General features: G+C 39.2%; 7 protein-coding genes, 1 long non-coding RNA gene and 2 pseudogenes across 9 annotated transcripts; 4 read left to right on the forward strand and 6 right to left on the reverse strand.

The window, feature by feature from the left end:
• Nucleotides 1–1,499: 1,499 nt before the first annotated feature.
• LOC137937502 (transcription elongation factor SPT6 homolog) lies at nucleotides 1,500–15,602 on the reverse strand (annotated as a pseudogene).
• Nucleotides 15,603–16,172: 570 nt separating this feature from the next.
• On the forward strand, nucleotides 16,173–16,853 carry LOC137937854 (uncharacterized). The gene is made up of 2 exons (XR_011109672.1): nucleotides 16,173–16,346; nucleotides 16,450–16,853. It is a non-coding gene; the product is annotated as an uncharacterized lncRNA (long non-coding RNA).
• A 3,585-nt stretch (nucleotides 16,854–20,438) lies between these two features.
• On the reverse strand, nucleotides 20,439–21,396 carry LOC137936629 (E3 ubiquitin-protein ligase RHA2A-like). Its single transcript, XM_068781423.1, has one exon. It carries the CDS (start codon nucleotides 21,254–21,256, stop codon nucleotides 20,759–20,761), a length of 498 nt encoding a protein of 165 aa, XP_068637524.1. The 5' UTR covers nucleotides 21,257–21,396; the 3' UTR covers nucleotides 20,439–20,758.
• Nucleotides 21,397–24,832: 3,436 nt separating this feature from the next.
• LOC137936054 (nuclear poly(A) polymerase 1-like) lies at nucleotides 24,833–31,052 on the reverse strand. The gene is made up of 13 exons (XM_068780573.1): nucleotides 31,019–31,052; nucleotides 30,233–30,946; nucleotides 30,051–30,128; nucleotides 29,847–29,954; nucleotides 29,352–29,414; nucleotides 29,097–29,258; nucleotides 27,678–27,791; nucleotides 27,529–27,591; nucleotides 27,116–27,445; nucleotides 26,857–27,021; nucleotides 25,857–26,777; nucleotides 25,239–25,300; nucleotides 24,833–25,152 (listed from the first exon to the last, which is right to left on the reverse strand). The coding sequence occupies exons 2-13, from the start codon at nucleotides 30,347–30,349 to the stop codon at nucleotides 25,110–25,112; spliced, it is 2,226 nt and encodes a 741-aa protein (XP_068636674.1). The 5' UTR covers nucleotides 30,350–30,946; nucleotides 31,019–31,052; the 3' UTR covers nucleotides 24,833–25,109.
• Nucleotides 31,053–32,056: 1,004 nt separating this feature from the next.
• Nucleotides 32,057–38,699, reverse strand: LOC137936122 (2-oxoglutarate and iron-dependent oxygenase domain-containing protein CP2-like). The gene is made up of 9 exons (XM_068780671.1): nucleotides 38,182–38,699; nucleotides 37,031–37,078; nucleotides 35,691–35,867; nucleotides 35,411–35,561; nucleotides 35,226–35,312; nucleotides 34,669–34,793; nucleotides 34,394–34,512; nucleotides 32,652–32,763; nucleotides 32,057–32,318 (listed from the first exon to the last, which is right to left on the reverse strand). The coding sequence occupies exons 1-9, from the start codon at nucleotides 38,482–38,484 to the stop codon at nucleotides 32,283–32,285; spliced, it is 1,158 nt and encodes a 385-aa protein (XP_068636772.1). The 5' UTR covers nucleotides 38,485–38,699; the 3' UTR covers nucleotides 32,057–32,282.
• Nucleotides 38,700–39,437: 738 nt separating this feature from the next.
• LOC137936686 (uncharacterized) lies at nucleotides 39,438–42,113 on the reverse strand. Its single transcript, XM_068781513.1, has 6 exons — nucleotides 41,897–42,113; nucleotides 41,748–41,802; nucleotides 41,503–41,553; nucleotides 41,113–41,204; nucleotides 40,951–41,028; nucleotides 39,438–39,801 (listed from the first exon to the last, which is right to left on the reverse strand). The coding sequence occupies exons 1-6, from the start codon at nucleotides 41,950–41,952 to the stop codon at nucleotides 39,642–39,644; spliced, it is 492 nt and encodes a 163-aa protein (XP_068637614.1). The 5' UTR covers nucleotides 41,953–42,113; the 3' UTR covers nucleotides 39,438–39,641.
• A 709-nt stretch (nucleotides 42,114–42,822) lies between these two features.
• LOC137936852 (probable protein phosphatase 2C 8) lies at nucleotides 42,823–55,527 on the reverse strand. Of its 2 annotated transcripts, XR_011109584.1 has the most exons (12): nucleotides 55,380–55,527; nucleotides 53,819–54,287; nucleotides 53,413–53,521; nucleotides 51,468–51,504; nucleotides 49,577–49,621; nucleotides 49,351–49,403; nucleotides 48,856–49,005; nucleotides 44,889–44,972; nucleotides 44,159–44,248; nucleotides 44,002–44,049; nucleotides 43,426–43,795; nucleotides 42,972–43,056 (listed from the first exon to the last, which is right to left on the reverse strand). XR_011109584.1 is itself a non-coding variant. In XM_068781775.1 (11 exons), the coding sequence occupies exons 2-11, from the start codon at nucleotides 54,241–54,243 to the stop codon at nucleotides 42,949–42,951; spliced, it is 1,149 nt and encodes a 382-aa protein (XP_068637876.1). In that variant the 5' UTR covers nucleotides 54,244–54,287; nucleotides 55,380–55,527; the 3' UTR covers nucleotides 42,823–42,948. The 2 variants fall into 2 exon arrangements, 1 of the variants encoding a protein (XP_068637876.1); XM_068781775.1 differs by lacking the exon at nucleotides 43,426–43,795 and having other exon boundaries at nucleotides 42,823–43,056.
• A 2,742-nt stretch (nucleotides 55,528–58,269) lies between these two features.
• LOC137937503 (WAT1-related protein At3g18200-like) lies at nucleotides 58,270–59,958 on the forward strand (annotated as a pseudogene).
• A 1,039-nt stretch (nucleotides 59,959–60,997) lies between these two features.
• LOC137936264 (fructose-bisphosphate aldolase 3, chloroplastic) lies at nucleotides 60,998–65,518 on the forward strand. Its single transcript, XM_068780848.1, has 6 exons — nucleotides 60,998–61,250; nucleotides 61,926–62,195; nucleotides 62,271–62,380; nucleotides 62,572–62,662; nucleotides 64,507–64,776; nucleotides 65,064–65,518. The coding sequence occupies exons 1-6, from the start codon at nucleotides 61,095–61,097 to the stop codon at nucleotides 65,340–65,342; spliced, it is 1,176 nt and encodes a 391-aa protein (XP_068636949.1). The 5' UTR covers nucleotides 60,998–61,094; the 3' UTR covers nucleotides 65,343–65,518.
• A 759-nt stretch (nucleotides 65,519–66,277) lies between these two features.
• On the forward strand, nucleotides 66,278–68,323 carry LOC137936880 (T-complex protein 1 subunit delta). The gene has a single exon (XM_068781820.1). It carries the CDS (start codon nucleotides 66,450–66,452, stop codon nucleotides 68,049–68,051), a length of 1,602 nt encoding a protein of 533 aa, XP_068637921.1. The 5' UTR covers nucleotides 66,278–66,449; the 3' UTR covers nucleotides 68,052–68,323.
• Nucleotides 68,324–68,508: the final 185 nt, after the last annotated feature.

A 68,508-nucleotide genomic window follows, 5' to 3' on the forward strand; every position in this document is an offset into this window, starting at 1 on the left:
TCCACCAATCACAAAGTCGTGTTTGTTAAATGCACTCTGACAGGAACTTCTGGGGTTCCTCAACAAAGAATTGTTCTGAAACGAGAGGCTCAGATGAACGGGAACTTGCTTGATTGCAAGACGAAGCATCAACGGGCTCCCCCGTGGCCGTGGTAGCCGACCACAAGAAAAAAGTATAAGCTCTGCTCCAACAGTCTCAGCAAGTGGGAACTGTTAGCGCAATCATAAGTCTGCAGCATAATTTGAACTATGGATAAGGCTGTTGAGCGTTGAAGATACTTTGGGAATGATATGTCCTTCTTCGCCTCCTTTCCTTATAGCCAAGAGGCCATGCTGACCCTCTCTGCTTCGAAGATATTCCAGCACCCAATGCCATAAAGAGAAAGAAATTGTGTGGCGGATGTTCCATGATTTAAACCCAGTTTTGCGATGCTCAATGAAGATAAAGAAAATAACCAAATCAACAGAATCAAGCTTTCGGTTTCACCTTTGGAAGTCCAGTCCCGACATTATTATGACAGGAAAGAACAACTGGAATTCTAACCAGAAGTATTCCGTAAACTGTCTCATAATAGACACAGCTGACCATCTCCTACAAAAAACTCCTGTTAATGTTTGACGGAGGCAGACGCTAGAGAAAACAGCCGCTTCACTTTTTATCTTCCCTCCTCTCTCATCCAATGATTTTTTTTTTTTGAGAGGTCTCACTCTTTTCTAATTTGCCCCTGTTCACACTCCCCTCTTTTTCTACTAAAACCGTTTCAGATCTCAATTGTCAGCTGTTTTCTCTGTGCCCATGTCTCCTTGGCTGGAAAACCACCATGCATCAGAGTTTCTCTCTGAAGTAGTTGTCATATACCACGTTTCCCTGCCAACAAAAATTTTCCGATGGGAAATGTCCACTGATTCCACTTGGGCCAGGGGAGACAAATACATCCATGACATTCCTTCTCTATCGCCAATGTGTTGAGCCTAATGACGGACGCCTGCATCCAAACTTCTCTTCTCTTTTACTACCGCCTGGAGTCATCATCTCTTACCGTTTCTCCCAGGTTGCAGATTGGCTAGACTTAAAACTAATGTAATTGAATGAAAAGGAAACAAAAGACAAAAAAATGACTATACATGCTCAAAAGAGATCAGAATTCCAACCCCAGCCCAAGCGGAAGTGGAAAAAAATAGCTCCTGACAAATGTATCAGAATATTGTTCTTCCAATGGAGAGTAACCTCTTATCTATCACCAGTCACCACTACGGCTGCCCGCCATTCCATCAACCACTGCCAGTTGCCTTTCCAGATCCACCTCCCTTGGGCCCACCCCATCCCAAGTTCCCCGTTCCTACTGCAGAACCACCCCCTCCTGTGGTGCTGCCATCCCAAACACTATTGCCAGTCTCATTCCCACTTTCCCAACCTCCACCACCAGCTCCACTGCCAATCCAACCAACATTCCTCCCACCACCACCACCCTCCCCATTGCTATTACCCCAACCACTGTTTATCCCTTCACGCTTCCCCCATTGCTGCCCCAGCCACCGCTACCATTATCACGATGACCTCTACCACTCCAACCACCACCAGAAGCACCTCCACCTCCACCCCAACCACCACCCCCACTACCACCACTGCCACTGCTACCCCAACCACCTGACAAGGCATCTCTAGCAGGTGTATTGCTGACTTTGGAACTAGGAAATAAGCTCCATCCATCATCACCTTCTTTGGATCCCGAACCCCATTTAGAAGCACCTCCATTATCGTTTTCTCCATCAAGATTAGATCCTGTGCCACGGTCCCAACCACGCCCACCATAAGGCCTAGGTGCCCCACTTGGATGCCCATCTCTACTACCATCATTCCTGCTATCATTTCTACCTGTTTGAAATGAGATGAAGACCAACCATATATGTCAGTTCAATGCCAGAGCTACACTCTAACAACAGGCACTAACGTACAGGTCCTTATAATTGTGAGTAACACAGATGAGAGGAACTAAGGTACAGATTCCTCATAACCATGAGTAATATGGATAAAATGAAGGCAGCGGTTCTCGTAATAAAGCAGAGGCCCTCATAACAACAGAGTAATACAGTAATACAGACGAGATGGCACTTACCCACTCTTGAGCTGGGTGCCGAATAACTCTCTTTGAGTACTCATATGACCTCCTCTCCAGCCACCATCGCCATTGGTTTGAGAGTCACCCCAATCACCACCAGCAGCGGAGAAACCCCCACTTGCAGGGCTCCTCATGGGCACCATTACTGCAATGGATCGGTTAGGTTGCGTTGCTTCCCGTGGCAAATCATCGATGTGCTTCTGGAAATGTGCCACAAGCCTGTCAATATTATCAAAGAAATTTGATCGAAACCTGAAACCCTTCAGATAAAGAGTTATATAGATGTGATGAGGATTCGTGCTCCTGATAAGATAAAATAAACGTTCCCGGGTGCTCATGACAGATCCCAAAACAATAAACAATCCTTGTTGGGAAATCCAGTTTCTCTGCTCTAAGAAGCTCATCAACTTCTGCTTTTGTGTCTCTTTTGAATTTCCTATGTCCAAGCATAGCCTTTAGGTGAGCCACCAGTGGATCAACATAACGATCCATGACCTAACATTAAGATAGTTTGGCAAGAAAAAGAAGCAAATTAATTTTGGAGGGAGCCTTCACTCAACATAAATTTTAAAAAACAACATATACAAAGCCCAGAAAATGAGATTAAGAAAAGCCCCTAAATGTAGAATCAAGCTACCATGTCGAAAGAAACAGTCAAATGATGTGAGATCATAATGATGCAAGTTACAAGCCAGGCACCATATTGTATCAGTTTGTTAGGTAAAAAAACAAGAACTTCCACGAAATCAAATAATAGCATCAGGTAGAAATGTGGCAATCATTCAGACCTACAAACCAATAGATATATTAGGCTGCAAAAGGTGAAAAACAATCTTAATCCCAGTTGGGTATGGAAATCACCGTGCAATATGAAATGTGATTGTGAAGAAGAAAAGGGTGGTCAAGTACAATCCAGTCGCCCCCACATTATCTTCTTATAAAGGTGTAAGTAGATAGGTTTCCTAGTTAAAGTGGAAGTCTAGCATTACAATCAACTTCATGGACAAATGCCATAGCCACAAGGACTCCCTTCCACCCAAGGAGTTTCCGTCTTCTCTTGCTTCATTTATATTCCAACAACCCCCTTCAAGCTGGTGCATAATATATCATAGTTGTCAAGCTTGCCACAATCAGATGCTCACTTGCCATAATGAGATGTTCAGCTTGCCACAGTCAGATCCTCATTCGCCACCAATGGATGACTTGTAGATGACCTGTGACCAAACATGCCGAGAAGAGTGGACTTTGTCCAGCACCATGTCTCACAAAAAATTCTTCACACAAATTTGTGAAAGCAGCCATTTCATTGAGTCTAAGCAAAAGTCTCATTAGGAGGAAGTCTCCAACTAGTTGTTGAAAGAAGGAAAGTGTAAGAGATGTCAAACAAGTATGGAAGAAGAGAATGTCCACTGGTTAGTTTCTAGTTTGTTTACGTTTCTTAATGTCTTAATTTAGTAAGTTTAAGTTTGGTGTAATCAGGACATGGATAGTTTATGATTCTATGTAAAATAGTATTTTATAAATAGAATGTGTGAGAGAGCAAATTTAACATTTTCTCTTCCATTTTCTCAAATCTCATCTTCCTTCTTCCTCATGCCCTCTCATTTTCAAAAACTCACATGGTATCAGATCATTGATCTTGGGATGGAGAAAGAAGAAGAAGAAGACGGTTCTGTTGTTTGTTTCTTAGACTACTCTTTACCATTCTTTTGTTAGATCAGTTCCCTCCTCACTACCTTCTTCAATAAAGCTCTAAATGTTGTTGAGGTCTTTCCCTAGTCTTTTAAATCGGGGTTCTGTTTCTGCATAAGAAGCGGTTGCTATACTTGATTTATCACTGAAAGAGAGCAGAATAAGGATTCCGTTTCTGATTCTAAAAAAACGGCTGTGTTGCTGGTTTGCACCAGGGTCTGTTCGCCAATTTGGTTTTTGCTCCATCTGTTAGTCAGAATTGATTCATAGCATGCCTTTATCCTGCTCTTCCGGGTTTCTTGAGTGCCGGACCTAAAATAAGCGATTATCTAATCATTGCTTCGTCTCATATTACAGATTCATACTACCACTTGTACATCTCTCAACTTTCCAAATCTGTCATTACCTTTCTTGACCCCACAAGAAGAGTTTGAGTTAGACTTAAACACTCCAAGCCAGCGTATCAGCAAAAGAAACAAGTCAGCGTATCAAGTGTCCCCCCTAAAAAAGAAACAAAAAGATTGACCGTATCAGCATGTTTCCTTATGAACTTGGTGTGTCTTGACCTTAATTTTTTTGCATCTCGAGCATCTCGAGTTATAAGCTGTTGTCAATTCCAGATTTTATCCCACTTTCCGAATCAAGAGTTCTTTCCATATGTACTTGCTGATGAAAGACAAACAGCAGCAGGTCAGAGTGAAGAAAACTTACAGCAGTCCAAATATGGACAGCGGGCAATAAATCTTGACAGCCTTGTCTTGTTGAAGTATTGCCAGCTTGTGTTGGTTAGAATTCTACTTGATGTCAGGATGTTAAGGTTGTTGCTGTTAGTCCTGTCTTTATCTGTTTGACTTGTTCCAGCAGCTGAAGTGGATGGGTTTAAATTACATTTGTTTGTTTCCTGCTATCATTGGGAACCTTCAGTGACACAAGTTTCCTGTTTAAGTCTCCTATTTCTATTATGTGTCCTCGGCCAGTAAATTAACAGCAACTTAAGTATCATTTCACGTGGAGCCATTAATGATTTTTTGTTCTTAGTACTTACCTTCTCACAGCATGAGTCAATGTTCAGCAGGTGTCATTGTTCAGCTGAAGTAGCTCTCATGGGCTACCCAGAATCTAGACTTGCTTTGCCTGTCACTCCTTTTGTTTCTGAGTCATCCACTTTGCTGGAATTTATTTAGTATGCAAGAGTCAATATTAGCATGGATTTGTCGAAGCTGGTCAATCATGAAGTTTTGGGTCAACCTAGTTAATTCCGCTCTTGATATTTCCCCCATGATTGTGTGAATTGAGTCATTGCTTTAAAAGTGTTAGGCTTCCAAAATTCCCACAGTATTCCTTAGTTGTTTTCATCACTTCGAAGTAATGCCTGTACACACTGCCTGACTGAGTAGAAGTATTCCCAAATCCAGCTTGAGCCAAATAGAGTTAGCTTCTTCTTCACCCTTAATAGCGGGTGAATAAGTTGTTAGCCTTACAAGCAGGTGGACTCTTACTACTGCTCTTAAAAGTGGGTGGTTTCGTCTTTGTATTTGAGCGGTGTCTCTTAACTTGTCTAAGACCTAATTTAGCTGGTGTTTAGGGTCTTGTTGTTTGACTACAGATGATTATTTCTTCTATTTCATATTGTGAAAGTTCAAGCTGGGTCTCTTCGGGTTATGGTTCTCCAACTTAAGGGGGAGAAGTACTAAGTACTATAGTCGTGGTTAAGCTTACAGTGAAGCCTGTTCAAGTTTGCCAAGAGATGAGGTGAACAGTTGATCAAGCTGTTGAACAAAGTCAAGTTTTTTTCAGACATCTTAGGAATAGAATGAAGAATGATGAACTGGTGTCTGTAAGTAATAAAGAGAGCCAATTGAAGGCAAAGAAAACTTTTTTTTGTTGCAAGCTGTAGTTACAAATACCAACTTAAGGGAGAGTGTGAAAGAAGCCATTTTGCACAGTCTCTGTCAAGCATGGAAGAACAGGACATCTACCAGTCAGTTTCCAATTTGTTTGTCTCTTAATTTCTTAATTTAACAGGTTTTAATTGGGTATAGTTGGGACATGGGTAATTTAGTTTAAGTATGATTCTAAATGCAATGATCTTTTATAAATATAATGACTGAGACAGCAAACTTTAACTTTTCTCTCTTCCCTTTTCTCAAATCTCATTTTGTTCTTCCTCTTGCCCTCTTGTTCTCAAAAACTCACAAAATTCATGATTACGCTTGAGCTTTGTAATTGTGAGATAGATTCCTCATCCAAACTTTATCAACACTAATAGCTTTATACTATAACTCCTTAAGCTCATGGAGTCCCAACTTGAACAAAATATATACGAAACCCAAATAGAAAGAGTCATATTGCTCTCAGTGTTTAACTTCTTCCTTCTGCCCCTGATCCCAGTACTACACTTTGAGTCTGGTGTGCTAGCAAATGAAGACCACTAGTGGTAGATACTGGTGGAATGACCCCCTTGACTTGCAAAATTTGTTACAGTTTAAGACTAGAAGACCTAAGCTAAAGTTCTTTGAAGTGGGATAGAAAATCATCTCTCAGGCCCAGAAGATCATGCTAACACCATATTAGGTCCAAGGAGCAAACCGCAAACAGAAGATGCCTAGTAATGGAAATCATATGTTCAAAACAACCAAAAAAAACAAGAAAAGATGATGACAATCAAAATCAAAGGAATAAGAAAGGTAATAAGTGAAACAACCTCATCAAGATCCTCAAAAGTGTCTTCCCCTATCTTTAAACTGTTCCCAATACGAAGCAAACTTGTCCTTGTGATCTTTATCGCCCTCAGCAATATCCTTATGAGCATAGACCCCATTATATACTTTCAGCGTTAAAGTCAAATATGATGGCCCTCTAGAACTTGGGCGGATGATACTTTCACCAGGCTCTCTCTGACAGAAACTGTTCAGCACAACAGATGATATGATAAGAATTTGGGACAGGATATGCCCATTTTTCCTCCAGATTAGTCATTAACAGAAAAACGGGTTTTGGACAGACAAAAACATTCTAGCTGACATTATGGTACTAGAAAGTGCATCAGAAACTTACCTCTATCGCTTCATCAGCTGTCAAATTTTGAAAACGAGGATGTACAATCATCCTGGGCCTGAGATGCTTCTTAGCAAGTTCTTTTTTTTTGTGAGCTTTCTCTTGCTCAGTCGGTACATTGCTCTCTCCTTCATGATAGTAAGGATCTAGATTTGGTAAAGTCTCACTCTTCCCTTCCCCCAAAGTAAGAAAGACAAGGTACCTATTTTTCTGAATCTTTTCAATCCTGCAGTTAATCATAATTTCAAGAGGAAAGTTTTCAGGGGTAAAGTCCAGGTCATCCTGCCGGAGTTCCCTTCTCCTATGAGAAAAATCATCCCTTTTCATTATCAAACCAGTCAAACCGGAGTCAAGCACACAAGTCAACCTTTCGGGTTGAACCTTTCTAACCATGGCCTGCACCACTCGTCCCACTGCCAAGGACTCCTCTGTCTCACCGGTAAGCATATGAAACTCTTCATCTTGGGTTGGTTCTGTGTATGGGGTCCGCCAGTCCTGAAATCCATGCAACAACTCCATCTTTAGATCATAGAGAGTTTCTTTGTTCCGTTCCCCAAGTCGCTCCCCAACACTCTTAGCATATTCATCAATGTCAAGGACTCTGAGCAACTTTGGCTGCTCCCTGACATGTTCAATGGCCATCTCTTGCACTTCATCATCTAAGTCATTCTGATCCTCCTGGACATCTTCATCGTAGACATCCTTAGCCATACTCTTTGCAAGTTTATATGATTCAGGACGAATCCTAGTATCATCTAGCAAGTCTATTATACGAGTGCTAGAGGTTGCAACTCCACTCCGACGGACCCTCAGAAAACCAACCGCATTAAAGAATACTTTTTTCTTTATGAAATCAGTCATAAGCTCTTTCCCGCTAAAAACAGATCCAGTCCTGACCAATGCTCTCTGTAAGCCAGATGCTTTCCTTGGTCCCAAGCCAGAAATAAATTGGAGTGGTGCAAAAAGCCATTCATGACTTGCAGCCAGGTTTATGTCAAGACCAACCTGGTTGGTAACATCAACCATTACCTGCCCAATCATCTCATACTTCTCATCAGGAGTGAGAAGATGTTCTAATGGGCTCAGCGTCCAAGATAATACCTCTCTTGCAGGACCACACAGTGTTGCAATCATGGCCAAAGGATTTTGAAGATAACGGCCAAGAGCAACAGCTCGCTTAACAATCCCTGAAAAACATGCATTTAATAATTTCTGGATAAAATTTGAGAATAATGAATTCATGGAACTACCCGGTTATCCTGGGAGTTGATCTGACAAAATGCGACAGTTCTCATAGAGGTGGGGCAAAGATTCATCCCCATAAACAACCTTTATCTCATCTATTTCTTGACCAACTTCTGTAGGATGCTCCTCAACAATTTTGAAGATAATCTGAAAAGGGTTGAAAAGGTGAAATTTCATATTATGATAAATTGAAGGGATGGATATAACCATGACAAAGGTGATTACAGCCTTCACTTTGAGGGGGTTCATTTGAAAAGGGAGCATAGACAATTGCCAAATGAGTACAAGTAAAATAAAACATGGAACTATTTAACCACACGTACTGCATCTTGTTGAACCATATTTGGGGGAGAGAGAGAGAGATAAAAAGTGTATTACATTCCACTTCATGATGATGACTGCAATATCTCAATTTGCTAGTTTGTTTTGATGACCATAACAATGAGGAAACGGACAAATCAGTAAGATTAGTCAACATTAGTAACTAACCAAAACTGCAAGAGATTAGTCAACTTAACTAACCAACATAAGAATAGTCAACATCACCAGTCCCTAGAGCAATCTAGCAGGTAAGATTTGCTGCCTCCTTAGCTAGGAGTGGCGCTTCCAGCAACACCTCTTTTGAGAAACACTCTCTGCCTCATCCCGGATATCGGCCAATACGTATCAAGATTTTATCCTACCCAATGCACCTTGTATCAGCCCATACAGGCCGATGATTACAGCAAAAAACTCTTAAAGGCACAATTTTCACTCAGAGCTGATTTATAAATGTCTGTATTGAAAATAAAGGCAAAACTTGGATGATGATCTCTTAAAAACTAATCTTGGAAAACACCAACTAATTTTACCCCATACAATTAAGTAAAACTCTAAAAGAATAGGAAGCTCTCCACAACAAGAGAAAAGCACAAGTAAGAAAAATGAAAACACAAAAGCACCCACAAGGACAAAAAACTACAAGCACAAAACAAGCCAATGAATCAAGTGCCACAAAACAAGGGCAGTAAGAAAACCTACCCAAGCCAAGGACCCAGCCAAGTGACTGGGAGAACCATAAAATACTACCACATCCCCTATCTATGAAATAGAGTTTGACAATGGTTAAATCCAAACATGTTAGTTCAAGGGTATTTTGGTCGTTTTCTATATTGTGTTTTATCCTAGCTTATATCTGTTGGATAGACAATGTTTTCATATGCTTGTGGTTTAAGTTTCATACAATTTAGAGTTGAATTTTAGGAGATATGTGATTTTTTATATGTAGGGCACTTATATCATTTTTGTAGTTATCACTTAAACCCTAAAATAAAAAGAAGAAGCTCATGCCTTTTTGGCACGAACTTCAACACATCCAAGGCTGCTTGCTTCCTTTTTTCTCTAAAGTGTAAGATTGGAAGGAAATTCTAGAAAGACTTGAATTAGTGTTGCCGACGAAGGATGACCCAATTGCAAATGCCACTAGTATGGGGTAGCAGATGTATGAAGTGCATGTAGTGTATTATCTAGTAGGTAGCTCTCCAAATAATACAAGTCACCTCTCTCACGCGCGGAATCAATCGCCCTCTTCGTCGCGAAGTCCACAAATAGACAATGAGTAGGATAAAACGTCAGAGAATAATTCATAGACTTAGTTAATTGGTTCATTGATAACAGATTTAGTGAAAACTTAGGAACTAGTAAAGCAGATTGAGGAGACAAGGAACGATGTAGGGATATCAGTACCAACACCCTGGACTGAGGAAACAGACCCATCAACTAAATTTACTTGTTTTATATGTGATAACTCTTTCATGTTAGAAAACAAGGATGAGATACCTGACATGTGAGCAGTAGCTCCGGAATCTATAACCTAGGTAGGAGAAAATGACACATGAAGAGCAAACATATTTGAAGTAGCCAACGTAGCAGTAGGAGTAGGAGCATGAACCATAGATGTTGAAGATGAACCAACTAATAACTGAGCTAGACGTTGCATAATCTGTTGTTGTCGCTGAAATAGTTGTTGTACCTCATCAGCTCCCCCTGAGGCGCCAAAAGCAACAACCTCTGATATTGTTCCACTAGTCCCATGGCTGGTAGAGTTTGCCCAGGCAAGTTTTCCAAATTTTACCCAACATCTATCAAAGTAATGGTTATTTAGTCCACAATTGACACACTTCCTCTCGGACTTACTATCACCTCTGCCTGGATTGTCTCTACATCTACCTCTCCCAAAACCTGTCCGACCTCTAGATGAGTCTCGTGGGCTAGGACTAAGGCCCAAAGTATTAAGTGCAACATTTGTCACTTTACCACCTCTTTCGTCTTTGGATACCAAAGTTGTTTTTGCCCTCACAATTCTGTTCAAAGTAGTGGGCAATGAAGGTACCTCTTCTGAAGCTAAGATTTATGCCTTAATGGTATCAAACTCCCCACCTAGGCCATCGAGAAACTTCGCCATCAATAGTTGGTTCTATTTTATTTTTATTTTTAAATGATCAGTAGATGGTTCTATTATTTTCTTAATTCTTGCGCATCCATAGTGAATGGATGATATACATTACTTTCCTGCCAGAGTCCCACAAATGCATTGTATTATTGTATAACAGTCTTGTTACCCCTTTTCAACCCAAAGAAATTGGTGTACAATTCATAAACTCTGGATAAATTGCTCTCTTGAGCAAACAAATACTCTAAAGAAACCCACATAGCCTTTGTTGTTTCACAATGCATCATTTGATTCCTTAATGTTGAATCAATATTGTTGACAATACAAGTCAGAACTTGGTTGTCTTCAACTTCCCAATCATTGGTCGTTGGGATTGGAGGATCATCTCTGATGTACTTTGTCCTCCATCTTCCCTTCAAGAACATTCTCACTGGTCTGGTCCAATTAAGATAATTTGGTCCTATCAACTTCTCAGATGACATAAACACTACATCTTTACCATCAGATCCATCCATAACACTAGATGGTACATAAACTTCACCCAAATCAGCCATATAATAAGTATAGAGTCACCAAAAATATTCAATTTCAATATCCAAATACTTTTGCAAATTTCAAGTTGTGGGCCCCACTTCATAAAAATTATGGTTAGGGCAGGGATGAGATGTGCGCAAGTGATATATGCTTAAATCAACTCCATATATCAAATAGGTAGAAAATCCTCTAAGAATAGACCACAATTAGGGCTGACATCAACATGCAGACTGATGACGGAGGCACTGGTCTAGGGATAGTTGGTACAAATCCCAAGATCTCTCAAAAAGAGCCCCGTTTGGGCAATCAAAGCATGAATAATCTTTTAAAAGATGATAGAACTAGTAACCCTAAGGTTATGGCTGAAGAAAAGAAAGAAAATTTGAATTTTTACCAACCAGTCATCGAGGAGATTTGAAAACACCTTGATTTTGTGAAGACGCCCAAATAAAGAGGAGGTTTTTTGGCTAAGATGTACTCCCAGCAAAGACTACTACTCTGATACCATGTGATAAGTATGAAAAATCTAGAGAGAGAGAGAGAGAGTGAGAAAGAGGAGAGAAAAGAGGCACAAGCTCTGAATGAGCTGAGTTGGGGGTTTTGCACGACCCCCTATGCTATTTATGAGGTTTTAAATCATAAACTACAGAAATGACAAAAATGCCCCTCTTATTCCCTTTTAACTCCTATTCTACTTGTTAAGGAATAGTCCCACATAGATTAGAAAGTACAAAGATCTTGAGTTTATTAGTTGGGAAAGAGATTTCCTAAGTTGACTAGTCATTTTGGTATGGGGCCTTGGACCCAATTTAACATGGTATCAGAGCAGGTACTCATATGTGAGTCTGCACCTAAAAAAAATTATCTACTTGTAAAGACACAAAAGAGGGTCTACACCTAAAACTATCCACTTGTAGAGCCACAAAAAAGGGCCTACACCTAAACTACCTACTCCTAAATTATCCACTTGTAGAGCCACAAAAGATGGTCTACACGTGATGGGGAGTGTTAAGGAATAGTCCCACATGGATTAGTAAGTACAAAAATCTTGAGTTTATTAATTGGGAAAGAGGTTTCCTAAGTTGACTAGTCATTTTGGGATAGAGCCTTGGACCCAATTTAACACTACTCTTCTTATGAATATAAAAATCTGTACATAGACTAAATCAAACATGCTGAACAAAATAGTGTCATAATATAAAATATCCAATTATGTAAAATGATCAAAATACCCTTTAGCTTATTTTCTCACAGAATAAATTAGTTCAAGAAACAATATTAACATCAGAAAAATATTTTTTGAAAATTTCAGAAGAGTTCAGCAAAATAACCAAAAAATACAAGGAGACAAATCAATCCAAATTTTAAAAAGTGTGTTGCATTTGAATTTCAGCAGCCATCTACCCACAAAATGCTTATAACTCGCAACCTTCCTAGTTGCCTTTGGGCATGCTCATTGTATCCCGAATAATTTGAAACAAACAATTTAAAGAAAATGAAACTTGCTCAACCTTAACAGCATAATAATTAAACCTTGGAGATGCAAATTCTTAGAACAGAAAACGGAACAGAAAAGCAAGGTAAATCAATGATAACAGAACAAACAGTACACTCAAACTAAGAAAGACTCATTTCCAGCTACTTCCAGAAGCTGATTAACGTCTAAATCATAAAACACCCAACTTTTCTCTTTTGAAAAATAGAAAATCATCACCTTCATCCTCGTCATCCTCATCATCCCCATCCTGTTCATCAATATCAGCAGCTTCCGTATCTCTAACTTCTCTTTCATCCTCCTCGATTTCATCTGTCAATTCAAAAAACCCACAAACAATCAAACAAACTAAGAAACAGATAGTTCAAAAACCTCAAACTCAAGCTCTGACAAAATTCTTTGTTATTACCTTCCTCGTCTGAAACAATTGTCCTTCCGCCCATGGCTTTCAAAAAAGAAAAAAATCAGAAATAAAATAAGTAAATAACTCTACAGAGGGAACTTGGGTATGAAAATAACAAAAAATCGACAATTAACCCTAACCCTAGATTCTGGGTTTTCAAATGATGCAAAGAGAGAAAAAAATGAGGGGAATTAGCAGAGACATATAGATAAGAGATGGGAAGACAGACAAACGGTGAAATAGAAGGAGACTGGGGAATAATGAACGTGGTTCATGCTCCAGGCTCTTCTCCTGCTCTTACTGATCAGTACAATGATTCTCTCAATGGTTAATTCTACATGACTACAATATGTGCCACGGGTAGAGTTTTTGGAAACACATCCCGTCGGCATGGGGATAGAAAGGAAAAGATTAGAAGAAGACTTCGTGCCCAGTTGGACACCTGTACTCCCTATCCCACGCACAGACGGTACACCTTTCCAACAAATCTAACCCATGGCAGACATTAGTTCTGATAGAAATATATCCGAGTACCTGCAAATTCTTAAATTTCTTCCTCACAATTGGCTGATAAAAAGTTAGATTGCTCTCCTCCTCCCGCACAGGTTTGTTGCAGAGACATTCTCTAAGTATTAATAAACAACTCAAGTAAGCATAATAGTAAACTCTTTACTTCTTAGGAAAGCATCTAAAAGTAAGTAACATTAGCAGATGCTACAATTTATATTTAAGATAAAAGATCACCAAGAAAAATCAAATAAGATTTCCTAACAAACAAACAAGAGTACGATGTGTTTGTCAATGGTTAATGTCTTAGGACAGTTCTTTGTGCATTCTGAATTGAAATCCTCAATTAGAAAAATATTCATTTGAAGATACCTCAGACGGATAAGAAAGTGGCACATCAAGCGCGGAGATTAGAAAAATGCTCAATCTGTGCAGCTATTGGTTGCAACTTTTATTACATAGTTTACACTAGTTTGTGAATAACATTGATCATACACGCATGTTACACCCTTTTCCCATGGTGAGACTTGAACCCAACACCTCAAACTAGAAACTCCCATCTGGCCACTAAGCCAGAGGCCCAATCCACAGTTTACTTTTTTATTAATAAAGATAGGAATAAGCAAATAGAACAGACAGTGTTAAAATAAAACTCTATTACAAAAAACATTAGATAATCATGAATAATACTCATATTACACAACTTTTGGGGCTCCAAAATTGGAGGATTCTAAGATAAACATGCTGCATAAAAAAAAAAAAAAAAGACTACCATTGTCAATTGATCATAAGAGTTTATGCCAAGCTAAAGTTTCATGACAGAAGTTATACCTGAGAGAATTGCTGCATTAGAAAATCCTTGGAAATACATAAACCATGTTTTGTAAAAGTACCTACAATTAAAATTGCAAACGCATTTACACGGAATTCCTCTTAGATATTCTGGAATTCCTATTGACAACAATAGATAATCTTCCTGGAGCAAGGTCTCAGATCAAACTTGAACCTCCTTGCCCATTGAGTGATTTCTCACCAGGCAAAGTCATGAGTCCAAATCAGGCTCTGAGTGATTGTAATCTTAAACTAGGTATAGTTCCAGATAATGAAAGTAGACCCTTATGATTGAACTTGAAATATTTAGATCAATGTACTCAAGAAAAGTTCCAAACAAAAGATGCACAGAAGTAGCATATAAAAAAAAATCTAATGTTTCTGTCTTCTCTTTCTTTTCAACAATTGGAAGAAAAGTATGCATGCTTGAACAGGTCAAGAAATGAAAACCTACAACTGGAGTAGGATAATTGCAGCTCATTGTCCATGTAGAGCAACAGAAACTTTAACAAGAAAAATTAAAAGATATGCATAACTGATAACAGGTGCCAAAATTGCTAGTCAGATTTTTTTCAAACATCCATATAACACCACGCAGGGACCAGATAGATCCATACAATTTAATTGTGCATAGAAAGGGCATTTAAGAGTCACCATCACCATCATCATGAAGATAGTTGCTTGTATAGTTGGCTAAGCGAATCCTTCTCTACCATTCTCATCGGCCATTTTAGGTAATAACGGCTCTGGACTCATGTATTGAATTATTGCTACATCATTGAGCCATTTGACTACCAAGCGAAGAATATAAAGAAGATTACTACTCAGTTTCTATATCTTTGACTCTGCTTTCATGTGTCATGTGTCTAGCCTACTTCATTTATCTAGCTAAAAACGTTACTTTTAGACGAATGAAGTGATGAAACCCAAGAAGCTAAACTGACACGAAGAGATTTCCAACAGAGTAGACCTTACATCTATAGGAAGCAGGCAAACAGCCCCTTCTCAAGATAGTTACCTTGCAGGAGAAACCCATTCTATGTTCAAGTTAGAGACACCAAATCGATTAACGGAATAAATAAACATTACCTTTCTCAGCACATCTCTGTCTTCGACTGCGTATCTTCTCGCTCACACAATTATCGAATCCGACTGAAGAAATGCGATGAGAGCTCGACGAAGGCCTTGGCAACGTCGCTATTCGGGGTACTCGGTGAAATGAGGCGGAGTGGCGAGAGGGTAACGAGAGGGTGGCGAGAATCGGGGCTTCCAGCTTCGATATGTTTTTCCGACTCGTTCCGATTGAGCCAAGAAACTGATTTCCATAACTCCCATTTTAGCGTAAAACGTTACACACTGGAAAATTTTTGTGGGACGGAAAACAATTTTCTACTAATTTATTTCCCACTTTTTACTAATGAAACAAACACATCAGAGTATCTTAGTGCCCTTACTAAGATGCATCCAAGAAAACTCCACAAAAAAAATTAACTCAGGATTATACTTGGGTTTACAGTTTTATGGTTTACTCGATTGGAACATGTATAACATTTAAAAACAATTCTAAGCAAGCTCCATTCGAATTGGTTAAACCATGTCATACTAAAGGTTTATTGAAAATGTATATCATATGAAAAACATTTATAGCTTTTCATGGGATATATCATCGGAAGAAATAAGGTAAACGTTTTTTTTTTTTTTTCGTAACTAATGTAAACCGCTTTTAATCTTGTCGGAAGGAACGAAACTGAAGAAAAACGAAGTAAACCATAAAATTTATTGATTCAGTTCCAATACATAAAGAAAGAAGACGGTGAAAGAAGCAGAGTCGTAGAGAACGAGAGCCTAAGCCTCCGCCTCAGGCGCTCAGAACCATAACGTAGAGGCCCCAACGAAACTCCTTTACGTCTGGCCCTGAGAGATGAAGACGTGTAGTGATGGGCTGAAAACTATTTGGACTTGTCTTCACCTGACAATTCAACGGACACTTGCATACTAGAGAATCAATATTCATACGAGGAAGTTGAAACGGTTAGTCTCCAACGACTAGTCTTCGCAATCCACATTCATCTCTGTTTACAAATACTAAGCAATCAGCAATTGCCTCTCTGCAACCGCTCAACTTCTCCTACAGCACAGTTGCTGCCATGCCTCACCACCGCCATCCACCTCCACCAGGCCCACCGCCTCCACGGGGTCCGCCGCTTCCAGCCCATCCTGTACCAGGTCCAAAGTATCCGCCGTCTCCTCCTCCTCAACCAGCCGGTCCTCCACCACCTCTGGGACCAAGGCCGCTTGAAGGTCCCCCACCACCGGTTCCATTCAACTCCTTCGTACCGATACCACATCATCGTCCTCCTCCACCACCACCAACTTATTACTGATAAAACAGTAAAATTAAGGAAATAAACTAGTCAATCTATATGTACTAAATGGCAGCTACTCTTGTTGTCATATATGTACTTAATCCCCTTGTCATACGTTGTGCTGTGTAATGCTTTTATGTTTGCTATAAAGCCATTGCCTACTGTGGTCGTATGTGTTTTGTTTTGCTTAGGGCTAGAGAACCCATTAATTTACTGACATCAACTCTTTAAGTGTAAATTTCTGGTTCGGATGGCTTGAACGGTCACTTCAGCCGCAAATCATTAATCTAAGAATGAGAAAGATGGGATTACGCAACAGATCCAGGTTTCTGTACAAGAAATTCAGAAACAGATTCGATGAACCTAAACTACTAAAGGCTGGAATCAGTCCTGGTGACATCTGTATAAATGGAAAAGTGGCCAAGCAGTCTCTTGGGATAGAATTTGTATACATCGTACATGGCATCAAAATTTGCGGTTGTTCATTTAATTATTCACAACTGATCAGACCAGTTAGGCTAAAGAAAAGACCATGGATCCTCTTTATGGATTCTCGCAATCTCGTCAGAACATTTAAAAACGTTTCCCTCGATTCTGATCCTCTCACGTGAATCCAGAAACCCAGAGAAAACGATGGCTTTAATGTTCTCGTAACTCGCAAGTAAATGTAATTTCCCTCTTACCGGCGTTTATAGACCAGGTTTACCACGTCTTCTGAAACGTTGAAACTATATCCCGAGTGAAGTTACAGAATTCAGATTTTCAGTCATTCTTCTAGTCTTTCTCCGGAGTTTGGCATTGACCGAATTAAAAGCCGAAGGTCAAAAAGCAGAATGAACGTGCGCATATCTGACTGTGCTGCCGACTGGTCCAAAATGTGAGCGGACAAGGAGGAAGAAGCCAGCGCCAATACTCTCCACAAGTTTTCTGGTTGAGTCCCGCGGACATCGATCGGTTTCACGGCTGGTACGCGTGCTTGAGTTGTTCAGCAGCCACCAAACAATCTTCAACTAGCGTCTTACATTCCACTAGCTTCTCTTCCGGCCTTATTTATATCGTCAACCTAGCTAGAAACAAACGACTAAACGCCCATTATTCTCCAAAAAAAGGTCCAAATTCCAACAGAACACATCCAGAATAATGACCCATCGCAGCCAGTATCCACCTCCGCCACCATGTCTTTTTTCTCCACCTCCGGGACCTCCTATTTCCCTTACTCTCCTCCACCACCGATAACACATCTTCCTCCTCCGCCGCCGGTCTTAGGACCCTGGACCACTCCACTCCCACTACCAGGGCCCCCAGGTCCACCACCACCTCCAGGTAGCTTTAGGGCCTATGTACCCTCCGCGCCCCACCTCCCTCCTCCACCATCTTACTATTGAACAGCGGATCCTTAGCAATAGCAGTGTAGCTGCGGCCGTCGTAACCGTTTTTCTGTATTCTATTACACTATGAATTAACGCTTATCAGCATCCATGCATATGGTATTCTTTGTTAGCCATGTAATGTGAAGGAAAGATGTATCTTGTAAGTCCAGTAAACCTCAATCACTTGAGTGATGCTATCGTGTTGGACAACGCAATCTATGATTCCGGAAGAACTCGATTTGGAATGTCATTCCCAGCTTTTTCTCCATATTGGGCAGACACTGTTGCTGATGGTCCCGAACTACTCGTCCGTGCGGGGACATGCCTTGATGGATATCTGAGTGGACCGCAACCCACAAGCACAATGAGTTGGTGATCATCAATTTGACGGCGACGAAATATACAACCCGTTCCAGCACACTCATATGCCCTCCACTATGATGTCAGGCGAGCGCCTGGCTTACCGGCCACCTCGCTTAAAAAAATATTTACGAAATATATGTCTGTGGAATTATGGCGTTAGTTGTATCGATGTGATGGGATGAAAAAGAAATCCCTGTTTTGGTAATTCCATGACCTCATGGTGGAGATGGATCGAGTTTTAATTGCATTCTCGTTTCCCTGCTTAGCGCCCAAATCATATCCACTCGATTCAGTGAAAAAAACGCAGAGAAGTGGATGAACGCAGCAGTGCAAGGGAAGAGTTAAAAAAGCAGAAGTTTTCTTGCTTGTATCCGTTAAACGATGATCTCATGGTGGAGATGGATCGAGTTTTAATTGCATTCTCGTATCCCTGCTTTAGCGCCCTAATCATGTCCACTCGATTCAGTCAAAAAAGTAGTAGTGGATGAACGCACCAACGCCAGGTTATGGTTGTATCCGTTAAACAATGACCACCAGTCAGCTTTTCCTTCAGCCAATATCGTTACAGCCAAGCTTTGATAAGTACTGAAGCCTACCATAGATTAAGACCCACCTAAAATTGAATCCTTCTTTACTGAACAAACCTCCACAGGTAACTTTTTCTTGCACGAAAATTAGGAAAAGATCCTATTGATTCACAGTTCTTGACCTACTTGCACCAATAATGTATTTAAACCTGTTGAACACGCCAACTTTAGTGAAGCAACCCCATACGAAATGAAATGGGCGCTCCCAAGATCTCAAAAAGATAATCTCTGCGGAGCAGATGTATCAGGTTTCAGTCGAATTAAAGAAGAAGATGGATGAGGTTTCTCATTTGCACAACTAACACAATGAATTAACGAGTCGCAGTACATAGAGAGGCTCTCGTTACATTTTGGCTGCCTACCTCTCGTTAGATAAGCAGCGTCAGATGCAGGATCCCTTAACATACTACACAAACACAATCCGTCGAGGTGCAGTCATAATACTTCAACCTGCATAACATATTCCGTCGAACTGAATTGAAGCTATGAAGTTGGAATCTCGACGATTGACAATGCTCAGCAACCGTATTGAGAAATCGTCTGAGAATATCTTCTTTTCCAGTTTCTAATGGTAGCTCTAATATACCCGGCTTCCTTCTCACATCGTTAATCTGTTGCATCTTCCACGGAGACCATAATTCAATCAACTATTCTGCCAAACAACGAGATCTTCACAGCCAGTTCACGACAACCAGAAGGTTGCCAATCTCCACTTTCCTGCATCTCTGTGGTATAACAATAAAGCCTTGTCGGTTGTCACCCCAACTGGAAGACAATCCACTAAGACGAATAGCGAACTTCCTTGTTACTGATGAAATGCCCAAACCAGCTGGTAGTTGAGTCCAAATGAGACACAAGAATTAACCAATAGCCGCGCGAACTTCTGGAACAGAATGGGAAAGGCAGGAGGCAGAGAGAAAGTAAAATGAAGCGTGAGTGACCACCATCATTGCGAACATCATGAACCATGATCACCACACTCTCAAGAAAGTCACATACTTCACATCAACAGAAAGAAAGAAAAAGCACCCAGTCCTTTAGCCCCAAAAGAGAAACATAGAAAAGATAAAGGTGAATGTGTCGCAGAATATTTGCAGAGTGGCTGCTAGAGTGGATTATTACTCGTTAAAATACATGAACAGAATTTATGCTTTTAAATGTCATGGGTTCCTCCACTTTGCATGTGAGCTTGGCCGTTGCGCAATTAAAGTTGTTCACAGTTCCCATTTTCGATGCAGTTCCTTTAATTAATGGAGGTTGCGTATAATTGATCCCTTGAGAAGGGGATTATATTCCCAACCTGGGGCTCTGATGGGTCCATCTCTCTTTACCCTTTGTCTTTCTGCAAGAGTGATTCTTGGTAGCGTGAATAAATGTGCAACGGAAGGAAGAAGGAACCTTGAAGAGACGTCATGAACAAAAACACATCAGTAATCATCTGTGCACAACCGTCAAATCTGTCTCTCTTTATTCACAAAAAGAGCTAAATTTACATCAGTAAAAACGTAACCAAAAATGGTCCCTTAAAAAAAAAAAAAAACAAGGACAGAACATCCCTACAGTGGTAGCCTACTAGGCAGTAATCGACCAAAAAACGAAACAGAAAACAGAAGAGGAAGAAGAAAGAAGCAGCAGCAGCATATCGGCATATTTCAATAAAAGAAAGATAAAAAAACCATTTTTTTTCATATCTCCCCCACCTCACAAGATGAGCAGAAGGATGTAGACCTGTAATGATCATCATCGTCGGAAATGGATCATCGAGCTGTGGCTCCGAACCAGGAGACGAGTTCACCGGCAAGCCGGCGCTCCGTCCCGAAGATGCGGTCCTCCGAAACGAGGGGTGCTCGGCAGAGCGGGCAATTAAGGTTGCAGAGGTCGAACCAACCGTCCAAACACCCTCGATGGAAAACGTGGGAGCAGCCCAATTTACGAACCTGCACGCCTTCCCTCAACCGACACAAGCACACGATACAATCGAGTTCGAGGCCTTCTTCCTTGAAATCGAAGACCTGGTGAACGTTGAGCTGCTCGGCCAGGACAATCAAGCCAGCAAGGCCGGAACCCACCTCGCCCAGCAGCTCCGCCCCTCCCACGGCCTCGGCCTGCTCGAATCTAGACAGAGAAATACCCATTGATTGGAGGAAGCGACAAAGCACAGATCGGAGGTAGGCGACGCAGTTGGCAATGAGAGCAACGAGGAGGAGAGGAATCGAATCGGAGGAGACATCGTTGAGATCGCTACAAAGACCCATTTTTCTCGACCTATCTTAGAGAGAATCTTCCTTTTTCCCACCGCTGGGACTTGGTGTCTCCGAGACGGTGAAGTGATAGAGAAGAGGGAGGGGGGTTTCTGATGGGTAGAGGAAGGACGAGGCCTGGCACTTCTAATAAATGGAAATGGGAGTTTAACTTACGGATGATAACTTCTAGGGTTTCCGCGTCGCTGTAATGCCCTCGTGCGCGTGGGACCCTCACCCGCGAAGTAGACGAAGAAGACGGTGCTTACATCGATTGTTTATCACTTGATAATTTATATCCGATAATTAAGCGCTCCAACGGAGATTAATTGTGGTGACGCTTTTAAGCTATAACTCGCCAATATTTATTCACTAGATAATTTATCTAGAAGACGGTAGGTAGGAGGCGTTAGTGTGAGAAGCAGATGAGAAGCTCCGAATCCCGGTGGACGAGAGCGCAAATTTACCACTGGGGGGGGAGGGAACCCAAGATTTATCCCGGTGCGGAAAGTGGTCCAATTCCCGACGGCCCACAGCCGTAGCTCAGTGAAATTCTTACAAGGATGTCGTGTCGCGGGTATTCTAAAATCCTCTCTTGTGTCCTCAATTATTATTTTTAAATATTTTTCAACATAATTTATAAATAATTTTTTATATTAATAATTTTTTTCTCGCATGGATACTGATCCATGCATATTAAAATCGAAGGGTCGCAACTTGCTATCTGCCGCCTTGGCCTTACCCAAACTCCTGGACCGGCGTAAAAGTGAAAGCGGAAGATTAGGCGTCCTTTTCATCACTTCCACATCCAATCGGCCGTCCAAAGCTGTGGGTCCCAAATAGACATAGTGAGCAGACAGTTTATCGCATAGCGACTCCCAGAGGCGCTATCACCGTTGCGCAGTTGGTCCCACCACATCAAATCCCTCAGCCGGTGAGTCCCCTCGATTCATATTTAGAAATTTTTTTTATTAATATTATATACACATATTTTGGATATTAAAAATAGAGTACGTTAAATCTATTTTTAATAGCTCTGAAATTTCATATTTAATAATTCACGTAATTTACTGACATATTTACTTATTTAGGGATTGATCAGACCCGTAATCCGTCATGAAACTTTCATTTTCAGTTGGAGTCGGGCCACAAAGATTCACTTTAGTGGGCCCCCTTCACATGGCCCCCATATGACGAAGCTGGGCTTTTTCTTTTTCGGGTTCAGTGCTAGGTTGAAAACGGTACACGTGAAAGAACATCTAGAAATAGATTCATAGGTTACCAGACTGTCCCAAATGCGACACATGAAAGATGTTAACATGTGATACGATGGCTGTGGTCAGCCCTGGTCAAATCAGTCACTAGTGAGTGAGCGAGACAAATGGGACCACTTGTAGAGTGTGGGACCACAGTTTTGGGGGCCCACCGGGTTAATCAGATCATTGGACGACAGTAATTTGAAATTACTTCCGTCTTACAACGATTGTCCTCTCAAATCGAGTATTATATAATTTATAAAATTTGGTTATTTTATTTAAACGTTTCCTAGATCCATAAATCATAAACGATTAAAATATAAATACTGGAGAGGATATTAAAAATGGATAAAAGGAGAGAGAAAGGCGACAAGAAGAAGATATGTCGTGATCCTCGCGCCGACTAATGCTGCCGGTAAGGAGGGGTTTAAGGGGGGTGAGGATTAAACGGAAACAAGGAAGAAAGAACAGAAAATTATGAGCTTATGAGAGAGAGAGAGAAGAAGATGCTTCAAAGATTTTGCGTATCCACCGACCAATATTTTAATTTCAACCCTTTCACGTCTGTTTGTTGTTCACAACCCACATCCCCGTCTGCTCCTCTAAACCTCAGCACCTCTTAATTAATATTTAATTAACTAAATCAGACATCCACATGAACCCGAATCTGGTTTCCGCGTTATTATTTTCCTTGCTTTTTCTCATTAATGCTAATCTCAGAACCATCATCATCCCTCTGTCTATCTCCTTAATTGTTTTTTCTTTGTTTTGGATAATCGCGTCTTCGGCGGGCTAATCCACATGTTCATTGTTTTCGGCATTATCGGTCAGCAAATTAAAAAAGACTCGGAAACTTGGAAGGCTCGCAGATAAAAAAAAACTGAGACCTGTTTCTGTTAATATAAGCTTCCAGATAGAATTTAATGGGCAAAAAGTGCTTTGGCGTAGGTCCGTGTTAATTAAAAAAAGTGAGAATGTTATTATCTTCATAATATTAAACTCTTGAAAGGGTTGGGAATCTTCTCCTCCCTTCCCACCCTTTTTCAAAGGATTTTCTTTTTTTTCTTTTTTCTGATATGAGCGAGCGAAGAAAATTTACTTCCCTCCGCGTATTCAGTACATGTTCCCGTTATAAAGTTCTACCATGAATATTGGCAGCTACTATCTTCATAATATTAAACTCTTGAAAGGGTTGGGAATCTTCTCCTCCCTTCCCACCCTTTTTCAAAGGATTTTCTTTTTTTTCTTTTTTCTGATATGAGCGAGCGAAGAAAATTTACTTCCCTCCGCGTATTCAGTACATGTTCCCGTTATAAAGTTCTACCATGAATATTGGCAGCTACACAGTCACAACCCCAAAACCCAAAAGTGAAAAGAATTGCAACAATCGGAAGTCGAAGAGAAGAATGCCGTGCTGACTTGCTTATTTGGATTAATGGTAAGCAGATCCCGTTTTCGTTAAAGAAATGATGGGTAAGTCACTGTCTTTGAATAGATTAGGAGGGGTGGCACCAAGTCCAACCGGTTCGCAAACTGTTCAAAAAATCTCTAACTCATTATTTGAACTAAGCTTGAGTTTAAATTTGAAATAAGGTTTATTAAATATAATAAGCCAATTTTTCAACCTCAGCTTGTTAGCTTATGATCCAATTCGTTAGTATAATTTTTTTTTATGAAAATACCCATTATTCTAATTGCTTTCGTCAATTACTCTTCAGTTGGTTGATAATTACTTTTTTTTACCTCAAACCTCAAAGACTTGTTCTATTGTAAAGTCTTTTAACTCCAATGTGATAGCTTTATTCCAATTTTAAATTCAAAATTAAACTCAAGTTGGAGTTCCAAGTATTTTCCACCCTTATAGACTAGTACTATCAAGCAGCCTTTTTGAAGAGGGAAGATTGCTGACGCCCTCTTGCACTATAAGCCCTCAACAAAAACTAGTGGTGGAGAAGAGGGAGGGGAAGCAACTAGTCGTAGTTTCATTAATCATACAGGCAAACAACTCTTCAACGAGGTTCAGTTTCCTATTTTTGTTTGCGCGCAGATGTCAACATTGTTTGACACACCACATGGCATCTCTCCATCGTCCGGCACAGACAACCAATCAGCACTTTCCCCTGCTTTATCTCACCAACCGAATCCACCTGCGATTCTCAAACTCCATTATCAGCCTTTGACAAATTGACAACACTGTACTAACCGATGCCATGTCCACTTTCTTCGCTTTCAAAATCTTCCATGCTAAGAAAATGAATCCTTAGACGGGCATTCTTCGTTGCCAATTGCCAGGTTTCATAACCAGTCCCGTTGCTTCATAAGAAAGTACCAAATCCTTTTGCTAACAAGACTCGAGTTCACGGTATTGCAATTGATAAACGGAATCACCAAGCTACTTTCACAAGAAGACTTTCTTCTGAGATTCGAGGATTTTAAAACTCAAAAAGGGTGGGATCACATCTAAACAAGGGTAGCAATTCTAAAATCCATCCGACTTTTCATACATAAGATTATTACAAGAGTAGTTTCTCTGCTTTCTCGAAAGTCCGAAAAATCGTCCACTCTTCCAATGATCTCCGCACGTATTTTCCAAGAACCCATCCACAAGAATTCTACGTGCTTGTCCCTGTTGGCTTCAACGTAGAAAAACTCAACCTGAAAAAGACGACCACAAGCCAAATCATATGCAAGAAAATATGTGGTTACTAATACATAGAATTCCAATCAAAACAGTGAATTACCTGATCAGCGGTTTATTTGGAGGAACTTTTGATTTCGTGCAAGAGCCAGGCAACTCAGCAGGCTTCACAAAAGAATTAAACAAGACTTTTAGTTTCCCAACGAAAAGAACAACAAAACTCAAACGTTACAGCCTAAGATGAAGAGAAAAAACGAACAAAGCAAATCTACTCTTGCAACTGTATTTAATCCAACAGAAATAATCAAGCAACTAAAGAAAAGTTACATTGGAAATTAAACCTTGACGATATGAAAATAATGCTGTACTCCCCTCTGATGTTGAGATAACATTTTTTTACAGTAACATCAGGACCAAATATTTTCAACCAATTGCCTATTTAACAAATCCAACCAATAATGAACAAAAAAGAAAAATAAAGACTGCAAACTGTCTTCTCTGAGGTGGACCTAGTTGGAAAATTAATAATGGGACGATACTTTCAAAATTGCTAGCTACATTAAAGTGACACGAAATTTCTTTCTTTCTCCGTCAATAACGCAAACAGGTACCAAGAATTGTATTAGCCAATAAGTTAGATTTCATTTGACAACATTGCATAATAATGAAATAAAATTGAAGAAAACATATGACACAGAACAGTTGAGTTAAAAGCTCCAACCTCCAGCTCCTCCAAGCCTCCAGTCGGGAGGCAACCAGCAAAGGAACCTATGTTGCATGCAACTGATATACTCGTCAAAGCCTCAGCTGAAGTGGCATCTTTATCCCCTTTGACTTCACTCGATTGATCAGTTGAACCAAAATCTTCCACTTCATCAAATTCCTCTGGAAAAGACGATTGATCAATTGTGTAATCAGATGTAAGCTTCTCAATTGCAATCTTTTCTGCCTCCTCTGAGCATGAACTTGCAATACTGGAGGTTTTAACAGCTACAGGGGAAACTGATCCCCTGGCTACATCCCCAGACATCAATGCAATTTGTTTCACATTGACTGAGTCACTTTCATCTTCAGGCAATTTCCTCTTCTTTGATTCATCTGATGCAAGCAAAGCTACCGTATTTTCCCCTGTCACAGTTCCACATAACTTTGCAGAATATTCACAAACCTTCACCAACTTTGAATCATTATTTTCAGCACTGCCTTCAACCAGTTTCTTCTTTTCTGTTTCATCACCTAAATCTGCAACTTTATCTGCACCTCCACCAATCAAACAAGATTTTTCAGATGACCCCGAATTAGCACTTTTTGATTTTGGAACCAATTTGCTTTCAGTGGTTGCTGCTTTAGTAGTTGGACGAGATGGCCGGACACCACCCGGAAAGACTAAATTTGGAATATTCCTGCGCTTTACATGAGAAACCTGGATCTCCATCCCAGGCTTCCACAATCTGTACATTCCGACAAAGTTCTTGAACTCCTCGACTGTAGTCCTTATGTCAAATTGTTCTCCTTCATTAACAGGTACACCTTTCTTTCGTTGCAGACCCATAAAGAAGCAGCAATGGAAATGTCGAGATTTGTCAGAGAAATCACCTGGATGTGGATGACATTGAAGCATACCAAATGTGTGCTTCTCAATCTGCAAGAAAGACAAATATTTCAAAACAAATTAAGCATTAAAAATAAAAACAACAAAATCAAATAAGAAGTAGGCTCACATTTAGAGTGAGTAGACGAAGCCGAGATTCAACCCAGCCCTTCCAATTCCTTAAGTCATCATCATTTTCTGCAGTAATGTCAATCTGAAGGTAGTTCTTGTAGGCTTCAAAGAAAGGGTAATGCTCAAAAAGGGAATTCCAGTCAGCTTTGTTATCTTCCATCACCTGCACTCAAGTATACCCATAATTAGTTTGTCCAAAGCATCTATATGAAAAGCCAAAAAATGTCATAATTACATGAGTAAACTGAATGACCCACCTCACAAATTTCCTTCCCTCGCTGGAACTCTTCAGTCATAACACGTAACGTACTCAAGGACACATTATAGCTAGAATTCATGCCAGGATATGCTGGTGTAATAATAGGCATATGATGGTGCCTATCTCGAGGATTTCTTCTAGGATCCCACACAGCAAGTCCCAAAGCACCTTCCTCAATATTACATAACATTACTGGATTTGGCCAGCGCCACTGAGTAAAAACCCGGAAAAAGCGAGAAACTAACATACTAGGCAGTGCGTTCGGATAGAGCTGACAAATGCGCGCAACAAGCAAGGCCCAGTTTATACCACCAAGAAAGCCAGTGACCTAATTATGATGGATAACGAATTTAGAAATCAAAGCAAAAAATAAAAATAAAAATAAAAAAATAAAAAATAAAAAATCCTAACATTTGAATAAACTCCACGACGCTTCGCCCAAAACCTCATGCATCTCAAGGTTGTACGAAAATTCTGGGTCAAATCAAAGAGAATAATCAGGTCCCCTGTGAAACCAGAGATTCATAAACCTAAAAAGAGAAACAGAAAACACAACGTACTTGAATATTTGGCACCAAACGCAAAATTTGATCAGTCACTCTGCAACCATTAAGACTACGAACAGTCTGGTCATCAGCATTTTGCAGTATTGAGTCTTGTGAGATATCCAAATCCTGCATGATAACAGCTGTCTTTAAGAAACGGACCACTTTGAAGACCCTATGTTATTCTTATTTTGCATCCTTGTAATATATGGTTTCTATACATTGCCTAGAACTACAGACAAATCTAACAAGGCACTTTTGACCATGCTAATCAACAAATTAAAACCTCTGCCTAAGTCACACAGATGGTGACATTCTGTATCCTTGGTTGACACCAGTTTGACAGTTGTTCATGCAATAACTTTGTTTGCCCACCTTGCATCACAGAATCAACAAGTCCACCAAATGATTGATACTGGAACATCGTGGAGCCAACTACTGTTTTTTTTTTTTGAAAAATGCGTGAATAGACTATTTGGTGGAGCCAACAACTGTTGCTACAAAACAATCTTATTGACTCCATTGGACCTTAAGCATTCATCTATTTCCAAGAAAGAGAGTAAGCAATTTTTTTTAGTGTTGATTACACACTCACACTACACCATTTTCCCCTGGCAAAACCTGAACTCAAGGCCTCACAGAATCTACAAGTCCACCAAATGACCAATACTGGACTATCATGGAGCCAAAACCGTTTCTACAAAAAAATCTTATTGACTCCATGGACCTAAGCATTCATCTATTTCCAAGTAAAACACCCAATAAACATTTTTTTTATATTTTTAATGTTGATTACAAACTCATACACCCATTTTCCCTAGCAGAGCTTGAACCTGAGACCTCACACTAGAAATCATTTCCCCCCATCCCCACCACGCACACACAGACACACCCAATGTGGCTATTGAGCCAAAGGCTGAACCACAATCAGTAACAACCCAATCATGCTTGTAAAATATATACTAGCACTGACACAGTTGAAATGTGTACATTTATTCCATATTGCTTGCAGATATGTATTTTAAAGAAACGAAAAGTATAGATGGACCAATATAACCAAGTACATAAACTCAAGCAAACAGCTGAAATGATAAGAAATTATAGCACAAAACAACCAAAAAGCACTAGCTAAGGTAAGGTATTCCCCAGAATGAGCCATGGCTGCGAAGAACTGGCTCTCGCTGGTGAATCAGCAATACTGCTGATACGTAATTTTGACGTAGTCTTTGAGTTCTAGATCTAACGAATGCCTTCTGTCTTTTGATTCAAACACCATTCCACCATAGACTTCAAAAATATATTTCCCTGTGTTTAACTGATTTGGAGTAAGACAAGTAATGCATTGAATGACATTATCTAAGACCTTAATGAATAAATCAGTGAAAACTATTACAAAACATGCAAACGTGATAGAGGCGAGAAATGAAACCATACTTCAGGAATAACCCAAAGTGAAAGCTTTGCATACAAAAGGTCTATAGAAATCCCATTCAACTTGAACTTCATCACAGGCACATGAGCATCAGGTACAGGATGCAACTCCGTTACTTCAGGCATCTCGGCTAACATGTTATGAAGTTCCAAAAAGAAATCCTCCTACAATTGGGGCCATAGCAAATAATCCAGGTCAAAGCAACGTTTCCAAGAGGAACAAAGAAACAACAAAAGCAACACAACAGCTAAACCTACTTCTCTTGTTGCATGACGAGGCCCCACACATAGTGTATCTATATCAGCACCTGGGCCATGCACCTGGAAGAATAAAAAGCAAACATAAATAGATAAACAAAAATAAATCCACTAGTTCAGAAAATCACAAGAAAAACTGAATGGGGAATTTTAAACAAATGTTTCCAAAAAAAGGTGTTACAACTGATTGGCAATATAGCTGTAAATTAACACCTATGTCTATGGTAAACCATTTTTACCTCTCAAACTTTTTTTTTTTTTTTTTAAGTGAAGATTCTACCTCTCAAACTCAACCGGAGGTAATTAGAATTGAGTTTTTCACTTATTTTTCTTCAAATAAATAACATTTTGAACATGACTAAAACAATATCCAGCCCCAGCGATTCCACCTAAAGAGCAAAATCTTAACAGAGAGAGTCTCAACTAGTCAACGAATTTACTGGTGAATATAAACCGCAGCGTAAGAAAACGTAAGTTAATATAGTATATACATACCCCTAAGCGGTAAGAACCAAATGTGAATATTTTAGCGTTTGCTTCTTGGACAAGCTGCTCGTTGAATCCCTTTGAGCGGCTAACCTTTTTCACCCAAGTCTTCACAATCTGTTCCGCTACCCTTCATTAACTTCCAGTTATCTCACCATCTAACAAACCAACATAACGAAAAAATGATAACAAAACCAAATGCCACAAGCCAACCTGGTCTAATCTCCCAAGGACTTCTTCTCTCGACACAGCTTCTTCCTGGCTTTCGTACAGCCCGGCGTCAGCTAGGAACTGATCACATAATAGTGTAATGAAATATCAACAAAGATTCAAACGATAAAATTAAATTAGATACCATAATTGGAGCTAAAAAACAATAAGCACTGAAACCCAACCTTTTCAAGTTCCCGCGTCTTGATCACGTCGAATTCAGTAGGTCCACCCAATGATATTGGTTCCGTGACACCGAGATTGTGCGCATTGTTCCGTTGATTTAATCCAGGACTTCCCATAAATCCGTCAATGAGGACGGATCCTTTTTAAGATTTTAATTAAAAAACGTAATTAATTAGTGTGCAGGTTACAAATATTGCCTGAATTCTTCCCGTCTTGGGATCTCAAAATAAAAAAAAAAGGGGGATCTCCATTAAGATTAAATTACAATACCATGAAATAAGTTATAGATAAGAGAGAAAAAAGAAAAAGAAAAAAAAGTGGGGAATACAGAGATTCGCGATGGTTCTAATCATGTAAAATATCCATTGGATTTGTACAAAAGAAATTTTAATCACAATAAAACACAAAGAAAACTGAAACCTAGATATATACATCCATCAACCCTTTGAACTGGCTTTCTCCTTTCATCGGGAAACAAAAACCCAATAAATAAAGAAATCGAACCCTAGATGAAAATTCTCTCGTCAGCGATACGGCGACTATCGCTTTTCTCTTAATTTGCAGATATGCCTTCGTAAATTCTTCGAAAGGGAGACGAATTACGCAGAGGAAAGTCGAATCCGAAGCCAAGCATCCGAGACTCAAAACCGGTAAAGAAGAGTCGCAGACGTTGAGCAATATCAGGGAGATGTGTCCATCGAGGGCTCCAGAATCTAAAAAGAGAGTAATAAACATTGAAGCATTGAACTGTACCGTGGCGTTAAAAAGAAAAACTTAGGGCTTACCGTGGCGTTTGTTCGACAGAAATCTCCTAGCTGGAAGCCACTAGTTCCACTCCACACGACACGCGCCTGTCTCTGTGATTCCATTCCAAGGGAGTTATTATTTATCTAAGAATGTTTATTTTATAATAATATTCTATCATATGATTAAGTAAAATTTTAAAAATAAAAGTTTTGATTACTTAGGTAAATTAACTATTATTAGATAATCTAATAAACATATTATTAATAAAGATACTAATATTTAGTTCACAAGACAAAATCCAAAGAGATGTCTTCTAATTGAATGATAGTAGGCAAAGATTATTACTAGCCAAAAAATTGACCTATTAGCGAAGGCGTAACTTGCATATTAAAAACTGGCCCATTCCAACACTCCCCGCACAAGGAACACCGTGTACAAATGCAAATACACAATCCCACCTATACAGGGACAGCCAAAGACAAAATCTCACCTATGCGGGGACAGAACAAACGGGGAGAAAGGACCAATTTGTTCTGATATTATATTACTAACCATTGCGCCAAAAGATCGACCTATTAGCGAAGGCACAACTTGCATATTAAAAACATGCCCATTCCAACAAAGAAGACTTTTGCTCTTTGTCTTTTTTGTTCTCTTAAGCATGTTCAAAAATAAAAGAGCAAACGATAGAAAAGACCTCCTTTTTTTCTTAAACCTAAGTCAACTACAAAGAAGAAACATGAATGTTGAACTCCCACTTCCTCTTTTCCCATTCATCCATAACAATGGGGTTATCATCTCCTGAATAGGAGCGAATTTACCCACGGATATAAAATCTTTAGCTTCCTCCCTCTCCATTAATTTCTCTGATAGCATGCATGATAATGTAGAAATTGTCTACTTCCCTCACGAGATAGCGAACCAAGTAGACTGATCCCATGCATCTTTTTCGTATGATTTTATTACTAATCTCGTCCTTAACGAAAAAGCACTCGTTCTGGGACTTTTGTCATCATACCTTTCGTTTCAGTAATCTTCAGATTTTAGCTTTTCTGTTTACGGAACATATTTACTGATAGCAAGTTCAAAAATTTCCCAACAGCTGTTAAATAGAAAATAGGAAGAGACAACACTCACGGTAACTTGTAGAGGATACCCTTAATCATGCAAGAAATAATTCAGCTAAAGGCACCGGCTTAGAGGTAAAATCATTTCTTTGACACATAATACGCTGACGTCTGGGTGGGGATGGCATGGCTATTTTACAACCCACCCAGGGCAAAATACAAACAACCAAGGCTCTCAGGTCATGGATTCCCCTTCTCTACGAAGCAATTCCTGTTAAGAAAAATTAAAAATGAAAAAACGTTTGTATGTTTGTCTCAATTCTAGGGTATAATCTTCACCAAAGGAAAAAAATAGAATGGCGGATATAGTTTGTGATATTGAAATAAGGGCTGAGGGTGAGCAATTGTAATATAACTAGAATAATACAAATGATCTGTTTGTTTTTTTTTTTTAAAAAAGCTGAAGAACGTTTGACGAGTGACTAAAAAAAGTATAGAACAGAATGGAAGAGGATTCATGTGGCCAAATCAATTCTAAGTGTAAAGCTACAATAAGGTGTTGATGGTTATGGAGAAAAAGGAATGTGTATGAGACTAATAGTACCAGTTTGGTAGAAGTAACCGCCTGGCGTTGCCTCTCCTTCTTCTCACGTTGGCATTCTCCACACCAGCTAGAAAAATCCTTCTGATATTTCTTTAGCTCACGAAAGATAGAGCTGCAAGGAGATTGTGGTCATTCAGTGAAGTTAGAAACTTGAAATACTTTTCTCCGTAGGTAAAGCAGATCAAGTTAAAAGAATGATGATAAACACAAGAAAATTAAAATCATGGAAATTTTAATATAACATGTATAACTTTTTTCTCCTAGTGCCATAGAAACGCATGGAATTGACATGGCTGATTCCGTATATGAATTTCCAGCCAGTCCATCTCTGCCCAAGTAACCAATTGTTTTCTTAAAAACATGCAATGACATCAAGGTTCACATGGTGTAAGCTTCCAAGAGTTCACTAGGATATCATGACGTTTTACAGAAATATAATGGAATGCAATATGATACAACCAAAAGAAAATCAGGATCACCAGTCCATTCTTCGCCATCTAAAAATAATGTACAACAATCACCTGCAACAAAAAATAAGTCTTTAACACAGATCCACTACCCAGCTCACTGAGACAGCACCTCTGAGAGAAGGCTTGACCTTCCAACTCAATATATTTGAGTATCAAGTCCCAACTCCGCAATTTCCAACAAAAAAATCTCTTAAAAATATAATTTTAAATTTAAAAAATGCTCTTTACTGCTCACTGAGAAAGTAATCCTGAGTGAATTCCCAATTATTACAAATTTGAAAGCTGACTTCCCTACTCATCAATTTCTAGTAACCACCAAAATTTCTAGAATGACTATCTTCAACTTCAGAAAATGCTCTTCACTTTTTATCATGTGGAACCTTCGAAGCATGAACTGTCTTATACCCACACTTCAACAATACGCAAAGCAAAAACTCCATCTGAAGGTGCATTATGCACAAGTGATTTGACGAACAAGTTTCATCCCAGCAATAATATACCACCAAATATTTTTAGTTGCACAGGCTACATCCACTAACAGCTTCATACACTTGGACATTAAAGCAGATATAACAAAGAGACCAGAGCTCTTAAGAAACAAATGAGAGAACATTCAAAACCATAACAAGTCTACAACAGAACATGAAGCATTAGACTAAACAAATGTTCACCATTCCATTCAAACAAGAGAAAGAGAACAAGGATCTCCCTGACAATTGTCAAGGACTTCCAGTTGTTGGGCATCTAAATGCTTCAGCTCTCTTTCAACATAAGAAAACCACACAAACCTAAAAAAAAAAATCCCTTTTGAGAAAAAATTAATGGAAATATCACATGCATGCAATAACTTTCACAACATTCAAAAATAAAATGCATTCATGATTGGTACACCTACAGAAATGGTGTCCCAACTGAAAGCTTCATTAGTTTAAAGGTTTAGACAGGGTAGCTGCACTCTAACTATTACCTAAAGAGAACATTAATTGCCAAATAACCAAAATAAAAGACAAGAATGCAAATACAATATGACACCCTTGAAATTTGATAGAAAGAGTTAATACCTCCATCCAATGCAGAAAATAATGATTCTATCACATGCCATATGACTTACCAAGAATTTTATTTGAGGTGCAGTTCAAGTGTCTATTACTTGATATGCTAAAAGACCAAAAAAAATAAGAAGATTCTTGTTCAACGTGTTTTGCTGATAGGATCACCCCAAGAGACGATTCTATGTGAAACAAAAAATAGAAAACAAAGGAGCAATTATACCTTCTGCACCAGAGAAGCAAATTGATCCTATGCCCAGAAGTTGTGGGCCTGGCACCATGACGGTGGCGACCACGATGCAATACAGCTTGTCCAGGAACATGGGAATAATCTAACATTTCCTAATAATAAAGAACTAACATTGTAAGAGCTCCCAACTGCAACCATTATAATGTTGAGGAAGCAATAGTTGATCACATGTGCAGGCCTTTCTCACATCAGCTAAAAGAAGAAAAACCTGCAGTCTCCATTGGAAACCAACATAGAAATGGAGATACCTCTGGGTGAGTTTCTGAATTTACGTGCTTATCACATCGAGTACCCCGAAAGAATAACTCCCCTCCAGAAAACTGCTTACCCAAGCATACATTCAAAGTAACTTCTGAGTCATCCACATGAAATCCTACAAATATGAAACTGCTGTGACTTAGAGAAGTTTAAGGTTCATATCCACATGAAAACACTAAAATCAAACAACATCTTTAAAAGGTGAAAAAAGGCAGCAAATCAAAGCTGGAGACAAGAAAAAATCAGATAACTAATCATCTCAATTTGAATTCAGAGACTTGTCACCTTATTTTATATAGACACAACCTCATTATTTTATTTTATTTTAGTTTTGTTGCCTCATTCAATCAAAAGAGTAATGTGGAACCTGTTTTCAATTCTTTGAGCAAATGACCACTGAACAGAAACATTTTTGAAGTGTTCTTGCACAATCTATTAACAATCCAACTCAATTATTGATCAAATAAATATTCATGTAATCGAAACAAAATTCAATAACGAATTCAAAAGAAGTTTTAGTAATTCGAGAAAAGCTGGAAGTAACAACCCAATTCAACGTCTCTATTTTTCCCATATTCAACTACAAAACCATGATGGGAATCTAGAGATGATCCACCAACTTCAGGAAAGAACACTGCATAAAAACAAAAAAAAATTACTCTGTCAGAATATCAAATTTTAGAGTATTGCTACAAGCCAAAATTGAAATAAATGGAAGCATAAACTTTTCACCCTTGGAAATGGGACACAGAAATTCTTCCATCAGCTTGTCAAGCATGGCTTCAAGGCCAAAATCATCAAGAACTGCACCATACTTATTCATTGTATTTGGTCGCATGATTCTGAACTTGGATCCATGGACCCACTTTTCAAAATTCTCTACCTAAAGAAGAAGACACATCATAAACAATTTCAGAATAAAATAATAGAATATAGGCAGAGGGGCAGGGGAGAGAGAGAGCAAGAATCAATTCTACCATAGTTATAGCCAACTCAGAACCATGAAGAATACCTCCGATGATAGCAACTCACAGAAACTGGGCTGCAGCATTGGGAAAGTGTACACCCCTGGAGAGGGTTCAGATATTATACTCCTAAAACTCTCCTCTGTATTGTCAGAAACCGCTTTGATAAAAGATGGAACGAAGAAGGTCACCGGGTGCACAGTGTATAGCTCCATATGTAGTGGCTAGCACAGAAAGTTAACAAATAAGTAAAACAGAACACCAGCAAAAATTTTAAAAAATTAGCAGAAGTGTTTGCTGCAGACTTTACGTTCAAGCCAGCTAGACAAGTACAGTTGGCACCTAAAGAAGCAGATATCCTCAACTACCAGGAAGAGAAAAAGCAACCCTTTTGTATAAATTCAGACATCAATAAAAGACAAGATTACCAATAAGTAAGATGAGAAATGGGACAAATCAATGTCAACTATATCACAAACATAAAAGAAACAAAAAATAACCAGTATTTTTTTCCTTTTCAGGAAAAAATAACTCCGTTTCATTCTGCCACAAACAGTTAACTGGCTAATCTCAAATTGAGCTAAAGTTGAGATTCAGTTTAAAATCTTTATCAAAGTTCAGTTTGTGAAATCAAAGCAGAGATAATACAGTTGGAAAATGGCTTCAATGAGGACAATGATAGTGATGAAGCCATAGAACTATAACTAAATGCAAACTAAAAGTAATCCACAATAACTGCAGAAACACAAACAAGCCAATACAAGATGATCATAAAGTTAAGCATAATGGATGGATCTATGGAACAACTACCTACCTTTTCAGATAACTTCAAATCAACAAGAATAAAGCACAAGCATGAGATGGATTGACCACAGTTAGGCCTCAAAAAAATTTTGTGTTTAACTATCTCACAACCACTGGGTAATAAAATAAATAGCTAGAATCCAACAATGGCTCTCATGTATCAGTAACCAGAATCTCAGGAAAAAAAACTCTCTTAAACAAAAGCTTAATATGCTTAGCTCCAACATGTATCTGCAAAATGTATCTCAGCTGAAAAAGTTTCGACTGCCTTAGCTCCGTCTTCCCAAATAAGCAGATTCAAGAAAGGATCAAATCAACCCAAAAAGTTGCTCATTAACCATATATGTAGAAAGCTTAAAGGGATGGTTCAACCATGCAAACATTAGGCAAAAGAATGGACAAACCACAACTTGGTCTAATAACACATTGCCAACATGCCAGCACAAAATGAAAAACTAAAAAACTTGACCGCATACCCACTAAAATAAACAGAAAAATTCTAAATTTAACTTAAAAGACATTGACAATACATACACAATACACTTGCTATACTATGCAGCAAAACAGACAAAATCCATCGAACCTGGTAATTTGATAATATTTTCTCCCTGTACTCCCTATGCCTCTGAACCTGTAAAGGGTAACATAAGTCAGTGAATAACATGTGGTTCAGCAGTGGAATTTTACAGAATAAAACACCACTGGCTTTAAAGTTGCAGTAGAACTGAACAAAACCAAAGACCACCGGCTCTGGAGCTCTGCCAAACAAAATATTCACATGCTATGTGTAAAATAAATAGGAACAAGATTGAGGAGTCTATCCACATATTTTTATAAAAATCATCTAATAGTAGCCACAGTCTTCATCTTACGTAGAAACATGTAGTGTTCTGTCTCGCACATATAGAATGGAGTTACCACATCAATACTTTCCAACTTTTGGACCCAGTAAGTCTCAAGGAGCTAAGAGTGATTAAAATATGTAAAAATATTTTTATTGACTAATAAATAATATTTCAAACCTGATGTAAGAGAAAAGAAAATTTTCTGTTTTTCTAGTCAGTGATTTACATTTATAACCAGAACAGGTAGAATAAATGGAAAAATCAAGTAGAAAAATTTAACAGTTTTTTGTAAAAGTAGCTTGAATTTACAGATGGCCGTAAGTTCAATTATTGTCATTGTTATCAATTACCAGTAAGAAACGTGTGGTGGTGGATTATGGAGTCTGACAAACATGATGAAATATCATTCTCCCATGCAGCAACACACCGTTCGATAGTTGCCAAAGCAAATTATCATTTACAAGTTCACCATTAGAAAAAAAAAAAAAAGGATGGGGAGTTAGCAGATGTCTACACCCACTGCATTTCTTGAGTTCAATGCTTCAGATAAATCATGGTTAATTTCCAGATAAACACTTCAACGTTGGAGTTTATCGGCCAAAATATTTTATACAGAATAATTTTCGGCGGAACACCGTATTCAAAGAATTACACCCAAACTGATGAAAGAAGCAGGATATGTTTATTTCGGACAAAAAATGGGAAGATGAACCAGAGAGCAAGAGCATATCAACGCAGACGCAGATGCATCAACAAGATACCGCTGGAGAAAGAAACCTGACTTTCGACGCATGGGCTACTTATGATCCCCAATTCACCAACAGACACGTCAAGCTGAGCCCTACAATTCAACAGACCGAGGCACAGATATAGAGATGGCGCGAATTACCCTCGTTCTCTCTCCTTCAGGAAAATATCGCGACAAAATTTCCTGCATGAACTGAGCCTTAACATCTCTGGAGACTCCAAGCATGCTTGAAGGAAGATAACGCTCAAGCGAGCTGAAGATAGACGGACTGAAATCCAATTGCAGATCCTCATAGTTATCAGGCATGTGATCAGTGTTCGGGTTCAGCCGAAGTCGACGATCCGAGTACAAGGAACGGTTGGGAGACACAACGCCATTCCCGTTGCCGTTGACGTTCCCGGTCTCAGACTCTTCTCTCCGATGGACAGAGCTATCCAATGACATCGTTTTGAAGAATCTCGCCCCGCGAACGGGGAAGACGAAACCAAAGGCTTCAGAATAAGGAATTGATGGGGAGCATTGATTGAATTACGAGGCCGGGTAAGACGATTTTCTGCTTTTAGAGAAAAATTAGGGTTCGGATATCATACTGAGAACGTAGACTTGCAGGTTACACGTCGGATAGTTACAGTAGCAGTTAGGGTTTGGGAACCGGGAAGACGATGTTAAAACCTCGTCGTATTTGAGCTTGTCCTTCACGTACTCGCTATTCACGTCACATTTGGAAAACTTGCAAATATGGCACTCTTTTTTGTGAAAAATTACATTAGAACCTCCGAGCATTGACCTGCTCTAAGCATAATCACCAATCGAAAGGGTACGTGAGAATGACGATATAAAAATTATCTTTTCCCAACTACAATGTCAGATCTCCGGATAGTCCCACAGGCCTCAGATCAAATAACTGAACTTAAACCCTGAATCGGTAATTTCACATGCAACCTTTTTTGAATTTTCATTCTCCCGACTTCGAGCGCAAATTTTTCGCGGAATGCAATTAGCCGCCAATAACCACCTTCGGTGGCACAATCTCCGGCCTTTATTTTGGTGGACCCGCTAAAAGTTACCAGGACCCACTCGCTATGTTATGACTCGGACGAGTCAATCACATGACCCAATGAATGGAACCTTGGAGAATTAGAGCGGATCGCAGTTCAGTGTGTTGGAATTTAGAACATACCTTTTTTAATTTGTTTATTATATTTTTTTATAATTTTAGTAAGGATGATCATCTTTAATTGAACTCGGCCATTATCTAAAGACAAGACAACCTTTGGCCTCGGCCGAGTTAAAGCTACTCATCCTTTCATGAATCATAACTACACCCAAGAGACGAGATTGCAGGTATCCATTTTCTTGAATAGTTTTTCCTCCAACGATTTTAGGAGCCAAAAATCTGAGCAAGGATTACCTCCTCTCTCATACCTTTTATATGACCACTTCCATCATCCTTCGAATAATAGTTACCTTCATTTTGTTTAGAAACAAGATGAAGTACAAAGCACCTTCCTTTGGCGAAGGCTCATCAGAACATTTTGGAAGAAAAAAACAAACCAGTCAAATAAACGCTAAGAGCTAAGAAAGCAAAATTTTACATCATTTCATTTTGTACTCCCTGAAGTAGAGGACTCCGACTCTTCTTTGGGAGGTGCCCACTGTTGCTTCAATGCAGCCTTCGTCCATGGGTCCAGCGGTGGCCTATCTGGAGGTTGGGGGTTCGGTGGCTTTGACTCCCTTAATTCATTCTCACGGTCGATAAACCTGTAAACATCAAAAAATTAAAACAAGACTTAGAAGCACAAATTTCACAAACTATCAGACAGACCAAATTAGTGAAGACCCAGGAGCAAGTTTAGGGAGCAGATATGTCCATGAAAATTTGTCCTAGACCCGCTTACTGAACCACACTGAAAGAAAGTGCATGTGGATCTTAATGACCAGAAGCATTTTAAGAAGGAACACCATCACTCATAAATCAGTTTGGTAGTTGAGATTCAAAGCCTCTCAATGATGCACCCAAGTCAAGCCATCCAAATTCAACATAAAAAAATGGATAGATTATATAGATTAATATATGAAACAGGTTAGGCTTTCTACTAGGATTTCAAATTTCCCGAGAATAAAAGACGAGTAATGTTGCATTAGGAGAGCACCTTAGTAGATCTGAAAAGACATGAGTTTCATTCTCTACGCTATTCAAGCAGCAGGAACTAAGATGGCATTTTTCTTAGAGATCAGAATTTAAGGGAATACATGCAACTACAAGTCAACTGCAGAGTATATAGAACTTTCTCCATTCAAAATCTAGAGCTTGGTTGTGGCAAAGAGAATGTTCACCCTCGGGTTCTCCTGTTATGATTGCACAAGAAATCATTTTACTCAGTATACTTACAAGCTTTCTCTCTGGCAGAGAAAAGCAACAGAAGATTACAATTCTGAACGAGGCTACCACTTGCAAAATCAATACTAGCAATATGGACTCATTAGATCTACTATGACGATTAAAAAACCAGAGTTTTGCATTGAAAAAACTAAAGCATACTGTATCTAATATATGCCACTCATAACTAATTTTAGAAATCTCAAATACAATGAATCAACATATTTGGTTGCAAGAGCTTTTAAGATTTTGGATTTAGGAAGTTACTCGAAGATTACTGCATAAATAGGAATCCAAATAATTAAGGTCAGCACTGTTTCTCAGGAGGAACTGGTTGCTTTAGACGATCTGGAGTTTGTTTGCATCCTATTTTTGCATTGAATAAAAAAGTTATCTCAATATTAAATTGTATCTTTCTCCATGTTTTCTAGGTCTCCACTTGTTTCCTTGCCAAACGTTCTACACACGGACAAAAAGACAAAGAAAACAAGGATAACAAAGATGATCTATACAAGAAAAAAATAGCTCACTCAATGTAGGCCATAGGTGCAGCATCTCCTACTCGAATGCGAGTCCGAAGCACCCTTGTATAACCACCTTGTCGGTCTCTGTCATACAGAAGAATCACTTTCCATCAAACTCTATTTCCTAAACAATTACAAGAGTGGACACTATTTGCCAGCAGAAAATACTTGTATCTATAGGCCAGCTCCGTAAACAACTTATGAAGAACATCGTCTCCACGAACAAATGCCCCAGCACGTCTGGAAGCCGCAAGAGTGCCCTGAAAGTTTGCCATAAGAACAAAAAAAAGATGTGAAACTTAATCTCTAGTCTCTTCAGCCAGCTTTAAAAATAAAACTAGCAAAAGAAGAGTAGAAAACAGCAAAAAAAGAGAAAGCTGCTTTCATCCCGATCTTAGAACTTCAATTGGACAAAAATTGATACAATCTGAAAAAAGTTACAATTCACAACCATCTGAACGTGTTGCTATCCATAACAATCAATTCATTCTAAACTAAAACATTTCAGATTAAATTCCATTTATCATAAACGTCCCCTGTAATTGAAACAACACAGACCTCCTTGCCAAGCGTCACCATCTGATCTGCAAGACGTCGAATTTCTTTAGCCTGGCAATGAAAAATCTAATTTCATTATCAAAGTCAATAACTGAATTTAAGTTTCATCAGGATAATGTCACAAGATATAATAGATCATCATTCTCCCCAAACATATTTATATAAAAAAAAAAACAATAGAAAACCACCTAATTAAGTAAAATAAACCTAGAGAACTCAACCCATCTAATAATCAATAAACATGCCTTTGCGACCGTTGTTTCTATCCGCTCGTGCTTCACTAGCTGGGAAACCATTGTCCTGCCAATGACATGCCACAATGAAACAAAGCGAGTAACAGAGTAAGAGCAAAGCCAAACCTACAGAAAATGGCGGATCTAGGAAGACCAATTACCTGAACATGGACATTCGATGGGCCGCAGTACGGCCAAGCTTCCGAAACTTCGTCATCGTTCCGAATGACCACGCCAAATGAACTGCTGCGACACCGAATAAAAGACGAGAGGATAGAAGAAGAAAAACCCTGCTCGTACTAAGAACGCTAGTAAAGCAGTAGGGTTTTTCGGGTCCTCGCCGTTTCGAGTTGGGTAGCTGAGTCGACGAGTCGTTGTTCGTCGTTAGGCTCAACTAACGTGAGCCGGTGGCTATTGTACTTGAGTATTAAGTTAGAATGTCTCCTACTCTTGTAAACCATAACTATTCTATAATATAATAATTTATTAATACATAGCATAATATTCTTTATTGCTTAACGCTGTAATATTTATATTTTGCTTCTCAACAATTCTGAAAAACTCTTATCCCCCTTGCCCTTAGTTACTCCAACTCCATTCCCTTAATATATAAATTAAATTGACATTCTCTTTTCTCCAATTTTCTATCCTCATCACTCTTTTTAATCCCTTTTTTTTCTCTTGTTTCCGTATCCCTTCTTTGGCTTAGAGGCAAAAACAGGAGCGGCGAAAGAAGCCCATAGATTTCCCTTCTCTATAAATAGATATGTTCTTTCTGTTCTCTGATTTTCTCTATTTTTTCTCTTGTTCCTTCTCTCATGTTTTTTTCTTTCTCTGTTCACATAAACAATGTGAGGTCAAGGAGAAACACTGCTCTCTTAGTTTCTCTCCCAGTTTTCATTCATTTCCAATTGGCAAGGGGGAGAGTTTATCATCTCAGGAAACTCCAAAATACTCTCAACCGCCGTTCCTCTAGATGTAAGTAGGCATATCACTGGAACAGATGGGTATCCTAATCATCGAGCAAAGTTACAAGCACAAAGACCAACTGAACACTGTCCATACAGGCATCAACAACACGCTCCACTAAAAATTTAACCTAATTCCACAAACCTATGGTACCAAAAGACATGAAGGAATCTTTAATGTCACAGATATAATTCACCAAAAAATTCCTTCATAAGTTGTATAAACTCCAGCAATTTCACTACAACTAGTGTTTGAAAACAATGACTACGGCAGTGCAGTTGTCCTTGCAGCGTCGTTCACGAACAGCCTCCCTTACAAGCCGTCGGCTCACAGCTGAGGTAGACAAGCCCTCCTGTAACAACTACTTCATTCAGCAAAAGCTTGGGCAGTAATTGAGAAAGCTCAAGGCAGATAGGAGTCAATTGTGTGTGCCTAGGAAGGATGTGAAAAGTAGGCTTCGGTGATTGGAAACGAATTTTTGATTTAACATGTGACAAGTTTTGGAAGGCAAAGAAGAAGGCTCGAGTGATTGAAAACGAATTTTTTATAACATTCTGACAATTTTATTAGAAAGCAAAGAAGTACAAATAATAATAATAATAAAATCAGCCGCTTGCTCTTGCTCTTGTTTTATCTCTAAAGACCGCGAGGAAAAAAAAACACACAACAAGAAACTACAAACGGTCCATAAAGCTGCAAATACAAGTAATTAAAGACAAACCTCAGCGGCCAACAGGCTTAAGCCTAGCAGCATGAGCCCATGCACCACCAATTGCTGAGTGTCAAGTGTCACTTAAATCCATTTAAAGTGCTGCTTTAAAGCCACAAAGCGGCACTTTCTAATGCAGTCCGCTTTATCATTCCAAATCTGGGCTTAACAAAAGTGAGTGCTACATGGCACACACACTCAAGTTGTGCAACTTGTATAGTACGAAAAGCAAAGCCTAACAGCACCCTCTCCAGCAAGAACATCAACCACCAAATTACCGGAGCTCAGAGAAAGATAATCAGAAAGCTACATAATGGCTCTATTTTAAAATTTCAAGCTGCAGCGGATGCAGAAAATCCTCTGCCAGGAACTCATCCAGTTTCTGCTACCAATACCCCAAGACAAACTTATATCAGTTTTTTGCCTTTTGTGATGATACGGCCCTTACTTGAATCGTGAAGCCAAAACATTTCAACTTTTGTTACTAAAGAAATTGTCAGTTACCCGAATCTTAAAATTGACAACAGCTTCCATTTCTTTCTTTCCCTTTATTTCTTAAAAGGTAAGAAACTAGAAAGTTACAGTTACCTTCAACAGCTTATCGACAAACACAACAGCATCACTTGCTCCAAACACCTGATTATGAAAATAGATGCACCGTCATATTATAAATTTGTCTCATAAGAACAAGAAGCATATATTATGAATAAAGTTAAGTACAAAAAAATGTAAAGACCAAACTTACCCCCCAAAGCCCATCACAGCCGAGAATGATAAAGTTCTCTCTTTCTGTAAGTTCAAATGAGTGCACATCCGGTGTGGCAATAACTCCAACCTGCATCCATAATTTTCCTTTTTGCACTCAAAACTCATATATGCAAAATTTCAATTTCAGTCCCAGATCAACTGTAGACTCACAAATAGTGTGAGTCGAATTCTCTAAAAAACAAAAAGAATTATTTTAAACTAAATAGGGTGCATTGTCTCATTCGGTCCTTCAGGTTGCTGCCATTCAAGAGAGAAAAACAGTCAACCTGTACCTTCCAAAAACCAGTTAATTATGTACTGGCTCTATACAGAATACCATCAAGAAAGAAGCATATCTTCATAAATCCACAAGAGGAAGAAAAGGTTCTGAATCATATTCAATAAAAACAATACAATTATCAGACACTAAGTCCAATTATCTTCACAGCCAGTTTCTTAAAGATTAGCATTAATTTCTTTTCTTAACAAGGATTAGCTCTGAAGAGAAGCCCATGAAAATTTTCTTTTGCCAACCTCTACCTATTTTCAAATTGTCATACTGTAACCAAACTACTCTTGACGACCTAACAAAATTACTCTTGCTAATAGACACTCCATACTGTTCAAATCCACTACATACATATAGAGAGAAATAAAACCATTTAAGATCAATGCAAGACCTTGAGACTTTTAAAGTGATAAGCACAAATAGGAATATTAGTTTCAACCTTTTTAAATTGACGATCTCCAAAGGCCCTTGAAACCTCCAGACGGCCCTGTAATCTGCCATTCGAGCCAACAGAACCCCCAGCCTATGAAAATTCAGAAAATTTAATAATGTATGAGATTCTAAATTACACTCAAGCAGTAAAATAAAACATTTATCAGTAACTATTGGATATATCTATAGGATTCACTAACCAAACATCTTTTCTGAAAGCATCACTATCAAATTATTAGATCACATAAGTACCTAAAAAATCTTAAACATGATTCTCAGTTCATTAGATCATATAATTGTTTACATGTAATTAACACTTGCAACAACATTAACAAGACACTAATCAAGGAAAGCATCGGGGACAAAAAAAGTAACTGACTCAAAATCATATCTTGAATATTACAAAACCAAATCAGCATAATATACAAAGATTTCATAGACATTAAAAAGGAATCCACTCATAAAGAAATTTACTTCTTGTTGTTCAGTCTGATGTGGCAGTACCATTTCATGTTTTTTAAGAAATTCGATGGAACACCATATAGGGCATAGTTTAGTGGTTTACATTTTGTTACTCTCTTCCACTCAATCTCCCTTTTACATACCACAAACCCAATTTGTAAGCCTAAGCATGGATTCTGTAAGTTAGCAATTACCCACAATAAATATGACCAAGGAAAGGTTAGAGGAGAGAACAGGTAAATGACTCATAATCATATCACATATTTACTTTGGATCCCAATGAGGCTTGAATCTAGATATGAAACTGCTTCAAAACAAGCATATTTTTTTAAAAGATTAGCCTTATCAAATTACAAGAGTAGCATTGTTTTATACACATCTATTACCATCCAGCTAACAAGTACACACAATTTTTTTAGGCATTGAAAAGTAATTTACTTACACAGCTGATCCAATATGAAAAGTTATTTGGTATGAAACATGTGAAACTGCAATCTCAGCCGTCCGATCATGAAAGATTAGCCTTATCAAATTACAAGAGTAGCATTGTTTTATACACATCTATTACCATCCAGCTAACAAGTACACACAATTTTTTTAGGCATTGAAAAGTAATTTACTTACACAGCTGATCCAATATGAAAAGTTATTTGGTATGAAACATGTGAAACTGCAATCTCAGCCGTCCGATCATGGTCATGATCGGACAGCTGAGATAGTCGTTGATCATGATCGAACGGCTGAGATAGTGTCTCACATGTCTCGCACCAAATGGTTTTTCGTATTGAATCAGCCTTCGTTTACTTATACATTTATTTTTTGTTGTTCAATTGGCACAGTAGCATTTATTTTTTTACCTGATGGTTGGAGAAGCATCACACCCACTAGTTTATTTGTTTACCTTTTCTTTATTTATCCTCAGCTCTCTACGCCTCCTTTTTGCTTTCTATTCACCCAATTGGTCACCGAAGCATGGTTTCCATATAATTGCAATTATTCATAGCTTTGTCATCAGAAGAAGCTAGAAGAGTATAATTGGTCATCAAAAGAAATTGTAATTGGTTGGTGCCCCACGTTGTCTGATCCTCCTTGGTGGCATTGAAAACATTCATGAAATTGTAGATTTTGCTTCTTCTTTTGATTGTTCTCGGATCCATGTCCCAGGGCAGCTAATGTTTTAGTTGATTCTCTTGCTAAGCAAGTAGCCTCCCTCCAATCGCTCATTGTTAGGGGAGAGTTTCCTTCTTAGTTTTATTTTGTCATGGCCCGTCTTGAATAAAATCCACATCTTGAAAGAAAAAAAAAAGAAGCACCAAACCACATTGTAAATCAGTTGCTTGACTTCCCCCAAGTAGGGATAGCTGAAACTCAATTTTGAAGACAATTCTAGAGGCAATCATGGGCTGGAGGGCTGAGGAGTCATTCAGGATTTCATGAGTTGCTTGCTTGTTTTTTTCTGCTTTATTTGGACAGTGTGAAACCATAGTGGCAGAGTTGAGAGCCCTCCTAAAAGACCTTAGGTTGTGTTAGCAATCGCTTCTAATTTTGGAAGGTGATTCAGCAGTAGTCATCTCGTGGGCCTCGGTAAATAAAGACCCCCCTACGGAGATTATTTTATGTACTTTAATGAGATAGAGGATATATGTAGACAAACAACTATCTCCAGGCAACACAAACCTAGGTCTGCCAAATGTGCAGCCAACTCTCTGGCAAGGAATGGAGCGGTTTGTCAGCACTTCGCTACCAGCAACTCATACCTTTCATCATAGCTTTGTTTGTATTAGTTCTTTGTTTTCCATTTCCTTTTGGCTTTATATTTGCTCATCTTATGTATTCTCTCATGTACCTTTTGCTATTTTTAGAGCTTTTTTTGAGGAAAGGATGAATTCATTAAGTCCGAAGACGAAAATTACAAAATTAGGGGATCCCTAACAATGAGGGATTGGAGGGAAACCCCCTCTCTAGCTAGAAAATCAGCCAAACTATTGGCTGCTCTAGGAACATGATTCCAGCTACAACCAAAAGAATTTACAAGATCCATAATTTCAAAATAGCATGACCAGTGACGCCAAAGAGGACCTTTCCATCAAAAGCACCAATTAATCACACATTTTTAACCACCCTCAATAAGGAGAGAACCTTGAAAATCTGTCTTTGAAAACTAGAAGACCATGACATAAAGCTTGAAGCTCAGCTGTTATGGGATCAGCAACACCAAGGGAACCAGCATATGATGCCAATATAACACCTGAAGAATTTCTTAAAACACCACCAAAACCAGCTGGGCCTATATTGTCAAAGGAAGATCCATCTAAACGCTTCTATTCTTTAACTAGAGGACTAAGGCGAGAAAGGTGTGAGATCTGGAACCAGCAACTTCTAACAAGATCAGCCTTGACCTCATCAAAGAGGGAAACAGTACCAAGCCAAGAAATAATCTGAGAAAAAACTCTTTCCCCAACTCTTCTGCAAGGCAAGACATTATTCTGGCAGTTCCTCTTTTTCTTCTCATTTGAAATACTCGAGTAATGGTAAGACAAGCTTGAAACATGATTTGGCCAAAAAAAGGAAGTCTAAGACCAGTACACCAAGTTGAAGGAGACTTGAAAGTGAGGTTGGAGGCAAGCTTGGATTTCAAATTTGCTAAATAAGAAACACCAAATGTGCCAAGCAAAATTGTAATGGAGAAGAAGATGATGGATAGATTCATCAACCATGTGATGGAGAGGAAAAGTCTTACTAGGAACACGATCTTCTTAATGAATTCTTCTTCTTAATGCTCTAAAAAAAGCAATTATTCACTATAAGCAAGTTAAATTAAGTCTCAGTGTTTGTATGTAATGCCTTAGCTCATGGGTTTCTAGTGTGAGTTCTTGGGTTCGTCTCACCAGGGTTTATGGGAGTATAATCAACACAGGAAAAAGAGAGAGAAAGAGAAAATGAGAGTAAGGTACTTACAGCCATCATTTCAATTTTTTTTTTTTAAATATTTCAAGAAGGTATTACAGCCATCCGGTCTGTACGTCATCAGCTCATGATGGATGATACAAATGACTGAATTTTTAAAATTTCGAAAGTATTTATCATGCAGATTGCCACTTGTAGACCTAGTACAAGATTGTACTGCCAATCAAGGATAAGCTCTGACAACGCCAACCTGCCATTATTATTGTTTACCAATGGGTAGTTGAAAGAGTACCTACTTTTGCCATTCAAGGCTATCACTACTTTGTAAAAGAGTTGTTGCAGCCCTCCTGAAAGGCCTGAAATAAAGCCGTCTTGGCTTTTTCATCATACAAACTCTTCCTCTCTGATATACTAAGACTGACTATGTAAGTTAATTACTGCCATTTGTTAGATCACAAAAAAATAAAAAACAGAGAGACATATATAAACAATATGGAGATTCCAGGTCCAAAACAGAATAAGGACAAGCCAGGTATTTGGGCATTTAGGTCCCAATTCTCCAAGGAAACTACTCAATTTAACCAATAAGGATATCTAGTTTCTACCTTTTGTATGCGAGCACGTTCTTGAGGATAAATAGCCTTGTGTTCCCTGGTCATAACAATAGCCTTCAAAGAATTATTTGTTCCATCTTCATTGACCACTGCAGATCTAGCTAATACTGCTTTTGCATCTCCAACATTAGCAACCAATACCTAAAACAGAAAACACACAAATCAATGACATGGATTTATGAAAATAGCAGGATAAGAAACCTGCATCACGACATGAAGGTAATACATATCTATGAAAGCACAAAAAAATAAAAGATAAGTTCTAGCATATAGAGTTCAGCAGCACCCAAGTAACAGAAAAATCGCCAAGCACTGCCTATATAGTGGTAAAGAAAACAGAAACCTACTTTTTCTCCTTTAAGCTTGTTTCAGAAGATTATTGACTTGCAAGTATTGTGCCTTCAGCCTTAAATGTATTTTGATCAGTTTCAGTACAAACAGCCTATGAACAATTACTAAAAAGAACCAGATCAGCATCAATCTTACGGTTTGCTCCAAAATCCATAAGCAGACAGCGGTTGCACCATCTTGCCATCCCCCTGAAATATGCCAAAAGGTACATAGGTGTAACTAATCTTGAGTAAAACACAAAAACACGTGCCAATAGTAATGTTTTGGTGGAATATAAAGAAAGCCACATGACAATCATTAGATAATAAAAGAACTGTGATCAACTCGCAGAAAATCGTGTTTCCTATAGAAATACAAATACCTGCAGCACTTTCTTGAAGTAGCAACTCATCAGTTCTTCTGAAACCTGGCAATTTGAGACCATTACTAACATACTTTGATATGATAAAAACACAAAGTTCAATAATCAATTCAGATGTCGCCAATAAATGCAGAGACAAAAAGGAATTTCTTCGCATGCTGCTGAAATAGAATCAAAATCATCAAGTAAAACACATGCATAAAACCAATAAGTAATTCTAAAATCAAGGAGGGGGTACCATCCCCCTTAATGTCCTCACACTCCCATTCATCAGTTCTATATTGGTAGGGGCAACTCAATTCAGTTCTGGGGGGACTGGTAGCTCGGTGATTGCTACATCCAGCAGTCACATCAACTCCTATTCAATCTGGTCATGAGACCCGCCATGATGATCAATGAAGCTAGAAGGCTGGAGTCCCAAAACATTGTTTGGAGTCTCAACATTTGAAGGGGTATGAATGATGAGGAGGTGGCCAAAGCTGGGAGGCTTATGGCGGAGGGAATTTACCGTTGCTTAGACCTATGCCAAGATTAAAGGCTGGGATCAGCTTGAGAGACAGCCTGCTTCTATTTGCTTGGACGCTTTCAGATCTTCCTAAAATAAAAAGTTTCATATGGAATGCTGTGCAGGGGAGGATTCACACTAACAACAACCTATGGAGAAGGGATCAGCTATTCTTCACACACTATACACTTTAGGATGCTGAAAAAGAGAGTATCAATTATCTTCTGTTATCTTCCAAAAACTAAAAAATATCAACCATATTCTATTACAATGCCCCTTGGCTTGGAGAAATTGGTCCCGTTTTTTAACTCATCTGGGTATTCAGGCATGCCTTCCACAATGTGTTAGCAATCTCATTGCCTGGCCTTCTGGTGCAGGACTTCCTAAGCTCGGTAAGGCTATCCTTTTGGCCTGTATCCCCCATATTCCGTGGGGGTTGTGGGTTGAAGGAGCCGCAGATATTTTGAATAAGCACAGCTGGCCAGAAAAAGTTATCGAACACATCTCCAGCGTCATTCTTTCTTGCACCAGCACTCAAAAGCTTTTGAGATCCTTGACAGGCCGAAATATCAGAAACCACTAGAGTTTAATTGCCCAAATGTCTTCACCACAGCATTATGCCAAAGTGGAATGGAGCCCTCAACCAAGAGAAATCGTAAAGCTAAATTTTGATGGAAGTGCTTTTGGGAACCAGGCCCAGCGGCATTGGTGGCATTTTCAGAAACCATGACGGGATAACCATTGCCTCCTACTGAGGCCCCTTGATCCTACAACTGTTAAACCCCACAACCTTCATCAGGGACTTGTTATCCACAAAAACTCCATTGGTGGACCGCTTTGGACCGAGGAGTAATCTACCAACATCATCAGTTGGTGATCTGCTGTCTGGGCACCTCCTTAGAAGCACTGGCCTGTTTTCCATGAGATTTTGTATGTTATATCTAGTTTACAGTGTTGGCATTATGCTCTGAGATCAGCCAATAGTGCGGCTGACTCTCTAGCTAAAGAAGGGGTGTCTCTCCAATCCCTCATTGTAGGGGATTCCCTTCCTAAATTTTTATCCTTGTAAGCCTTGCTTTGGAATAAAATTTTCACTATCTTCTGAAAAAGAAAATCTTTAAGATTTTGTAGATTCTATACAAACAGTAAAAGAACACCTCATTATTCAACTTTACCACTTTACTGATCAATAATCGACCACTGCTGAATTTTGAAGAGCAGAACGATGTATTTTTATTAGTTCACCCGTCACTGCTGAATTGTGAAGAGCAGAACAATATATTTTTATTAATTTTAAATTCACTTTTTGTACTGTTTCGGGAACTCCAAGAAGTTCTATCAGTAAGTAAATTAATACTACATGTAAAACCAAGTTTAACATCGTACCTTCAAGAATTGCTTTCTTGGCAGCTTTTATATCCATCTACCAAAGTCATGAATACCAACGACTATGTTAGTTTTTTACACCAAATTTAACCAAGGTAACATGTAGCAAAATTAATGTATGAACTTCAAACAAAGCATCAAACTAATGGCACACTTAGTGAAGAGATATTCTTTGTTAAACAATTAAATAAAATATATCCAACAACAATTTATTGAAGAATCCAGTAGGCATGATCAGGAAATTTATGGTTATGAATTGAAACTAGTAATTAGAAGTCTCTTGGACAGAAAACCACCCAAACTTTATATTCTGTGGCAGAATTTGAGAGTTTAAAGCACTCCATCTACCTCTTCCCACACTCAAAATCAAGAATAATTAAAACAAAGACCACCAGTAAGAAGATAAAGGAACATGCATATGGGGACATCAGTGATAACTCATGCCCACAAACTCTTCCACCACCAAGGTCACAGACATCAAGTATGAGACTAACAGTACCTGAGAATCAAAATTTCCATTTCAGGAAAATGTACATTAATTAATGCAGACCTCGCATGAAGAGTTTTCATCCCTTTTCAGTCATCCCACCTCTCAAAATGCCTTAGAGCATCCTCACATGTCTATCTTCAAACTCAAATCTACAAAAAATAAGAAAAGCTTCACAAGCAAGGGACATCCCTACCTACACATAATCGTCTGTCAACAATCTCTTTATATGAAACAAACAATCATATGTAACCTTCTATAGCATGTTGATGTGAGATCTTCAATTCTGATCAAGGTAAAAGAAAAGAAAAGGGGGATCCGAGAGGAGGGTACATAGTTCACTTTGCATCAAGTTGAAGACCCCAAGATGGGTGTTGCTTCGGAAACTAATCCAAACCTATAATGGAGTTTGTTTTCATAAAAAAAATATAAATAAAATGGAGTCCACAACTATATCTTAAACCTGTATCAAGATTCCAGTGCAATAAACCCCTCTTCAGTAACCTTCATCCAGCTTTTCCATAATTATTTCTTCTCAACTTTTGGACACTGTCACTTTAAAAGATATACAGTTGAAGCTTGAAACTGAGCTATGTGAAGGAATGTAATGTCCTTTGAGGCACAACTTTTTTTTAAGTTTCCGCCATTGGATAGATATTTTCTTATAGTACTTATTCTACATTCAGGAATTAGTTTGGCCTTATAAAAGTAAAAAAAAAAAAGATAAAATAGATAAAGTGAGAAACAATTTATCAACTATGCAAGAGGAACCAATAAATTTCATTTCCTGGACAACAGAATGTATATTAAAATTTTAATTTTACAGAAATGTAGCTGCAAACACCATTTGATCTCCGATCCTAACTATTAACTTATGATACATCACTAGTATGATAATATGATACATCACCTGACATTAGCATTTTATGGCTTCAGATAATGTTGAACCAGAATGAGAGACCTTTAACATGAGAAAAATAGTACTCTCTCATCTCCTATCATGATCATTATCAAATGAGTAACCATATAGAGCAATTTCTTACTCTTTCTTGGCAGTGCTTAATAGATAAAAAACAGATAAAGGCCAAGGAGAAGTGGAGAAGAAATTATCTGAAAAGCATAAAAAAAGAATTAAATTGAAAATACAACTTTCTTTACTCCTATTTGCCATCAGCCTTTATCCTATTAGGAAAATTGGAGACTTGCTGCAGCAGAATTCACCAATCGCGATATCCTTCTTTATGGAATTTTCACCCACATTGATCAGTAGCCATGAAAACTTCATTAATACATGATAAGCCCAAATAATTTAAATTTGCCATCATACTTCCAATAGGCATAGTCTATTCGACCAATGCAACAGCTTTATGATTATTTCACTTTACTTGACATGCTTATTATCAAATAACACATGTTTTATTACCAAAAACATTTATGGGACAGACCAAAAAGACACACCAACTCACGTGGTAATCCTGCAGAAAGGACATTGAAGTGAAGGTGGGTGCAAGCGTAGTCTGCAGCTAGACGACCTCCATGACCATCATAAATAGCAAAATGTGCACATCTGTTTACAGACTCCGAATAATTAATCAACACTTATTCGCTGCTTAGTCTCATAATGTAAAGAAATAGTTTGAGAAGGATTTGTTGAATAAGCACAGAACATAATAGAACTAATCAGGACAGCATTTCTATTTACTAGTACGAATAGGCATGTATGCAAAGCCAAGATGAAACAAACCACCATCTTAATTAGACAGTTCACAATCTATTAAAAAAATTGGAGCTCACGATCTTGAGCATAACATAATGAGGTTATCCAGTTTTATCGGAAAATAACAACAAAGACAGATTTGAGCACCTTAATTTCCCTGGAAGTTCCAAGCTCGCATCAAGAAGTACAACCCATGCATCCTCCATGGTGTGCCTAGAACCCTTATCTTCTGCAGCATCCGCTTCAATAACAGTCAAGCCTCCTGTGCTGCCTGAAGGCTTGTCTTGACATGAAGTGATGTTTTTTATTTGATCATCCTTTTCTGTCTCAGAAATTTGAGGTTGAACATTTTCACTACGTTGACCATTTGCTCCAACCACGGTCTGTATATATTTTCCTTCAACATTACTGTTAAGACCTTCCCCTGCTTGCTCCTTTATTTCACTATCCAAGTCAAGAACCTTAGGCTTCTTCTGAATCAAATCTTCAGCTTTCAAATCATTATGCCGTTTATTATGGGCCCCATAGTCCAAGCCTTCACCAGTTTTAGTTGAAAGGAAACTGTCACCCATCGCACTGTGGATGTCAAACTGAGGTCATCCAAAGAGCAGTGAACCTGCAAAACATCAATCAGCCGGGTTAAAATGAGCCACTATGAACTAGATCAACAATTTACAAATAAAAAGGATTCAGAAGAAAACAGCAGTCACAATTGTACATTTTTCTACCACATCCAATACATCCATGCAGACGTGTATCCTTGGATTGCTGTGCATGTTACATAAACAAAAATCCTTGTACCTAGTTCTTTGACAATTATACATTTTTCTACCGCAACCAGTACATCCATACCGACTTGTATCCATGGATGACATTGAACATTATTGCAATAGATACATAAATAAATAAATAAATAGAGCTTTATTCACAAGTAACTGCCATTTAAGGTGGAGAAGGCTTCAGGGTCAATGAAAGATCATGTGAGAAAGCCCTTTAAATATAAGAGGCAGTGACGGTCTTTCTCTAATACCAAAAGGTGGAGAAAACTGCAAGTTAGGCAAGGATCACAAGGAAACTAACGGTCAGATAGACTTACGACTCAGATTAAGAGACTATGGACAGAGCGGCAAAAACTTATGACTAGGTTGTCAATTGATGAAAATGCACACCGCTACCTATCCACCCTGTGGTATTAAATAACAAAGACAGCAGTCATGTTCTGTAGAGTCAGCGGTTATATAGCAAAGCTGTATAATTCTTTTGGACTAAGATCACAAACTTGCAATGAGAACTTCGATGAGTTCGTTGAGGGGTATGGTTTACGTGCCTATTAAGTGGTTAACTACCTCAAGACATTGCAAGTGTTGCGTGACGGAATAGTATAGAATGGCAAACTCGTCGATGATCAACATAACCGATTCGACGAGACACGAGACAGCACAGAATGAAATGCATCTGCAGCCGGTCGCGAGTCGATTTTCCAGTTCGGTCTACAATTTTCAATATGGTTAACAGCTTAAAGACGCCCTTACTTCCTATTCGCAGATTTTATTATTTAATTAACCTCACTCTCATCACGATCAACTTTGCACCGGGCTCTTCTGAGATGAGGTAGCGGGATAAGCCCTAACTTCTCTTTACAACTAAACGCTTGCGAAAGAAGACGATGTAAAGAAGGGAAGCTGATGGATAAGGAGGACTTCCTTACCTGGATCAGAAGTTTCTACTCCCCGACCACGTGCGACTGACGGAGCTTATTGTCAGTCGAATCTGTCGAAGAACGATCAGAATTCAGACATCAGTGGATGAAAGGGCTTTTTGGGACCGTGAGACGATTTCATGAAGAGTTTGACAGGTAAATGAAGAATCTCCCGCTCTCTACCAGCCCGAGCAGCGGGGTAAGATGTGGCAGCAAAATGTAGTAAAAAAAGTAAAAGCGTCACAAGAATTGGTTGCACTTGTAAGTCACAAGTAAAATTGGTTTTTACCAACCCTAGATTTCTCCTATTGATGATTTATATGATCTTTTGACAAATCTTTTCTTAGGAGACTATTGATTGCACTTGTAAGTCACAAGTAAAATTTTTTCATCGATGACATGGCAACATAAGTGTAGGCCACAAGACACTTTTGTAATCGGGACAGTAAGAGAGGGAGGGAGATCTAGTTACTCCTCTCATGTAACCCAACAAATACTCCAAAAGCTTCAAGCTAATGAACACATGGAAAAATCGAGCCCTTTATCCTATTCATGTAGAGGAGGCAATGGAAGAAGCTAAGAGAGCCTTTAGGGAGAGACACTAAAAGCAGCATGAGCACCTGGAAGAGGAGAAAGGTTTTGACGATACATACGAGAGAGGGTAAGCAACCCTCAATTCTTGTTCAGATTATTTATGTTGCAGAAAGTCATGTCTTAAGCCATATAAAATTCGGAAGAAATGTGGGATCTCTTAAGAGGAATTGTCTAGATGTTCTCAAGTTGATTTAGTGAGGCCTCCAGAAGCAAACCCGAAGAGGGAAGGTTCACGAACGAGACTGCAGACTCAACATGGAGCAAAGTTGTCTTGACCTAATGGAAACTTCAGTTTCTGGGTATGAAACTGATAATTGTCGAGTCAATCTGATTCCTTGTCTTCCATTTTTGTGGTTGCCAAGAACTTAATCCCGTCTCCCCAACAAAACATAATCCTTATCAATCAGATAAATCGAAAATATGATGCCAGACAACCGGTAGCAAGTAATGCAATTTCTGAAAAAACACAATAAGCCAGAAGGAAAAGATTCATGCAAGTTATAACTCATAATAACTGTCTTGAATTCCCGGGAGTCCATTTTCAATTATAGCAAGCCCCCCATTTCTTCGACAGATTGATAATGCAATCTTTTTTTATTCTGAACCATCGCCGTTGGTTTACGATATGCTGGTTGACGACTGATCCTCTTAGCAAAGAAGTTCTGACGACGTCAGCCTAACATGATCCAGTTCAGCCAATCAAAGTTGATGATTAACTCGTTTAAATCAAATGTAGGAGAGTTGGCGAGTTGCAGTATTATATTCCTATTATCAAATGTAAGATGCGATAAAAAAAAAATATTAACTAGACTTGTCGGCAAACTTCTGCCACTTTCATGCATCAAATCACATGCCTAATAATACTCGTTTCGTCTTTATATGGAGCAAGTTGAAGCCTATAGAGGAAGACGGTGCCTGAGAAGACGAAGCTGTTATAACTAAAGCTAAAAACTGAGCATAGATTCAAGATTATCAAACTACGATCAGTAAATGAGAAATCGAAAACATAAGGTAAATCAATCACAAGAGAAGCACAGAGTTCAAGTGGTTTGACAACAGCCTACATCCACGAGAGGAGACGACGATTCCACTAAAATCGAAAAGTAGAAGCTTTGTGGCTTCGAACTTGATTACAAAATCGATTTCCAATTAATCCCCTCGGCGAAACCCTTTCGACCTCGAAAAGAAATTCCTAATTTCTTAAACGTCTCGAACTCCTGGTCCCGAACTGGAAATCCAAAGTAAGTAAACTGGGTTAGGGATGAACCATCAGGTGGTTGGGTCGACGGGTCGTGAACCGGGCTTAATGAAATCAAACCACCCAGTTAACAAATCTCCACCTTGGCTTGAATTCAATTAATCATCTCTAAAAATTGAAACTATCTATTGCCATCTCCACCTAGGGCATCCTCCTCAGATATTGCAAACACCAATCAAGTCCAAACAGTGTTTGAACTTTAGTGTAGGAACTGGTTTGGTCATCATATCTGCTGCATTCTCTGTAGTACTAATCTTCTTTACCTCAATCTGGCCCTGAGAGACAATATCTCTCACAAAATGATATATGGCATTAATGTAATTAGTTATCTCATGATACATCTGATTTTTAGTCAAATGTATAACACTCTGACTATCACAGTGAACAACTGTAGCACCTTGTGGCAAACCAAGCTCACCTCTCAACCAGATAACTTCTTTCACTGCCTCAGTTACAGCCATGTACTCGGCCTCTGTAGTGGATAGGGCAACTATAATCTGTAATGTTGCCTTCCAACTCACAGCACAACTCAAGAAGACTAGTCAATTTTAGTTATAACAGCACAACTCTAATACCATATGACGATAAACAGTTTCAGTTTTAGAGAGGATTAATTGAATTCAAGCCAAAATGGAGATTTGTTAACCGGGTGGCTTGATTTCATTAAGCCTGGTCCGCGACCCGTCAACTCGACCACCTGACGGTTCGTCCCCGACCCGGTTTACTTACTCGGGATTTCTAGTTCGGGATCGGGAGTTTTTGACGTTTCAGAAATTAGGGATTTCTTTTCGAGGTCGAAAGGGTTTTGTCGAAGGGATTAATCGGAAATCGATTTTGTAATCAAGCTTGGAGCCGCAAAGCTTCTACTCTTCGATTTTAGTGGAATCGTCGTCTCCTCCCATGGATGTAGGCTGTTTGCCGAACCACGTAAACTTTGTGCCTCTTGTGATTGATTTACTTCATATTTTCGATTTCTCCATTTACTATTCGTAGTTTGATAATCTTGAATCTATGCTCAGATTTTAGCTTTAGTTATACCAGAAGCTTTACCTGGCAATGCTGTCCCTGCAATTCTGCTTCGCTGGGTTTCATATTGTCTCCAGAACTGCACTTAATATTGGTGTTAGCAAAGTAGTGTCCCCGGTGTACAGAAACGTGATTGCTCTGCTTTTGTTGTGCCTTTTTGCTTACATTTTAGAGAAGTAAGTCCATTTTGTTCTGGTCGAAGTCAAGAATCTGCGTCTTTGGCCATTTGAATTGTATTTGATAAATCGAGTTGATGTTCACAGAAAGAAAAGACCACCTCTTTCGTTTGGGTTGCTGGTTCAGCTTTTCTTTCTCGCTTTATGTGGGTATGTTTCTCACTGTTTTGGGTTATTAGTTCGTACGTAACTTCTTCTCTCTTTTCTGCTTCTTATGAATTCTTTCGTTCTCTCTTTTTTTTTTTTTTTCAGGATTACTGCTAATCAAGGATTTTACTTGTTGGGTTTGTACTACGCGTCTCCTACTTTCGCATCTGCTATACAAAACTCTGTCCCTGCAATCACGTTTGCGATGGCAGCGGCTCTTAGGTTATTCACGCTCTGTTTCAGAAACTGAAAGCTTGATATATTTGAACTTCGTTTCATGTTAAGAGCCTTCTTCTTCCTTCCAGACTCGAGCGAGTCAATATCTCGAAGAGAGACGGGTTCGCGAAGGTGATGGGTACGATTACTTGTGTCAGTGGCGCCACCATTATTACTCTCTATAAGGGTCCACCATTTCTCCATTATCAACCAACGCAACCACTAGGAAGTGCAGTGGAAGAAGCCGCGTTTTTCTCTTCAAAGAGAATGGGGCATCGGACGTTAGGTTGTCTGTGATTATCAGAATATGCAACGCTTAACCATCTCCAACTTAATAATCTATGAATAAACGTTTCTTAGTTGTCAGTTTTCTGAGTTTTAATTGTATGCATTGTTGCAGGGCTCGGTGTTGCGAAAGTATCCGGCCAGGCCCTCTCTCACCTCCATTACCTGCTTCTTCGGAGTGATACAGTTCTTGGCAATAGCAGCCTTCGTAGATAGAGATACAGATCATTGGAAAATCCAATCAGGAGGGGAGCTTTTAATCATCCTCTATGCTGTAAATGCCTTCGAAACCTTTCACTCATCTCCTTCTTTTCTTCTTCGCTTCTTTTAACCATGATGATAGTATATATTATCGAATCAAAAAAAGTTTATAGACAAGTTCTCTGAGCTGCTGTACTTGTCGCCGTATAGGGAATCGTGGCCTCTGGCATTAGCTTCTCTCTTCAAACATGGTGCAATGACAAAGGAAGTCCCCTTTTTGTTGCTGTATTCCAGTCAGTGCAAACAGTTTTAGTAGCTATCATGGCTTCTCTTATACTGCGCGATCAACTTTATTCTGGAGGGTAAGTTTAAGAAGGAAGATGACTCATTCAGCGCCTTCTTATCGGAAAGTTAATGAAATTTGGTGAAGCAGTTTCGTTTGTTATTTCTTTTACAGGATTATAGGCGCAATTCTCATCATGATTGGTTCTGTGGGGATAAAGTAAAGAGCAGAAAGGAAAACCAAGAGGTGGAAGACAATTTGACAGAGCCTCTCGTTGAGGAAGAAAAATCAGCAAAGAAACTCCAGTTGTTGATGATCTTCCCTGAGGAAGAAATCAGAAATCCATCTCAAAATAGACAAAAGAAATTAGTTTTTAGTTCTCATTCTGGCAATAAGATCTGAAACAAAGGGAAAAACTTGAAAGGTTATGTCTTAGCTGGTCTAAGATAGCCTCAGCAGAAAATTTCTAAGTGTTTGGTTGATTGTAAAGATAAGTCGACATCAATGGCTTCAGATTTAATGTCTGGATATGGTCTAAGAATCTGTTTTCATGAATGGATCTTACAGAAGCTATTAATTATTGATTAGTACAAAGTTTGAGCTTCATAAGTGACTGTGAACCTGCTGCTAAACAATTATTAACTGCAACAGTCTTCAATTATAACATGAAAACTTTATTTTATCATTCAAATTTGATAAATTAAGAAAAAAAACTTAAAAATAGTAAAAAAATATAATAAGAAGAGATCGATTTTTAAATAATTCTATTCAGATTTGATAGTACAAATGAAAGTTGGGCCCACTAAGCTTGTATGTGCTTAAATTCATACTTTTTTTCATATTATGAAATTATTTATAAAGTGCTATTTATCCATATTTAACCATTAGTACTGGCCCATATTGTTGGGAAGCCCAAGTAGACTTTATCTCATGGGCTAAAGAGAGGTCTGGCTGCAGGCGGTCAGGTTTTGTCAGGTTTCGTTTCGTGTGACGAGAGAATCCACGCGAGCAACAGTTACAAAATAGACGTGGAAAACCCCCAAAAAAGTGAGGGGACATGTCACTATTGGGCAAGAGTCCAAGTTCGGAGCAGGGGTGAGGATCTCTAGGCCTGGCTTAGCTGCCACGGTCCAAGCCCTAACCATCTTCATTCGACTTTTTTGTGTTGACTCAATTACCTTTTTACATTACATTTCTATCCTTGCCTACCATAAGAATCTACAATAAGAGACTTACATTTATTTGTCAATTATGAAATTCATTGAGAGAAATAGAGATTCGTTTTTCCTCCGAGTTCGGGCCAAATCTGTCCTAACGGATTTAATTTCTTGAACAAAAAGGGTAATTTCGTCCTTTGAGGTTCGCTGTCTTTCTCCCACTTGGGAGTTCGGACTCCACGAGAAGACAGATTTCGCCATCATATATAAATCGACGCCACCAACCCCTGGAAAGAAACTGGTTCTGCAGACAGAACGATCGAGGGAAAAAAAAGCTGAAAATCGATCGAAGAAATCAAGGGTAATTGCAGATTTGCAGTAATGGCGTCTGTGAGTCTCGTGAAACTCAACGCGTCCTCCTCTCAGTGGATCGGACAACAGTCCTTCAATCGTAACTGTTCGACTCGCCCGCTTTCCTGTCGAGTTGCTGTTCCGATCCGTGCTGGAGCTTACGCCGATGAGCTCGTCCAGACCGCCGTGAGTTTTTACTCGATCTTTTCCCTGATCTTATTTTCGATGCTTCTCTTCTGTGGAATAGAGCTTGTTTGGATTTGGAATGGATGCTTCTCTTCCTTAGGATATTTAGGAGGATTATTATATGATTTTCGTGTGAAACTCGCCGTCTTGGCTTTGTGAAAAAGTATTTCAACATAAGAAACGCTCAGAATGCACTGATCTAGTTAGATACCATAGCAAGCTTCTGTTTAGGCACCTTCTTCACTGGTTTAGCATCGTTTGGTTTCTATCGATCTCCTAGGTTTCTCTTGCACTCCGTAGTTGTTTTGCATCCTATTTTCTCTTTGACTGATGCGGCTGGAAGTATAGGAGAAGTTAAATATCCTTTTGTGCAAAGCACAACTCGCATTAGATTTAAATTGTTATGATCATAACCTGCAGTTCCATACGATTATGTTTTGGCCTGGTTTTGATGGTTCTGGTTTTTCTGTAATCATGATTCTAACCGAAATATTCAATAAATTGAAACAATTGGAAGTTGATATGGCCTGTCAAATGAGCAAAAAAATCTGAGCTTGTAGGTTTACACTAACCTCTCAAGTCATATTTAAGGAATTTAGTTTCGTTTTGAAAATAACCAATTGCATCTCCATCTGATGAATTATGTGATAAATCTGCTGTTATGTTTGCTTATAGAAATCTATAGCTTCTCCTGGACGTGGCATCCTTGCTATTGATGAATCAAACGCAACGTGTGGAAAAAGGCTGTCATCAATTGGTTTGGACAACACAGAAGCCAACCGACAAGCTTATAGGCAACTTTTACTGACCACTCCTGGTCTGGGTGAATATATTTCTGGTTCTATTCTATTTGAGGAGACACTGTACCAATCAACAACAGACGGGAAGAAATTTGTAGACTGCTTGCGTGAGGGGAACATCACACCTGGAATCAAAGTCGACAAGGTACTCTCTCTCTCTCTCTCTCTCTCGTTCTCTCTGCTGATAAGATTTACTAATCGAGTCCATTTCTTTTTTAAGGGTTTGGTTCCTTTACCAGGATCAAACAATGAATCTTGGTGCCAAGGTTTGGATGGATTGGCTTCAAGATGTGCTGAATATTACAATCAAGGTGCACGTTTTGCAAAGTGGTAAGTGTGTCTCCATGATACTATTCCCAAGCTGATACCTGGAATGGGCTGCTTGGTGGCCCTTGGAGTGGATCTGTCAAACATAATAGATACTGCTATCCACTCGTTCTTGTAGCTAATCTGTGTATGACTTATGTAATTCCTTCTTTCATGAATTTTTGATAACTTATGCACTCTATACTGGGTTGCAGGAGGACAGTGGTTAGTATTCCTTGTGGGCCATCTGCTTTGGCTGTCAAGGAAGCCGCCTGGGGACTTGCACGATATGCTGCTATTTCTCAGGTATCTTGTGCTCCTATGTTTTGACTGCCTGCTGCTTTGGTAACACATCTCCTATGCTTATTTGGTTAAGACTCTATTACATCTCCTGAGAGGCCGATGAAACCATTACAAGGATCTATTTGTATATTCAACCCAAAGCTGAGATGGGCACCGAATCAGCGAGACAAGTCAGAAATTCTAACCAATCTATATTAGAATAACCTAAAACAGATCCACCGGGGAGAGGTTTTCGGTGGATCCTACCAATTTATGTGTAGAACCACATTCATTGATGGGAGGTGATTGATCATGTTGTATGGAGTTGATAGGGAATGTCCATGGGTTCCTCAAAACCTGGAGCTTAGCTGACAGCACTGCAAAGCTGTAGTCTGAAAGCCCTTTGGATTATTGATAACTGTTCAATGTTTATTTTTTTCTTGAGATATCTCATGAAAAGAGTGTGTTGCTTTAGATCTCTGGCATGTCTCACAGTTCTGGACAAAAAAATCGAAATTGGAGAATTCCTTTTCCAGCAAGATAATAATTGTAAGAGCTTATTGATTTTTAACATAAGGATAACACTTTTTGAGGGATTTTTTTCTTTTTCCTTTTCTTTTTCTAAATTGACAGATCCGATCTTGCAGCAGGAAACTTTTTGGATACGACGAACCTTTGATTTAGTTGACTCAATAAAAACTTGTAGATTATCACTGCATGGTTGAGTGGACTTCAGAACCTTTTGTGAGATCCAAAAAGAACTCTTTGTTCCTTTTTTTACTTTTTGCTTGTCAGCATGCAAAGTAACTCTTGGAAGCTTTTTTTATATCCATCTTTTCTTTGAGAACATAAAGAAACAACACAGTAGTCTTTTCTTCCTCTCAGTTGAGCTGTTTAAATTAGATTATTGATGTGTTATGACTTACATCAATAACTTTCTGTTTGATCACCTTTAACCAATTTTCTCATTGAATTTTTTTTCTAATTGAAAAAAAGTTCCCTTTGAGTAGTTTTCTGGCATTTGTGCTTTCTCAATTAATTTTTTCCATCATTTTTTACTGGAGCAATAAGAACTTCGTTTTCTTATCCCTTTGAGCAATGTTATGAAACTTGATCTGGTCAGCGACCCAGTGAGGTGGCTGGTTCCAGTCCAACCAGGTTCAACTGGGTTTAACTGCAGTTTGTAACAGTGCTGATTGTATAATTAAAGAAAAAACCAACAGGGGAAGAAAGTTACCCCGATCTATGAGTTATAGAGGGAGAGGAGAAGGGTGGGAATCCCTGCTTGTCCCCCGCTTCCCTTCGGCCTCCCCTCCACCATGTGGAGCTCCCACACATGGGCCCTTTCCCTGCTGGCTAAAGAAGGAGGGGCAGGCTCTGCCCTGCCTTCTCTCTGTGTAACTTTAGAGACAAGGGAGGGGCAGGGAGGAATCTGCTGCCACCCTCCCCCTCCCCTTTCCCCTTTCACCTTCCCCTTTCCCCCCTTCCCCCTTTCCTGTTGTGCACGCTGGAAAGAGTGATCCAATTGATCTAGCCAGATCAGCCGGTTTGCCTGTCAAACCAGCAACACCTGCCAGGTAAGTTGAGTTTTTTGCTCCTCCCCGGGTTTTCTTCTAATACAACCTGGATAGGCTACCGGGTCCGGTTCAACCCAGTTTAACCGGCCGGTTAGGTCTAGGTTTTATAACACTGCCTTGAAGTCTTTGTGGGACGACTGGAATTAGAGTGAAAGTTTTCTCATTCCCTAAATTCTGTATAAACACCAGAAAGCTTTGGTCTAATGAAAAATTTCCATTTGCACTTTTTCCTTATGGTTACCCTTTGGGACAAACACAGCCTTAGTAGCGGTTATTTGATGACTCTTGCAGGATAATGGTCTTGTGCCAATCGTGGAACCTGAGATCCTCCTCGATGGGGACCACTCAATTGATCGGACCCTTGAGGTGGCAGAGAATGTCTGGGCGGAAGTTTTCTTCTACCTAGCACAAAACAATGTGGTATTTGAAGGCATCTTGTTGAAGCCTAGTATGGTAACCCCAGGTGCAGAGCACAAAGAGAAGGCTTCACCAGAGACCATTGCAAAATTCACGCTGAAAATGCTCAAAAGGAGGGTACCACCTGCAGTCCCTGGCATCATGGTATGTTCTGTAAAATCTTTTTGCCCTATCTATTATTTCTGAACTTCCTTGTTTTTGTGTGGGGCAACTAAAAGTGATACTCCTTTTTTATTCATATGTGTATTTTGAGCACAAAATAATCAATTTAGACAAGTAGGTAGTCTATCCGATTCCTTGACATGACAGATAAGCGAAGCATTTAGGCATCCACACTGTTCTACATCGTCTTAATACTTTTTATATACTGAGTATGTCATTTACAAATCCTTGTATTCTTATATATATATTGACTCTGTCCTTTTATACAGTTCTTATCAGGAGGGCAGTCTGAAGTGGAAGCTACATTGAACCTGAACGCTATGAACCAAAGTCCAAACCCATGGCACGTTTCATTCTCGTATGCACGAGCACTGCAGAACAGTGTCTTAAAGACATGGCAAGGGCGCCCTGAGAATGTTGAAGCAGCACAGAGGGCACTCTTGATTCGTGCCAAGGCTAACTCAATAGCTCAGCTTGGCCGATATTCAGCTGAAGGTGAGAGTGAAGAATCTAAGAAGGGGATGTTTGTGAAGGGTTACACTTATTAAGACCGACTAGAAATATCATCTGCGAGAGTTGTGTTCCATTAAAGTGTTTGTAGAAGGAACTTGGATAAGCATAGCTTATTTTTGTTTGCAAGATTGATGCTTTTAAATAATCAGATTTTGTTAAAAAAGAACGTCTGAGCGGGCATTAGACGGTTTCTATAGCTAAATTTGCAGTTATATACGACTCGGATTAGTATAACCCTGTTTTGTTTGCAAGTCTGACATCGGTGCTAACTCACAGTCTATATAATCATCAGCCAGTTGCTGAAAATACTTAGTATTAAATTCTGCGGGATTTGTATGGAGCGTTGGAACGGTAAGAACTGAGCATGTTATTCAGCACTACATTAGTTGCATTGTTTTCTCCTATGCAGGCCTTAATTTTTTGTTTTGTATCATAAATCTGAGAATGAAGATTCTCTTATTCAAATAAATATTTATTATAAAACTCACTAATTAGATCGTATTTTTTTTTTAAATTGAATGACTTATAATCTTTTGTTTTTTCGGTTCTAGAAATTTGGTTATGTGGAGAAGATGCATAATCTCTGTAAATATAGCCAGACTGATGGTTTAATGTGATATGATCATTGATTTCTCTAATGTAGCCTTCTAACTATGAGGCAGTAGGAGGAAATGTAATTATTTTTAAATTCAGTGACGTATAGTTAATTTACTATATTCAAAGGGTATGTGGGTAATTAATCTTATTAATACCTCAAAGTCGTGGGTATGCTTAGAAATTAGAATAGATCGCAAACTGGGGTCTTTTTGAAAAATTGCCCTTATGAAGCGAAAATGCGAAATTATTGTTTCTAACTTTCTGTTTTCTAATTTCTATCACGAGATCGGGACAGAGAAACAGTAAATAACCAAAGGTGAAAGGCCACCAGCTTTGGTTCTTTCTAGAGTCTTTACATACCCCTCAACCCTCCTGCTTCCCGCTTCGGACTACTTCTACTCTACCAAACTTTTGAAGCAACTAGGGTTTTTGGCTTGTTCTTCATATTGTGCGGAACACGACTACGAAGCGACTTGGGCTTTTATCATCTGATCTTTTTCTGCTACTAGCCGTTTCAGGGTTTTAGATCTCGTATTCGCCTCCGAATGGCAATCCCTGCAGTCCCCCAACTGCGTTCCTTCAAGACGGAGAGCTACGTTGATAATAAACGCAAAGACGACATCCGCATTGGGAACATCGTCGCCGCCCGCGCCGTCGCCGATGCGGTTCGTACGAGTCTGGGTCCCAAGGGAATGGACAAAATGATCTCGACCGCCTCCGGCGAGGTTATCATCACCAATGACGGTGCCACCATACTCAACAAGATGGAGGTCCTCCAGCCCGCTGCCAAGTTCCTCGTCGAGCTCTCCAAGTCCCAAGACATCGTGGCTGGGGACGGCACCACCACCGTTGTTGTCCTCGCTGGTGCCCTCCTCAAGCACGCGCTCACTCTACTTTCCAGCGGGATCCACCCCACCGTTGTGTCTGACGCTCTCCACAAGCTTTCACTCAAAGCCGTCGATATTCTCACCGCAATGGCCGTACCGCTCGAGCTCTCCGATCGCGACGCCCTTCTGAAAGCCGCCGCCACCTCGCTCAATTCCAAAGTCGTCAGCCAGTACTCCACGCTCTTGGCCCCGCTTGCCGTTGATGCGGTGCTATCCATCGTTGATCCCGCCCATCCCGACCTTGTGGACCTTCGTGATATCAAGATCGTGAAGAAGCTTGGTGGAACTGTTGACGACACCGAGCTGGTCAAGGGCCTTGTCTTCGACAAGAAAGTGAGCCACTCCGCCGGGGGGCCAGCCCGTGTCGAGAACGCCAAAATTGCGGTGATTCAATTCCAAATATCCCCGCCTAAAACTGACATTGAACAGAGTATAGTGGTATCGGACTACACTCAAATGGACCGAATCTTGAAAGAAGAACGAAACCACATTTTGGGTATGATTAAGAAAATCCGAGCCACTGGGTGTAACGTGCTGTTGATTCAAAAGTCCATTTTGAGAGATGCCGTGACTGATCTCTCTTTGCATTACCTTGCAAAGGCAAAGATCCTCGTTATCAAAGATATCGAGCGGGATGAGATTGAGTTTATCACGAAAACCCTAAATTGTCTTCCAATATCCAATATCGAACATTTCCGTGAAGAAAAATTAGGATTTGCCGACTTGGTCGAGGAGGTCTCACTCAACGATGGTAAGATTGTTAAGATCAGTGGAATTAGGGACATGGGTCGTACTGCCTCCGTTCTCGTCCGTGGGTCAAACCAGTTAGTGATCGATGAAGCTGAGCGGAGCTTGCACGACGCTTTGTGTGTGGTACGTTGCTTGGTGAATAAGAAATTTTTGATTGCTGGTGGCGGAGCTCCGGAGGTTGAGATGTCCCGCCAGCTTAGTGCATGGTCTAAGGTGCTGCAGGGGATGGAGAGCTACTGCGTGAAATCTTTTGCAGAGGCACTAGAGGTGATTCCTTACACTCTGGCCGAAAATGCAGGTTTGAACCCGATTGCAATTGTTACAGAATTAAGAAATAGGCATGCTCAAGGGGAAATTAACACGGGGATTAATGTTCGGAAGGGCCAAATTACAAATATCCTGGAGGAGAATGTTGTGCAGCCATTGTTGGTGAGTACGAGTGCAATCACGTTGGCAACAGAATGTGTGAGGATGATTTTGAAGATTGATGATATCGTTACCGTGAGGTAGATTTAATTGAATCATGTTGACCGGGTGGATATTTGAATGGGGACAACTTCCAAGTTTTTGTTTCTAATGTGTGTTGTGAAATTGCTAAGAAATCTAGTTCTAGGGTTTTTGCTTAAAATTCATTTACTGTTCCTGGCAGACATGAATTCTTATTCAGGATTTCCTTTCTTTTACGTTGATAGTTGTTAAGACCATGTTTTGATCTATTTTGTTTTGACTCTTTAATATAATGGCATTGGATCATATTTTATTGTCTGTCAGTACTTATTTGTTGATGACGGTGGTTAGTTTTGATGTTCTTTTGTCACTTTTGTTTAAATCACTCATGTATAGGGGCTGTATATAAGTGGTGCATTGATGGGCAATAATTTTCGTCCATCTAATTGAGCATCACATGTTTATACTCTTTTGTGGTTATTGACAAATGGCATGCAGTTGAACATGAATTTACTGGCAA

This window comes from Aristolochia californica, unplaced genomic scaffold, assembly GCF_029961685.1.
Source record: "Aristolochia californica isolate CCGP_79_NKW_82.1479 unplaced genomic scaffold, dmAriCali1.0.hap1 SCAF_7, whole genome shotgun sequence".
Taxonomy (NCBI): Eukaryota; Viridiplantae; Streptophyta; class Magnoliopsida; order Piperales; family Aristolochiaceae; genus Aristolochia; species Aristolochia californica.

Coding starts and splice junctions, on each gene's coding strand:
- LOC137936629 (XM_068781423.1), bottom strand. CDS start 21,256: ATGGGTCTTTGTAGCGATCTCAACGATGTCTCCTCCGATTCGATTCCT.
- LOC137936054 (XM_068780573.1), bottom strand. CDS start 30,349: ATGGGAAGTCCTGGATTAAATCAACGGAACAATGCGCACAATCTCGGT. Junction 29,955..30,050: donor TCCTTGGGAGATTAGACCAG/GTTGGCTTGTGG, acceptor GTAGCGGAACAG/ATTGTGAAGACTTGGGTGAA. Junction 27,592..27,677: donor GTTTGGTGCCAAATATTCAA/GTACGTTGTGTT, acceptor GATTTGACCCAG/AATTTTCGTACAACCTTGAG.
- LOC137936122 (XM_068780671.1), bottom strand. CDS start 38,484: ATGTCATTGGATAGCTCTGTCCATCGGAGAGAAGAGTCTGAGACCGGG. Junction 35,868..37,030: donor AAATATTATCAAATTACCAG/GTTCGATGGATT, acceptor TTTCTGTGCTAG/CCACTACATATGGAGCTATA. Junction 34,513..34,668: donor ATTCAGAAACTCACCCAGAG/GTATCTCCATTT, acceptor CTTTATTATTAG/GAAATGTTAGATTATTCCCA.
- LOC137936686 (XM_068781513.1), bottom strand. CDS start 41,952: ATGACGAAGTTTCGGAAGCTTGGCCGTACTGCGGCCCATCGAATGTCC. Junction 41,554..41,747: donor TAGAAACAACGGTCGCAAAG/GCATGTTTATTG, acceptor TTTCATTGCCAG/GCTAAAGAAATTCGACGTCT. Junction 41,205..41,502: donor TGGTGACGCTTGGCAAGGAG/GTCTGTGTTGTT, acceptor GCAAACTTTCAG/GGCACTCTTGCGGCTTCCAG.
- LOC137936852 (XM_068781775.1), bottom strand. CDS start 54,243: ATGGGTGACAGTTTCCTTTCAACTAAAACTGGTGAAGGCTTGGACTAT. Junction 49,404..49,576: donor ACTTCAAGAAAGTGCTGCAG/GTATTTGTATTT, acceptor GGCATATTTCAG/GGGGATGGCAAGATGGTGCA. Junction 44,249..44,888: donor GAGATCGTCAATTTAAAAAG/GTTGAAACTAAT, acceptor TTATGGATGCAG/GTTGGAGTTATTGCCACACC.
- LOC137936264 (XM_068780848.1), top strand. CDS start 61,095: ATGGCGTCTGTGAGTCTCGTGAAACTCAACGCGTCCTCCTCTCAGTGG. Junction 62,381..62,571: donor GGTGCACGTTTTGCAAAGTG/GTAAGTGTGTCT, acceptor ACTGGGTTGCAG/GAGGACAGTGGTTAGTATTC. Junction 62,663..64,506: donor GATATGCTGCTATTTCTCAG/GTATCTTGTGCT, acceptor TGACTCTTGCAG/GATAATGGTCTTGTGCCAAT.
- LOC137936880 (XM_068781820.1), top strand. CDS start 66,450: ATGGCAATCCCTGCAGTCCCCCAACTGCGTTCCTTCAAGACGGAGAGC.